Below are 72089 nucleotides of genomic sequence, written 5' to 3'. Positions count from 1 at the left end.
GAGAGCTGAACGCTGCCGTGTGACATGGTTGAGACGCTTGGTGACGGAGGTGGTGGTGGTGTTGGTGGTACATCCCCTGTTTGCTGGGCGGCAGGTGCCAACGTTCCTCCAGAGGCGGAGGAAGAGGCCGAGGCGGCAGCAGCAGAAGAGGCCGAGGCGGCAGCAGCAGAAGAGGCCGAGGCGGCAGCAGCAGAAGAGGTAGCAGGGGGAGCCTGAGCGACTTCCTTGTTTTTAATGTGTTTACTCCACTGCAGTTCATGCTTTGCATGCAGGTGCCTGGTCATGCAGGTTGTGCTAAGTTTCAGAACGTTAATGCCTCGCTTCAGGCTCTGATGGCCCAGCGTGCAAACCACTCGAGTCTTGTCGTCAGCACATTGTTTGAAGAAGTGCCATGCCAGGGAACTCCTTGAAGCTGCCTTTGGGGTGTTTGGTCCAAGATGGCGGCGGTCAGTAGCAGGCGGAGTCTCTTGGCGGCGGGTGTTCTGCTTCTGCTCCCTCTTTTGCTACGCTGTTGGCTCGGTCTCACCACTGCCTCTTCCTCCGAACTGTGAAAGTCAGTGGCACGACCTTCATTCCATGTGGGGTCTAGGACCTCATCGTCCCCTGCATCGTCTTCCACCCAGTCTTGATCCCTGACCTTCTGTTCAGTCTGCACACTGCAGAAAGACGCAGCAGTTGGCACCTGTGTTTCGTCATCATCAGAGACTTGCTGAGGTGGTATTCCCATGTCCTCATCATCAGGAAACATAAGTGGTTGTGCGTCAGTGCATTCTATGTCTTCCACCACTGGGGTAGGGCTAGGTGGATGCCCTTGGGAAACCCTGCCAGCAGAGTCTTCAAACAGCATAAGAGACTGCTGCATAACTTGAGGCTCAGACAGTTTCCCTGATATGCATGGGGGTGATGTGACAGACTGATGGGGTTGGTTTTCAGGCGCCATCTGTGCGCTTTCTGCAGAAGACTGGGTGGGAGATAATGTGAACATGCTGGATCCACTGTCGGCCACCCAATTGACTAATGCCTGTACCTGCTCAGGCCTTACCATCCTTAGAACGGCATTGGGCCCCACCATATATCGCTGTAAATTCTGGCGGCTACTGGGGCCTGAGGTAGTTGGTACACTAGGACGTGTGGATGTGGCAGAACGGCCACGTCCTTTCCCAGCACCAGAGGGTCCACTAACACCACCATTACCATGTCCACGTCTGCGTCCCTTACTAGATGTTTTCCTCATTGTTATCGTTCACCACAACAACAAAAATATTATTTGGCCCAATGTATTGTATTCAAATTCAGCTGAATAAGAATTTGAGGCCTAGTATTTAGGCGCTGGGTGACAGGTATAGATTTACTGATGGAATTAGACTTGGAAATGCACAGTAGCGTGTGTGTGAAGTTATTCTGAATGACCCTATGTGCACCTTGAATATTATATACCCTTTTAGGGATAGATTTCAAATAGCTCTGATACAGCAGAAACCACTAAATTAGGAAATTGCTAAATTGGGAATTGTATTTCAACCCAGAACAAAAAATGTGCTTTGACGGACACTAAATAACTTGCCCAGCCAGAACAGTACAGCAGTAACGACAGATTTAGCGGGATATAAATTTGAGGCCTAGTATTTAGGCGCTGGGTGACAGGTATAGATTTACTGACGGAATTAGACTTGGAAATGCACAGTAGCGTGTGTGTGAAGTTATTCTGAATGACCCTATGTGCACCTTGAATATTATATACCCTTTTAGGGATAGATTTCAAATAGCTCTGATACAGCAGAAACCACTAAATTAGGAAATTGCTAAATTGGGAATTGTATTTCAACCCAGAACAAAAAATGTGCTTTGACGGACACTATTTAACTTGTCCAGCCAGAACAGTACAGCAGTAATGACAGATTTAGCGGGATATAAATTTGAGGCCTAGTATTTAGGCGCTGGGTGACAGGTATAGATTTACTGACGGAATTAGACTTGGAAATGCACAGTAGCGTGTGTGTGAAGTTATTCTGAATGACCCTATGTGCACCTTGAATATTATATACCCTTTTAGGGATAGATTTCAAATAGCTCTGATACAGCAGAAACCACTAAATTTGGAAATTGCTAAATTGGGAATTGTATTTCAACCCAAAACAAAAAATGTGCTTTGACGGACACTAAATAACTTGCCCATCCAGAACAGTACAGCAGTAACGACAGATTTAGCGGGATATAAATTTGAGTCCTGGGTGACAGGTATAGATTTACTGACAGAATTAGACTGGGATATGGCCAAAAAATAACCACACTATTGCTGGTTAAATGCACTTGGTGTGACAGCTTGACCAACCACACTACTGAGGGTTAAATGCACTTGTTGACAGGCGCAGCTTGCCCCTGATGTAGTATATGGCCAAAAAATGAACAGACTATTGCTGGTTAAATGCACTTGGTGTGACAGCTTGACCAACCACACTACTGAGGGTTAAATGCACTTGGTGACGGGCGCAGCTTGCCCCTGATGTAGTATATGGCCAAAAAATAAACAGACTATTGCTGGTTAAATGCACTTGGTGTGACAGCTTCACCCTGATGTAGGCTTTAGCCAAAAAACAACCACACCATTGAGGGTTAAATGCACTTGGTGACAGGCGCAGCTTGCCCCTGATGTAGTATATGGCCAAAAAATAAACAGACTATTGCTGGTTAAATGCACTTGGTGTGACAGCTTCACCCTGATGTAGGCTTTAGCCAAAAAACAACCACACCATTGAGGGTTAAATGCACTTGGTCGCAGCTTGTGCTGGCGCACCACAAGACACAAAATGGCCGCCGATTACCCCTGAAAAAAATGACTGACAAATGGTCTGGGCAGCCTAAAAACTGAGCAATTGAGTATCAGCAGCTCAATGACCCACAGCTGCAGATCGATCAATAATCAAGTCCTTTGGAGGAGTTAATCTGCCTAATTTCGCCCTACTGTCGCAGCCGCAACCTCTCCCTACGCTAATCAGAGCAGAGTGACGGGCGGCGCTATGTGACTCCAGCTTAAATAGAGGCTGGATCACATGGTGCTCTGGCCAATCACAGCCATGCCAATAGTAGGCATGGCTGTGACGGCCTCTTGGGGCAAGTAGTATGACGCTTGTTGATTGGCTGCTTTGCAGCCTTTCAAAAAGCGCCGAGAAAGCTTCACAAAAGCGCCAAGAAAGCGACGAACACCGAACCCGAACTTTTACGAAAATGTCCGGGTTCGGGTCCGTGTCACGGACACCCCAAAATTCGGTACGAACCCGAACTATACAGTTCGAGTTCGCTCATCCCTACTCATAAGTGATAATGTAATGAATACAATGTAAATATGAAAAGTCACATACCGTAAGTCAAAGTTATAACTCCACAGGAAGACCGAACACACCGACGCGCGTTCGGTGGAAACCTTCCTCGGGGGCTCGGTTCTTCCTACTGAGGGACTATATTTAAATAAATGCTCCTCAAATCAGAGTACTGCTAATTTGGTATAAAGTAGGGACAGATGGTGTAAATAAAGCCATCTACCCTATCGCGGCCCTTCTAAAGGGTGGAGTCACAGAGGGACCGCACGGTGGCCAATCGCGTGGGCAAAACTGCATTCACCAAACAATTTGTCAAGGACCTTGGATAACGCAATGATCCCGCGAGATGATGGCCTGTCACGTGGCCGGCGACGTCTAGAGGATAGATCACTTGATCGCAAGTCGCAATCACGTGATCGGCAATCCTCAGGAGATGGAGAAACATACCAGAAGACATAATAACCCCAAGTGTGAGGTAAAAAGGTGCATAATGAATGTGACAGAGTGAAAAGTAGAGGATGTATGTGTAGAATAGAACCAAAAATCGGTTCAGTATTGGTGAATGGCCAAATAAGCCATAGTTGGATATAAAAAACTAATTCCAAACATGAAAAGTGACATAAAAGTGTGAAAGAGTATAATAATAATATATATATACAGGACAGACCAAAAGTTTGGACACACCTTCTCATTCAAAGAGTTTTCTTTATTTTCATGACTAAGAAAATTGTAGATTCACACTGAAAGCATCAAAAAGATGAATTAACACTTGTGGAATTATATACATAACAAAAAAGTGTGAAACAACTGAAAATATGTAATATTCTAGGTTCTTAAATGTAGCCAACTTTTGCTTTAATTACTGCTTTGCACACTCTTGGCATTCTCTTGATGAGCTTCAAGAGGTTGTCACCTGAAATGGTCTTCCAACAGTCTTGAAGGAGTTCCCAGAGATGCTTAGCACTTGTTGGCCCTTTTGCCTTCACTCTGCGGTCCAGCTCACCCCAAACCATCTCGATTGGGTTCAGGTCCGGTGACTGTGGAGGCCAGGTCATCTGGAACAGCACCCCATCACTCTCCTTCATGGTCAAATAGCCCTTACACAGCCTGGGGGTGTGTTTGGGGTCATTGTTCTGTTGAAAAATAAATGATGGTCCAACTTAACTCAAACAGGATGGAATAGCATGCCGCTGCAAGATGCTGTGGTAGCCATGCTGGTTCAGTATGCCTTCAATTTTGAAAAAATCCCCAACAGTGTCACCAGCAAAGCACCCCCACACCATCACACCTCCTTCTCCGTGCTTCACGGTGGGAACCAGGCATGAAGACTCCATCCGTTCACCTTTTCTGCGTCGCACAAAGACACGGTGGTTGGAACCCAAGATCTCAAATTTGGACACATCAGACCAAAGCACAGATTTCCACTGGTCTAATGTCCATTCCTTGTGTTCTTTAGCCCAAACAAGTCTCTTCTGCTTGTTGCCTGTCCTTAGCAGTGGTTTCCTAGCAGATATTCTACCATGAAGGCCTGATTCACACAGTCTTCTCTTAACAGTTGTTCTAGAGATGTGTCTGCTGCTAGAACTCTGTGTGGCATTTGACCTGGTCTCTAATCTGAGCTGCTGTTAACCTGCGATTTCTGAGGCTGGTGACTCGGTTGAACTTATCCTCCGCTGCAGAGGTGACTCTTGGTCTTCCTTTCCTGGGGCAGTCCGCATGTGAGCCAGTTTCTTGTAGCGTTTGATGGTTTTTGTGACTTCACTTGGGGACACTTTCAAAGTTTTCCCAATTTTTCGGACTGACTGACCTTCATTTCTTAAAGTAATGATGGCCACTCGTTTTTCTTTACTTAGCTGCTTTTTTCATGCCATAATACAAATTCTAACAGTCTATTCAGTAGGACTATCACCTGTGTATCCACCTGACTTCTCCACAACCAACTGATGGTCCCAACCCCATTTATAAGGCTAGAAATCCCACTTATTAAACCTGACAGGGCACACCTGTGAAGTGAAAACCATTTCAGGTGACTACCTCTTGAAGCTCATCAAGAGAATGCCAAGAGTATATATATATATAACACTTATAAGCCAGTGATAATGAAAAAAATCATATAAAGAATGTGATAAATGCAATATAAAATACTGCAAATATTATGAATAACACTATTAAAATAATAAATATGAAAATAAAAAACACAATATTAATAGTATATAAGTGAGATTATCCATAAATGATAAGAAGAGATGACATGATGTTTCCATCTTCAATTAGGATAATGATGACACAGACAATCCAGTCAGATATGCCCAAAGTCCATATAGAGAGATAAGTGCGAATGTATTATCCTGAATGCAGAGAGACAACATTACTAGCAGATCTCGATTAGAAAAACACAAACATATAAGTGAACATAAATGCATATCTAAAAATAAAATCACAAAAGATTAACCCCTTAACAGCCCAGAACGAGAATGCTCGTCCTAAATTGCCGACACTTAGCGTTAGAGGATGAGCGTTCTCGTCCAGCAGTCTCCCCCCCCCCCCCCCCCCGCGTGCGGTGCCGCGATCAGCAGCAGAGATCTGGCGGTTACTGACAGCCGGATCCTTGCTGCATCCACCAGCATCAGCAATAACGCCGATGCCGGTGGATTAACCCCTCATATGCCGCGGTCAGCGCTGACCGCGGCATATGGGAGGTTTGCGCTCCCTCACCTCATCCATCGGTCCCCGCGCTGCTGTGGCGGGGACTCGTTGGTTGCCATGACAGCGCCAAGTCAAGCATGTATGGAGGCCTAAGAGGCCCAGCCGCCAGGCTGGGTCTCCTAGGCAGCTGTTAACGTCTTACAGTGTAAGACATTAACAGTTCAATACAGCACAATACAAATGTATTGTGCATTGAAACAGGGATCAGACCCTGTAATGTTAAATTCCCAGAGTGGGACAAATAATAAAGTGAAAAAAAAATAAGTTAATAAAAAATATAATTAAAAGTTTCAAGCAAAAAAAAAGTGTCATTTTCCCAAAAAAAAGTTAAAATATTTTTTTTTAAAAAAATTGGGAAAAGACATATAGACATATTAGGTATCGTCCCGTCCATATCGACCATCTCTATAAACATATCACATGACCTAACATCTCATATGAACACCATAATAAAAAAAAATCTGTGCTAAATAAACCATTTTTTGTCACCTTACATCACAAAAAGCGCAACAGCAAGCAATCAAAAAGGCGTACGCCCACCAAAATAGTACCAATCTAACCATCACCTCATCCGCCAAAAATGAGCCCCTACCTGAGACAATCACCTAAAAACTAAAAAAAACTATGGCTCAGAATATAGAGACACTAAAACATCATTTAAAAAAACTAAAAGCTGTTATTGTGTAAAACTTACATAAATAAATAAAAAAGTATACATATTAGGTATCGCCTTGTCCGTATCGACCGGCTATGTAAAAATATCACATGACCTAACCCCTCAAATGAACACTGTAAAAATAAAAAATAAAAACTGTGCTAAATAAACCATTTTTTGTCACCTTACGTCACAAAAAGTCTAATAGCAAGCGATCAAAACGTCATATGCACCCCAAAATAGTGCCAATCAAACCGTCATCTTATTCCGCAAAAATCGTACCCTACCAAGGATAATCACCCAAAAATTGGAAAAACTATGGCTCTCAGACTATGGAGACACTAATACATGATTTTTTTTGTTTAAAAAATTAAATCATTGTGTAAAACTTACATAAATAAAAAATCCGTGACAACCTGCTCTATAAAAATACCACATGATGAATGTTGTAAATAACAAAAATTTACAACATGAATGTTGTAAATAACAAAATGAAAACAGCTATTTCTTGTTACCTTGCCTCACAAAAAAAGTAATATAGAGCAACCAAAAATCATATGTACCCTAAACTAGTACCAACAAAACTTCCACCGTATCCTGTGGTTTCTAAAATGGGGTCAATTTTTTGGAGTTTCTACTCTAGGGGTGCATCAGGAGGGCTTCAAATGGGACATGGTGTCAAAAAAAACTGTCTAGCAAAATCTTCCTTTCAAAAACCGTATGGCATTCCTTTCCTTCTGCGCCCTGCCGTGTGCCCGTACAGCAGTTTACAACCACACATGGGGTGTTTCTGTAAACTACAGAATCAGGTCCATAAATATTGAGTTTTGTTTGGCTGTTAACCCTTGCTTTGTAACTGGAAAAAAAATATTAAAATGGAAAATCTGCCCAAAAAGTGAAATTTTGAAATTGTATCTCTATTTTCCATTAATTCTTGTCGAACACCTAAAGGGTTAACAACATTTGTAAAATCAGTTTTGAATACCTTGAGGGGTGTAGTTCCTTAAATAGGGTAACTTTTATGGCGTTTCTACTCTAGGGTTGCATCAGGGGGGCTTCAGATGGGACATGGTGTAAAAAAAAACAGTCTAGCAAAATCTGCCTTCCAAAAACTGTATGGCATTCCTTTTTATTTTGTGCCCTGCCGTGTGCCCGTACAGCAGTTTACGACCACATATGGGGTGTTTCTGTAAACTACAGAATCAGGGCCATAAATATTGAGTTTTGTTTGGCTGTTAACCCTTGCTTCGTAACTGGAAAAAAATATTAAAATGGAAAATTTTACCAGTGTCATGAAGTACAATATGTGACAAAAAAACTATCTCAGAATGGCCTGGATAAGTCAAAGCATTTTAAAGTTATCACCACATAAAGTGACACTGGTCAGTTTTGCAAAAAATGGCCTGGTCCTGAAGGTGAAAATGAGCCCTGTCCTTAAGGGGTTAAAAGAAAATGGAAGGCCTTAATGATAATAAACACAACATCCATTTGACCTTCAAACAATACAAAGAAGAAATAGAATTCTTAGACGTCCTGATTAGACGCCACTCTTTGGGCCTACTGCAAACCAACATATATAGTAAAGAGACTGCTGTTAACACACTCTTCTCATCCTACCAAGACAATTAAAGCAATACCTATTGGTCAGTTCATTAGGATCAGAATAGTGTGTTCCACCAATGAAGATTTTGAGGCCCAGTCGAACATTCTACGACAACGGTTTTTGGAAAGAGGATACAGCAAGAGATCAGTTAAGAAGGCATATAATCGTGCAAAGCACTCAGTATGACAAGAACTTATCCACCCCAAATCAAAAAAGGAATATTGGATAAGATCTTGCCACCACACCCATCCTTAGTTGCTAGGAGAGCGAAAAACTTGGGTGACCACCTGGTAAGATCTTATTATGCCCTCAAATGCAGGGCACAATCTTTGGCTCTAGGGGGCCTAAATAGGGTTGTTCCCCCTGCGGTTAGTGTGTGGCTTATGATAATATTTTAAGAACTACTGAGTTCACTAACTCCATGCAGACTAAAACATATAAAATTACCCATTGCATTTCATGCACCACTAAGGGGGTAATTTATCATGTCACTTGTCCATGTCCAAAAATTTATGTTGGACTGACAAGTAGGCAACTAAAGATGAGTTTGCGAAAACGTTCAAAATATTGTAAAATCTAAAGATTCCACTGATCTGACTAACCTCAAACCCATCGCCAAGCACTTCAAGAGATTTCATGATAGTGATCTTTCACTTTTGAAAGTATGTGGGATTGACCACATAGATTTGTGAATGCGTGGAGGTAATCTGATGAAGTGTCTGGCCCAACGTGAGACAAATTGGATTTGGACCTTGGATACAAAACAACCTAAAGGCCTCAATGATGCTCATTCTTTAGTGATTTTATTTTTAGATATGCATTTATGTTCATTTATATGTTTGTGTCTTTCTAATCGAGATCTGCTATTAATACATTCACACTTACCTCTCTATATGTACTTTGGGCATATCTGACTGGATTGTCTGTGTCATCATGATCCTAATTGAAGATGGAAACATCATGTCATCTCTTCTTATCATTTATGGATAATCTCACTTATATACTATTAATATTGTGTTTTTTATTTTCATATTTATTATTTTAATAGTGTTATTAATAATATTTGCAGTATTTTATATTGCATTTATCACATTCTTTATATTAGTTCTTTCATAATCACTGGCTTATCAGAGTATATATATATTTATATATATATATATATATATATATATATATATATATATATATATATATATTATTATACTCTTTCACACTTTTATGTCACTTTTCATGTTTGGGATTAGTTTTTTTATTTCCCACTATGGCTTATTTGGCCATTCACCAATACTGAACCGATTTTTGGTTCTATTATACACATACATCCTCTTCTTTCACTCTGTCACATTCATTATGCACCTTTTTACCTCACACTTGGGGTTATTATGTCTTCTGGTACGTTTTTCCATCTCCTGAGGATTGCAGATCATGTGATCGCGACTTGCGATCATGTGATCTATCCCCTTGAAGTCGCCGGCCATGTGACAGGCCATCATGTGATCGCCGATCGTCTCGCGGGATCATTACGTCATCCAAGGTCCTTGACAGATTGTATGGTGAACTCAGTTGTGCCCACGTGATTGGCCACCGCGCGGTCTCTCTGTGACTCCACCCTTTAGAAGGGCTGCAATAGGGTAGATGGCTTTATTTACACCATCTGTCCCAAATTTATACCAAATTAGCAGTACTCTGATTGGAGGAGCATTTATTTAAATATAGCCCCTCCAGTAGGAAGAACCGTGCCCCCAGGGGAAGGTTTCCACCGAAACGCGCGTCGGGGTGTGCGGTCTTCCTGTGGAGTTATTACTTTGACATACGATATGTGACTTTTCATGTTTACATTGTATTCATTACATCATCACTTATGACCCATTGAATAGGATATTGCTATGTTTTTTCGACACTTATATGTGGCTTGCACATGCACTTTATCATGGCATTTCTCGCATTTTATTAATTGGATGTCTACTCAACGGATGCACCCACGAACTCTGTAGAGCCGTGGTTTTCTTGCTGCTTATTTGCGGCTTGCACTTGCACTTTACATATATGGCATCTTTTGACTCTATTGATTAGACATCCATATTTTGGATTTATCCTAATACTCTCTAGGCTCTATTTCACGTCACATTTTTTACCAAGCTCTCCCAGAGTTGTACCGCACTTTTTTGACACAGACTTGTCTGTCATTTCATATATGTTTTTTTAATCATGTACTTAAATAAAATAAAAATATTTTTATAGCTTATCAACTCTCAGTGTTCGTTTATAGGTTTTTCACTGCTATACCTAGTAGATAGGTTGAAAAAAATATTGTCATTTACATTTTCGGATGAAATTCATCAATTTTTGCGTGTATAGTACCACTGCTATACCTAGAAGACCAGTAAAAAATATATATATATATTGTCAGTTACATTTTCTGGTGAAATTCACTAATTTTTGGGTGTGTAGTTCCACTGCTATACCTAGTAGACCGTTAAAAAAATAAAAATAAATTGTCAGTTACATTTTCTGGTGAAATTCAGCAATTTTTTGGTGTGATGTACCACTGCTATACCTATTAGACCGGTAACAAAAACAAAAACATTTGTCAGTTACATTTTCGGGTCAAATTCACCAGTTTTTGGGTGTAATATACCCCTCCTCTACCTAGTTGACAGATAATACATTTCAATATTTTTTATTTTACATTTCCGGGTGACAATAAACAATTTTTTTCTATCATATACCCCTGCTCTACCAAGTAGACAGGTTAAAAATTTCAGTAATTTTTCTGTTACATTCTTGGGTTGACATTGTACAATTTAAGATGTGAATAAACCCCTGCTCTGCATAGGTGACAGGGAATAAAATTTCTGATTCCTTTGATTCAATGCTTAAACTTAAACAAGTTGTACCACATTTGCACTTCAATAATTTGTCCCACATTTCCGCTATACTCTTTTGGCCAACATTTGAGCCTCAATAGCTTTTCCCACATTTCCGCTTGACTCTTTTGGCCCACATTTAGGCTTTTTTTTATAGATTTATCTCCCTTAAATTTGGTCTCTTTTTCTCACGCTCCCTCTCTGGCGTGGAACCCTGATTCGCTTATAACCGTGATCAACATGGTATGCTCAGAAAAGAACATCGAAAGTTGATAGAGAAGATATCCAAATGGATGGTGGATGTCACTGGGGCACCTCTACATGGATGACAGGAACATAAATTTTTAAAAATCGTCAATTACATTGTCAGGTGACATTTTTCAACATCGAAAGTTGATAGAGAAGATATCCAAATGGATGGTGGATGTCACTGGGGCACCTCTACATGGATGACAGGAACATAAATTTTAAAAAATCGTCAATTACATTGTCAGGTGACATTTTTCAAATTTTGCCAGATAGACCCCCCTGCTCTGCATAGTTGACGGGGAATAAAATTTAAGAAAATCTTAATTAATTGATGAGTGACACATCCTTTCATTCAATGCACAAACTTTAAGAAGTTGTTCCACTTTTACGCTTTAATACTAATATTTCCGCCCTATAATTTTAAATTTGAAAAAAATCATCCTCTTTTGGATGTGGTCTCTCTTTGTCAAGCTCCCTCTCCGGCCTGGAACCCTGATTCCCCCCCACCAGTGTTCACCATGGTAGGCGCATAAAAGTACATTGAAAGTTAATAAAGCAGATATCAAATTGGATTGTGAACGTCACAGGGATGTGCAATATGGTGGGGCAGTAAGTATGCACACGCCTACACGAACTGACTGACTGGGGTCAGCCCCTGCAACTTCTGGGTCTCCAAATTGGGCACATGGCCTGAGCTTGCCCTTTACCCTTTGGAGGTGCTGGCCTGCCCTGCAGTCAGTGTATTGTCTGAACGTGTGTTTAGCACGACTGGAGGGTTATATTTCCCAATGTTTTGGGGTGTTTAAAAAAATAAAAATACATTTTAAACCAAAAAGCAGCGTAGGCTACCTCGTCCTCCTCCACCGCCACTTCCACATACACTGCCACATCCACCCCTCCTCAACCTCCTACTCCATATGGACCTCGTCCTCCTAGAACAAGATTATTATTATTATTTTTTTTTTTAACGTATTTTAGGTTATTTAAAGTCATTTCCCTATCCACATTTGTTTGCAGAGCACTCTTAACCACATTTTGATGACATTTGCAGCCCTCTAGCCCTTTTCATGACATTTTTACAGCCATTTTAGTGCTCAAAAGTTCGGGTCCCCTTTGACTTCAATGGGGTTCGGGTTTGGGGTCAAGTTTGAATCCTGAACTCAAACTTTTTTCTGAAGTTTGTCCGAACCCGTCAAACCCAAACATCCAGGTGTCCGCTTAACTCTACTCGCAGGCCAATACATAGGGCTTGATATCCTTAAACAGGGTGGGCCACCAATAGGACCTGGATACCAACTCTTTAATACACTTAATACCAGGATGTCCACACAAAACAGAGTCATGACATTCACCCAACAGCCGGAGACAGAATTGTTCAGTAACAAACAACTTTTTCGTTCTTACTTCCTGGGCTGAAAGTGATGGAGATTTTAAAGCGTCTGAAAAAAAAAAATGCCCATCTGGCTTAATGGGGATTCAACCTAGCAGACTTAAGAAACATCCGATTTTTGTGATCAGTAACAACGATAACACAATGCTTAGCCCCCTCAAGAAAATGTCTTCAATGTCCATTTAATGGCCAGCAATTCACGATTCCCCACATCATAATTTCTATGGGTTGGAGAAATTTTTGGGGAAAATAAGGCACAAGGCCTAAAATTGGTAAGACTAGCGGGACCCTGAGAGAGGACCGCCCCCACTCCATCCTCAGAGGCATCCACCTCCACAATGAAAGGTCTCTCTTGATCTGGCTGAATCAAAACTTTGGCGCAGCTCAAAGCCTTCTTAAGTGTCTCAAAAGCTTCATTAGCCTCAACAGACCAGTTCTCCAGGTCCGCCCCTTTTTTGGTGAGGTCGGTCAAGGGCCTAGCAATTACCAAAAAATTATTTATAAATCCTATAAAATGTTGTAAGGCCTTTAAGGATGATGGCCTTACCCAATCCAAAATTGCCAATACCTTGCTGGGATCCATTTTAAAAGCATGAGGAGTGAGGACATACCCAAGATACAGAATCTCTTGTACCCAAAAAACAAATTTCTGCTATTTTGCCACCAATTGATTCTTCCTCAAAACCTCCAACACTTGTTTCACATGAGACACATGACTCTCAAAATCAGGGAAAAAAAATCAAAACATCATCAAGGTAAACAATTACAAATTAAGCCAAGAATTCTCTAAAAATATCATTCATAAAGTTTTGAAACACAGCTGGCGCATTGCAGAGTCCAAAAGGCATTACCAGGTATTTGAAGTGTCCAGCTGGTGTATTGAAAGCTGTCTTCCACTCGTCTCCCTCCTTAATTCAAATCAAGTTTTATGCCCCCTTCAGATCAATTTTAGAGAACCAGGAAGCCCCATTACCTGATTAAACAAATCAAGAATCAATAGAAGGGAGTATTGATTCTTGATTGTAATCTTATTCAACTCCTGGTAGTCGATACAAGGTCTGAGGCCTCGATCTTTCTTTTTGACAAAGAAAAATCACACCCCCATATGAGACACAGAAGGCCTAATGTGTCCCTTACTGAGACGCTCTTCAATATAATCTTCCATGGCCTTGCGTTTAGGTCTGGAAAGATTATAACTGCGTCCTTTGGGATATCTGGCCCCCTCTACCAATTCAATGGGGAAATCATAAGGTCTATGGGGCGGTAGCAACTCAGGGTTCGAGGAGGAGAACACATCCATATATTCCTTTAAGAGTAAAAGTCATATATTGGATTCTGCTGAGACCCCCGCTTGCACTACAGACAAGCACGAGTCGCATTCAACCCCCCATTTCACCAATTCCCCCTTGGCCCAGTTAATAATGAGGTAATGTAACTGGAGCCAATGCATCCCCAGTACCACATCTACTGGTAAGTTTTCTAGTACCAACAGAGAACAAATTTCAGAGTGTGGAATCGATAGCCATGATGTGGATGGGAGTGGGTAGTGTCAAAATTGGAATACCCAACTTTAATGCAAACCTCATATCAATAAAGTTGGCAGCAGAACCTGAGTCAATGAACGCATTACCAGAACATTTGTTAATACGTATGGAGACAGTAATAGCTACTAATAACTTTTTCTTGACCACATCCGATCTTGGTAGATTTACCGGAAGAAGGCTTCTTGGAGCATTGGTTTATCCAATGGTCTGACTCGCCACAATAGAAACAAGCCCCTTGTCGGCGATGCTGATCTCTATGGGTCATTCCGACCTGCATTCCTCAGAAGAGAAATTGGCTCTGCTCACAGGGCAGACATCTGACTGTAGCACCTCCTGACATGTCTGTCAAGTCGAACAGCGAGTGTCATGGCCTCCTCTAATGTCTCAGAAAGCTGGTAGTTCACTAACAGGTCTTTGAGATTTTCAGACAACCCTGACCTGAACTGGCTTTTTAGGGCTGGTTCATTCCAGCCTGAAGGAACACACTGTCACGAGTTGGAGGTCCCAGGAGAGACCTCCGCGTCGTCAAGCAATAAACAAACGGAACTCAAGTATAGACACACAAGAGTTTATTGCACAAACAGAATCCTCTATGAACCCAACCTCACTTGTTTTATGTTTGGTGTGGGTTTATGTTCAGGGTTTGTTATACGTCTTGCTTGTTGTTACATGTATGGGATGTTGTTGGTGTTTGTCCCTGCATGTGTGCAAGACGTTTCCCTGTGTGTGTTGTCCCTCCAGAAGGGGGTTGGTTTCCCGGAGGGGTGAACCATTTTCCTAGGAAGTGCAGTTGCTGGAATCCTTGTTCCTGTGTGTCAGAACGGACTGCATCCGGGAGGGGTTTGGATGGCAGCACATCTGTTTGGGTTCCAGGTTACTTTAGCTGTCTTCGGCATCTTCCAGCAGCTGCAGCAGGTAAATGACCAGATTTTCTGTTGTTGTTTCTGTCCACTGGTTACTTACCTGTTATTTCCTTGGTGTTGTTGTCCTTTGTTGCTAGGCCTGTGGGAGACTCTGGTTCATGCGTGTCATGGATGAAACAGTTGGTCTCTTGTCCCTTTCTCCTTACCTCAGGGTAATTCAGGGATTTCAGGGTTCTGAGGTTCCGGCGTATGGGCCCTCCTACCATCTGGGTCGGCTCATACAGATAGGAGATTAGGGCCAGATTTAGGGATGCTTTAGGAGGTGACCTGCTACCTGATCCCAGCATCCAGGCTTAGTTGCTACCTTATATGTCTGACATTGTATGGTGGAGGGTTTTCCCCATTCCCCGCCGTGACACTATGTTTTTGGGGGTAGTAGCAGTGCCACTTGTAGCCAGGGTCATGGTGGTAGGGTCAGTGGTATATTCACTCTGAATGGGCCCTGGTTAAGACCCTCAGGATATATACCAAAAAGAACTGTGCCAGTCAATGACCGGAAAATCCCTGTAGGGCTCCTACCTATAAATTTAAAACAATAACTTTATTAATGCCATTACAACACCAACCTATACTAACTAAAATTAAAACCATCAGGCTTGATATGGGGAATTAGTGATGCTCTATTATTGATCACAGAGCCTTATCAAAACATGCTCCTAGGGTATTTCTTGCATGGGTGGGCAAGGATACTATGTGGCTTGATGCCAAAGACGTGACTTTGATAGGTCTGTCAGTGTTTTTGATGCCCGTGTCTTATACTAATATTATACTCCTGGACGACCCTGTGTGTGGTGGATAGAAAGGAGCTTGTGCTTCCTACTATAACTAGCCTTACAATATGCACGTGTTAGTGTGAAAATAGGTGTGACCCTATTAGGTCACGCTCCCCAACATACAATACACTGTCACCTATCACTCACACACACATGGACCTGCCCACTGCAACACCACTTGATGAACACGGATCCTCTTACACATTGTGAACTTGCACACTCATGCATACCCTATGTACTGTGTGTAGCTACTATTTCTGAGCCACTATTACATTGCTTTGACCTGCCTGCCTAAAAATGCACTCCTAACACTCCCCCACCCGACATGTTTCACCGCTGTTGCGGCTTCGTCAGAGGTATAGGGTATTAGCATTGGCGCGCCTCAAAACAACCTCCTATATACATAGTAACCGCCCCCTTCTTACCACTCACAGCCAATCCGCTGTGAGTGGTTGCAGAATGACGTCACATGCTGGCTAGTACTGATGGGAATGGGAAATGTCCCGCCCCCTTGTTGTCACACCACAGCCAATCCACTGTGAGTACGTGCCCAATGACGTCAGACTATTGCTGATAGGAGGGTGAGCAGAGCGTCATACATATGCGCTCTCACTCTCCGCCAACCCGGGTCGGCTTGTCCCTTTCAGGCTCCTACGTCAGCAGGGGAGGCATCAAGCCACATAGTATCCTTGCCCACCCATGCAAGAAATACCTTAGGAGCATGTTTTGATAAGGCTCCGTGATCAATAATAGAGCATCACTAATTTTCCATATCAAGCCTGATAGTTTTAATTTTAGTTAGTATAGGTTGGAGTTTTAATGGCATTAATAAAGTTATTGTTTTACATTTATAGGTAGGACCCCTACAGGGTCAGTGGTAGCAACAGTGGCACTCAAGGCAAATATAGAGCAGGGAATTGGGAGAGGGGCCAAGGAGCCCACAATGACACATCACAGTTTGATTAAAAAAATGGTGGGGAAGGTGAGAACCAGGATGATGATTGTGTTGGATAGGACCTGGGAGCTGGATCATGATGCTGAGGCGGAGGGTGGTGGCCAAAGCTGCAAGAAAGAGCTGTGGCAACATATGGCTATAACCTCTAAAAGAACTGACAGGGCCAGATCTTCTTCTGTTGTGGTTAGCTTGGAAACTGGAGATGCCACTGATACTGTGGGCACAGGCTCAAAATGTGCCAGAACTATGCCCAGCTTGGCTGCCACTAGCTCTGTGGGAGTATCTCCTTAATGGTGGTTTTTCACCACAAGGCCAGCCACAAAACCACATGTGCAAGATCTGCAGGATTAAATTAAGCTGTGGGCATTCAAACACAAACATGGTACCAAATCTCTGTTGCAGCACCTGAGGTGGCATTACCGGATGGAATGGAAAAAATGGAACAAACCACCATTCCGGATTGGAACAAGTCTGTCCTCCTTCTAGCAGTATTATTTATGTCAGCTAGGTCGCATCCCCAAGCAGTACAGTGCCCTTGCTACCATCAGATTCTTCTGTTGCTTGGACGCCTCCTCCTCCACTCCTTCGTGAGACATCCATAACAGATTTTGTGGAGAAAACTATGAATTCCCATTTGGCCAAGTTGCTGGAGGTGCAATTGGTGTATAGATGGTGCTGAATGATTTTGTCTTGGTAAAAGTGGCAGAGTTTCATACCTTCAACTAAATTTAATTCTGCTGTATCCAGAACCAGTACAGTGTTCCTGATCAGTTACTTGTTCCCCCACTCGGACTCCTCATCCCCCATCAGTCAGACTTTTGGTCAAGTGTCCATAATGTAATTCTCTAAATTTGAGCAATCCTGCGGTTGTAAATTCGGGTGGCTGGCCTTTTAAGTGCCAAAAGGAGTGCATACATCCTAATCTGCCACCTTTGGGTACTAGACTCCTGCAAATGTGTGCTTTTCTCTTTGCCCATGTGCCAACTTCTGTCTGTTTCCTGGATTTGACCCTTCACTGCCTGACCTGACTTCTGTTCTGACCTTGAGCTGCTTGCGCTGACCTCAAACTGTTTATAGGATTATCATATACAAAAAAAGAGGAGAAAAAAAAAAGATTGTAGCCATAACATTCCCGTTAAAAAGTATAAATTTTATTAAATATCATTTAAAACTATAATCAATAAGATGATCCACCAATATATCCTACAACCGGATATACAGAAACTTAATAAATTACAATTCATAATGGTCTAGAAGTACCCTTGTAACTAATCTAACTGTGCAGTGCTTAACATTCCTGAGGTACTATGGTAATAACTCTCATAATTTACTCAGGAAAAAGAGATGTTATTCTAATTATATGGGCCTTGTTATTGTCTCCATCATTAGCCGGCCCCTGCACCTGTACTCCTGCTTTTCACCCTGCCAACCATTTACTATCAAGGGTACCCCAACTAACATCAAGCAGGAGCCCCAGAAAGTTAAGGAGCACCCTACGGGAAGAAAGGGTGCGCCAGAGGGAAGACTGCCACCGTGCATTACGAATACTACCACCATCATCCTTGCCACTACCACTCCCCCCATCCTCAACTCCCTTGCGGGCTGCTGCATATATTTTGGTGTCACAAACAGGATCCTATCCTCTGTGTACTACTGAGCATGTGCCACCATTGTGCTTGGACAGTGTGCATCGGATTGTGTCCCATTGAGGTCCCTTAAGTAGACTTTATTGTGTTAAAAAAAATATGTTTTATGGATTCTCTGGCCACACTGTGCTGCTGTGTGCCATCCCTGCCATAACTCCACCTCACCAAGTTTGGAGAGGTTGCAGAGTCTGGCCTCCTTGGAGCAGGAAGGGCCCAAAGTGCCTGAGCTCCTAGCTGATGGAGGAACGGCACCATCAGCCTAACATCACATCCAGATAATTCCAGAGGAGAGAATTCCTGTTTCAGGTCCACAAGGGGCTGGGGGTACAATTTTGTGTCCGGCTTGTTTAACAAGAGAGACTGGATGACCACCTGCTGAGAAGTACCAGGAACGGAGGTCCAAGTAATATATACTTATTCACTCCAAGGACCTCCATATGCAAAATCTAAATCCAGCTTATGAAGACATTTTCCTCACTGAGGAGCCAAATAAAAAGCCAGCAAAACAAGGTAATGAGACAACCATACCTCATGAGGGACCAAATGGTGGGAACATGCCGCCAGCCATACTTGTCAGAGTTGATATAAATAGATGAGCCAGAGGACCTCGCTGAGATGGAAGAACTCTTAGTGACTTTAAAATAAGTCCAGCAACTGACACCACTTTCATGGAGATTGCAGCCACAACTTCTGTTGCGCTGGGTGGCCAGGGAATGAAGCACCAAGTTTTTTCCACCTCCCCTAGGCCAATGCCAGGGACTTGCGACGTGAGTATGAGCCCAATTGCAGGTAGCTTTGGATGACAATACCAAATGGGAACTAGACGTCATCCGCATCCTGGACCACCACCATGCTGGAAAGGAGAACAAGCACCGCCTGCTGTTTTTCTGTCAACTGTGGATTTAGATTCTTTCAAAATGACTGTGGAGGAACTATTGGTGAACATGTGGTCAGTTAAATGGGGATATCTTCTCTGCATCTTCATAGCCTGTATCTGGGGGATCAAGTCAAATATACAACTGTAGATCATCACAGGGGAAATTTTGCTGCAGGAGTGACACAGCTACTGAAACTGCCGATGCCAAGGAGACCAGAGAGAAAATGGCTGGAAGACTAGGCCGGTCCTTCTTTCCTTGATTACTACAACCGCCAACAACCACCACCAGGATTGGCATCACTGTGCTTATCAACTTGGTCATCACAGTCACCACCAGGTAGGGTGTGTCATACATACCAGAAGTTGCCAGAGGCTAAGAGAAGCCAAATTGAGAAGGCATACTTCTGGCCCATTCATGCAGAAGTTGAGGTCCCTGAACTCATGCAGCCAATATGTGCCCCCCTCTGCATTAATTGCCACCAGAGGTTGCGAAAGTTCCGCTCAGCCTGATCAAGTGACTTCCGTGACCATCAGAGGGCACCAGGGCTCTACCACTTGCCTGCTTCCTGATAAAGTAGCTGTTGCCCCTGACTCCAGCATTATAGAGCCCAGGCCTAATCCTCAAAACAGCTGCAGCTGAAAGAAAAAGAAAAGAGCCCAGGGACACAGGTTAGATATTGGCTCTGTTATGTGTTATGTTGGTCCCACAGCCTACCCCAAGGACTTTGTTTAAAGGGACTATGCCATTTATATTCCCTATCCAAGTTGTGCACAATGCTCCTCCCCTCCCTTCTCAGTTTAAAGCAAATACCTCCTCCCCTTCCTTCTCAGGTTAAAGCAAAAACATGCAGGCATATGAGCTTAGGGAAAATACTCTAATGAACCAGAGATCTGTGTGATTTATTGTTTGCAGAGTTTAAACAATATGCCCAGTGAAAACACTCTAAGGCACCAGAGTTCTATGAAAAAAGTTAAGTTAGTTATATAACTTTTTAATTTTACCTGGATGTTCAAAAAAGTTTGCATAATGGCTGTATTTCTTTGTACAATCTTAACTGTGAAGAAACAGTTATGTTTGGGCTTTCTTAAAGTCTCTTTCAGTCTTATTATTCCATGTTTCAGCGGCACAGCTAGATGCATTTCTCTGATACACAGTGGATGTCTGCCTTCTCTTGAATGTACAAGTACTGTATTCAGTGACCTCACTTCACTTACTTCCCTCTATGTTAGATTTCTTCTAAGGAGCTCAACAAGATTATAAGAAGGGCTAAATCACACTTACTGAAAAGCAGGAGGCTCCTGTGATGCTTAGAAGCTATGTAGAAGCAGTTGTTTTATCAGGCTCTGACATGCTGTTTTGCTGATAAGAGAAATACTTCAGACTCTGATACTCTTTAAAGAGAAACTCTTAACTTAAACTATAGCTATACTTTAAAGGAAGGTAAATAACACAATGTTATTAAATATAATTATTATATACATATGACAATATAATGTCCTTCTTTTGCACTTAGATGCATACAATGTTAAAGAACATATTAGGATATTACATCAAACACTTCAACTGAAGTTCTGACTACATCCAGAATGAAGATACTTTCATCATTGATTGGTTTAAAGGGGTTGTCTCACTTCAGCAAATGGCATTTATCATGTAGAGAACGTTAATACAAGGCACTTACTAATGTATTGTGATTCTCCATATTGCCTCCTTTGCAGGCTTGATTTAGTTTTCCATCACATTATACACTGCTCATATCCAGGGGTTGCGACCACCTTGCAATCCAGCAGTGATGGGCGTCCTTGCACACTATAGGAAAGAGCACTAGCCTCTCTGGTGGCAGGGACCATGGAAGTGCGCATAGGTTGTTCCCTTTTCCTAAGGTGTGCAAGCACAACCACCAGTACTCGATTGCAGGGTGGTCAGAACCTTGGAAACAAGCAGTGTATAATGTGATGGAAAAATGAATCAAGCCAGCAAAGGAGGCAATATGGACAATCACAATACATTAGTAAGAGCCATGTATTACCCATCTGACATGATAAAAAAAAGACATATTAGACATATTAGGTATCGCCGCGTCCGTATCGACCGGCTCTATAAACATATCACATGACCTAACCCCTCAGATGAACACCGTAAATAAAAAAACTGCTAAATAAAAATGTTTTTGTCACCTTACATCACAAAAAGTGTAATAGCAAGCGATCAAAAAGTCATATGCACCCCCAAAATAGTGCCAATCAAACCGTCATCTCATCCCGCAAAAAATGAGACCCTACCTAAGATAATCCCCCAAAAAATTAAAAAATGATGGCTCTTAGACTATGGAAACACTAAAACATAATTGTATTTGTTTAAAAAAGGAAATCATTGTGTAAAACGTACATAATATAATAAATAAAATAAAAAGTATATATATTAGGTATTGCAACGTCCGTGACAACCTGGTCTATAAAAATACCACATGAACTAACCTGTCAGATGAATGTTGTAAATAACAAGAAATAAAAACCGTGCCAAAACAGCTATTTCTTGTTACCTTGCCTCACAAAAAGTGCAATATAGAGCAACCAAAAATCATATGTACCCTAAACTAGTACCAACAAAACTTCCACCATATCCCGTAGTTTCTAAAATGGGGTCACTTTTTTGGAGTTTCTACTCTAGAGGTGCATCAGGGGGGCTTCAAATGGGACATGATGTCAAAAAACACAGTCCAGCAAAATCTGCCTTCCAAAAACCGTATGGCATTCCTTTCCTTCTGCGCCCTGCCGTGTGCCCGTACAGCAGTTTACAACCACATATGGGGTGTTTCTGTAAACTACAGAATCAGGGACATAAATATGAGTTTTGTTTGGCTGTTAACCCTTGCTTTGTGACTGGAAAATTTGCCCCAAAATTTTAATTCTGAAATTTCATCACCATTTGCCAATAACTCTTGTGGAACACCTAAAGGGTTAACAACGTTTGTAAAATCAGTTTTGAATACCTTGAGGGGTGTAGTTTCTTAGATGGGGTCACTTTTATGGAGTTTCTACTCTAGAGTTGCATCAGGGGGGCTTCAAATGGGACATGATGTCAAAAAACACAGTCCAGCAAAATCTGCCTTCCAAAAACCGTATGGCATTCCTTTCCTTCTGCGCCCTGCCGTGTGCCTGTACAGTAGTTTACGACCACATATTGGGTGTTTATGTAAACTACAGAATCAGAGAAATAAATATTGAGTTTGGTTTGGCTTCAGACCTGAACTGGTCCCTAAAAATTGGGTTTTCGAAAATTTCTGAAATTTATTAAGATTTGCTTCTAAACTTCATAGCCTTGTAAGATCCCCAAAATATAAAATATAATTCCCAAAATGATTCAAACATGAAGTTGACATATGGGCATTGTAAAGTAATAACTATTTTTGGAGGTATTACTATATATTATAGAAGTAGAGAAATTGAAACTTGGAAATTTGCAATTTTTTACAAATTTTTGTTACATTTTGTATTTTTTTATAAATAAACATTTTTTTTTTTTACTTCATTTTACCAGTTTCAGGAAGTACAATATGTGACGAAAAAACTATCTCAGAATGGCCTGCATAAGTCAAAGCATTTTAAAGTTATCACCACTTAAAGTGACACTGGTCAGATTTGCAAAAAATGGCCTGGTCCTTATGGTGAAATAAGGCTGTGTCCTAAAGTGGTTAAGGACTACTGTGTGTCATTCGTTCACGTGGTGGATGATGATGAGACACAGTTGTCAATCACTGAGGTTGTGGTTAGGTCAAGTCAGGAGGATGAGCAGAGTGAGGAAGTGGAAGAGAAGGTGGTTGACGATGAGGTCACTGACCCAACATGGGAAGGTGAAAAGCCAAGCGAGAACAGCAGTACAGAGGGGGAGGGATCCGCAGCACCACAACAGGCTGGAAGAGGCTGTGGGGTTGCAAAAGGGAGAAGTCGGCCCTTACCAAACAGGACACCGAGCACCCCCATGCGCAAATCTACCTTGCCAAGGGGTAGGTGTTCCGCAGTATGGCGCTTTTTTGAGGAAAGTGCAAATAACAAGAGAGTGGTAGTTTGCAACCTGTGCCGTACCAAAATGAGCTGGGGCGTGAACACTAGCAACCTCACCACCACCAGCATGATCCGCCACATGGCATCCAAGCACCCTAATAAGTGGGCTGAATGCCTGAGTTCACAATCTGGGTCTGCGGGTCACACCACTGCCTCCTCTTCCCCTGTGTTACGCACTGCTGGCCAATCCCCTGTCGAAGGTGCAGGCCAGGATGCCCCTCGCCCTGCACCTGGACCTTCGCATGAACCAACAGCAACAAGATCCACTTCCCTGTCCTGGCGCAGCGTCCAAATGTCCATAACACAGTCATTTGAATGCAAGCACAATTACCCACCCACCCATAGACAATAGCACTAAATGCGCAACTTTCAAAATTACTGGCCCTTGAAATGTTGCCATTTAGGCTTGTGAACACAGAGGCCTTCAGCAGCCTGATGTCGGTGGCCGTCCCTCGGTATGCAGTCCCCAGCCGCCACTATTTTTCACGATGTGCCGTGCCCGCCTTACACCAGCATGTGTCCCAGAACATCACCCGTGTCCTGACCAGCGCAGTTACTGGGAAAGTCCACTTAACCACGGACACATGTGCTGGTGGCCAGGGACGCTACATTTTCCTGACCGCACACTGGGTGAATGTTGGGGAGGCCGGGAGTGAGTCGTACCCTAGGATGGCACAGGTGCTACCCACGCCCAGGATTGCGGGCCCTACGTCCATCAGGGTCTCCGCCAGCAGCTATGTTACTGTCTCCAACCCCAACGTCTCCTCCTCCTCCACTTCCACCTCCAACATCAGTCAGCCATCAGTAGCTAGCTGGAAGCAGTGTAGCACTGCTGTCGTAAGCATCAACAGGCCGTGCTTAAGCTGATCTGCTTAGGGGACAAACAGCACACCGCTGCAGAGCTGTGGCAGGGTATAAGGGACAAGGCCAAGCCCTGCTCTCTCCACTCAACCTATAACCAGGCATAGCTGTGTATGACAATGGTTGTAACTTGGTGGCGGCTTTGGAGCTCTGCAATTTGACACACATCCCATGCCTAGCCCACGTCTTAAACTTAGTGTTTCAGTGGTTTATCAAGACCTACCCCAATTTGCCAGAGCTACTAGTGAAGGCGCGCCACGTGTGTGCCCATTTCCGCAAGTCGTCCACAGCTTCAGCCGGTCTGTCAACGCTGCAGCAGCGCTTGCGGCTTCCAGCTCACCGACTGTTGTGCGACTTGAGCACGTGCTGGAACTCTACGTTCTACATGTTGGCCAGGCTTTGTAAGCAGCAGAGGGTAGTTGTGGAATACCAGCTGCAACATGGTCGTTGCCTTTCGAGTCAACTGCCACTATTCATAAGCGAGGAGTAGGCATTAATGTCAGACCTCTTGGAGGTTTTAAAAAACTTTGATGAATTTCGCACAGATGGTTAGTAGCGATAATGCTATTATCAACGTAACCATCCCACTGCTGTGTCTACGCAAATGATCGCTGCTTACAATTTAGGACGATGCTCTGAATGTGGCAGACGAGGCAATGGGGGAGGGCATTACACAGGGTAATAGCCAGACCGCCCACAGTTTGTCTTCTCAGCGCGAATTGGACCATGAAGAGGAGGAGGAGCTGGAGACAGTTGCCTCTGCTACAGAGGGTAGTACCCATGGGACTTTAATTCCATCTGTTCAGCATGGATGGGCAGAAGAGGAAGATGAGGAGATGGAAAGTCATCCTGATTAGTGTTGAGCGGCATGTCCCATATTCGAATTCGCGAAATTTCGCGAATATTCGAAAGAATATTCGTAAAATATTCACGAATATTCAAATTCGTTATTATTTCACATATGCGATAATTCGAATTTTCGCATCGCATAATACATATTATGCGATACATTTAACACTCTAACTCGACAAGCGTCACTTCACTGTGTTGTTAGAATATACCATCGGATCTAAGTTTTCCGTACGTTCGTGAAAACTCAGTTCCGATGGTATATTTTAACTAACTAGGGTTAATAGCATTTTTCAAAAATTCGCCTATTAGCTGGCTGTTAGATAATTCGCCTATTCGCTATATTCGTTTATTCGCTACATAACCACCTAAAATAATAAGGCTACTTTCACACTAGCGTTCGTCGGTCCGCTCGTGAGCTCCGTTTGAAGGAGCTCAAGAGCGGACCCGAACGCCTCCGTCCAGCCCTGATGCAGTCTGAATGGAGCGGATCTGCTCAGACTGCATCAGTCTGGCAGCGTTCAGCCTCCGCTCCGCTCGCCTCCGCACGGCCAGGCGGACAGCTGAACGCTGCTTGCAGCGTTCAGCTGTCTGCCTGGCCGTGTGGAGGCGAGCGGATCCGTTCAGACTTACAATGTAAGTCAATGGGAACGGATCCGCTTGAAGATGACACCATATGGCTCAATCTTCAAGCGGATCCGTCCCCCATTGACTTTACATTGAAAGTCTGAACGGATCCGCTCAGGCATCTTGCGCACTTAGAAATTTTTCTAAGTTATTAATGCAGACGGATCCGTAATGAACGGAGCCTCCGTCTGCATTAATATGATCGGATCCGTTCAGAACGGATCCGATCAAGCGCTAGTGTGAAAGTAGCCTAAGTGTGATGAGATTGTTTGCGCGCATGTGCGTGCGCATTATAGGCGTGGTTTATCGCGAGTACGTCATTGTCAATCAATAGCATTTTTCAAATATTCGCCTAACCGCTGCCTGTTAGATAATTTGCCTATTCAATATATTTGCTTATTCTCTCTATTCGTTTATTCGCTACATACACCACCTAAGTTAGTGTGTTACGGTTGTGCGTGCGCACGTGCGCGCACATTATAGGCGTGGTTTATCGCGAGTACGTCAGCTCCATTTTAAGAGTGAATCTTCCTGAGTCGACTCCTGACAAGAGAGAATGGTGGGCACAAAATTCCACGACGAAGAGGATGAACTCCTGCTAACCGTGAGTACAACACTTCATGTCATAACATTTTGAATGCATGTTCGCACCATATATGTATAGTATAGTAATTATTAAGCAATAGTATGTTTAAATATTCACGCATATCCGCGCACTAAATATAACTTTATTTTTAATCATGTCTAATTAGATAATCATCATTGTTGTAATAAGTATTGTTTTGACATCACAGCACTTTATAAGAAGTATGTATGTATGTATGTATGTATGGACAGCAAAGAAATATCATGCACATTGCATATACATTTTCCTGCCACACACTGCATACCACACACTGCATACCACACACAAACACATAGGGCCAGATTTATCATTACTCCGACAGCTCACTCCACTTTCACAAATGTCTAAAGTCAGTTTCAGCCAATTCAGATTTATGATCGTCCCTTTTTGCGGTAGCAGTTTATCCGTCAGTAAGCAGCTTTACAAAAGTCGCACGTCCTTACGAAAAAGTTGCATGTTCTATTAAAAACTCTCATAAGATAAGCATGGTCCTCACTGGAGTGAACTAGCGCATTTTTTTTGCAACTTTTTAAATAGTCCCAATAGTAAATGTGTCTAGAGATTCATCTACATAAGAAAAAACGCCCACTTTCATAAAATTGGCGAGCATAGTGCAGAGCAGGAGAAAGTCGCAAATTTGTGCGCAGTTTTAGCGTTTGTGCATTTTCTTGCGACTTTTTCACTCCATTATTCTGATTTTTAATTTTTCTCCAGACCAGTAAGACATGGGGCCATAAATCTGGCCCCATGTCTTATTGGTCTGGAGAAAAATGAAAAATTTCTTCCTGCCATTATTTGCTGGTTCATTTAGCGTTACCAAGGGTGCACCACGGTGAGGGGAACCTGCTGTACACCCCATATCATACCGTCACTTCACTAGACAGGTACATATCAGCTCAGCTGGCCAATATCCGATTGCTCAGACCCCACCCACATACAATCGCAATACAATCCGATCTTATAACGTGAACATTAAATATAATATTTCCACCTTCTAACAAATACTTTTTGCTGTGTTTTGGATGATATTCATTAATAATCCTTGTATTTCCTAAATTTTGTAATGCATGTTTGCATCTTTATCCTGCAGCGCATGTTGAAGAAGGGATATGACCGGACCCGGAAGCAGGCCGAGAAGAGGGCAATCATCGTGGGGGTCGTCAAGGCCTTAGAAAAAAAATTTGGACGGACCCACGACAAAATGCAAATCGTCAAAAAGTGGTCTGACCTGAAACGGAGGCACCCGGACTGGGTCGATGAGATCAGTCGCAGAGTCTGCCCTGGTTTTTGTTTTATTTTTTTATCACCCTTTACAAATTATTACTTATTTTTACCTGTTGTGAAACATAGCAAATCATCCCTTTACCTCATATATCTCTATCTCGCTGTGAGTGTATATATATATATATATATATATATTTGTGTAAGGCACTTACGGTAGTACAGTGAAGAACCTAGGAAATCAGGGAATAAGCGTAGTCGGTTGTGGTGTGCCGAAACCGAGGATGAGGTAGGCCTGAGAAAGAAGAGGGCCCATCCAAGGAAAGAGATGTGGAAGAAATGAGTTATAAATGAGTGGAGTGGTGGGAGGGTCAAGTTCAGACCTCGGACGGTGCAGGAGCCAGGTAGAGGGGTGCCCTAAATAGGCTGGAGGCGGACCTCAGCCCCTCCCACAAATCCAGGCCAAAGCCTTCACACTTGTGTAAGGCACTTACGGTAGTACAGTGAAGAACCTAGGAAATCAGGGAATAAGCGTAGTCGGTTGTGGTGTGCCGAAACCGAGGATGAGGTAGGCCTGAGAAAGAAGAGGGCAAAAATGAAATAAACAGTTTATTGTATTCGATATACATGAAAGCTCAACCCGACATGTTTTGGAAAGCGTTTCTTAACTCCCGTGTTGGATTGGGGATGTAACGTGCGAAAGCGGATGACTTCCAGCGCCCCAATTTCTTAATGATATGAGCCGGGATGTTGGCACTGGAGGCCGTGGACGCGGCCCCGATCCGAAAGGAGTGCCCTGAGTAGTTGGATGCGTTGAGGCCTAGTTGAGTGAGGGATGACTTGACATAGGTCATAAAGGTGGTGGTGGTGAGTACAGACCCACGCAGTTGAAGTAGTGGCTGAAAGGTTAGGAACTTGTGATGCTGTTTGTATGCGTCCAGAACCCCGACTGGGCACCATCTGTTCTGCGTAGGGTAGTATGGAATGTTCACGGGTGAGAGCTGACTGCTTTTGGAGTGAGGTAAGGTTAGGATATAATGATCCCCGTGTTTCGTCAAGTGGGAGGCTAGCAGACAATGTGTGGTTTGGGTCGCCGAGGTCGTGGCGAATTCCCCGGGCCTCAGGAATCCGTAGAAGGCCAGGTACATCGCTGTTTTGATGATGGAGTTGGTATCAGCTTCAAAAGGTCTGGTGTCTAATAAGTCGGATAATGCCTTGAAAATGTGACTGTTAATGGGCAGTCTCTGTGTCAGCCGTGCGGGTTCTGTCTTCTGAATGCCTTTGAGTATGGTTTTGATCTGGTGCGAGGCCATGAAACTGATGTTGTTAGGGTGTATGATCAGCATGTGATGTTGAATGCCGGTGAGATAGAGTTTGATGGTGTTGTATGACATTTTGAGCTTGAGGTGGCAAAAGGAAGCAAACCCCAGCAGGGAAGTCATGACAAATGGGTGCGTGATGTTGTGTTCCAACAGGAACTTGTTAAACAGTGCGAATGCTCTGTTGTATGACCTGCGTGTGTTGTCTGATAGTGCAGAATGGGATAATGACTGGCTATGGCGCATGATGACATCTAATCCAGAATGAGCTGGTGAAATGACGGGGTGATGGAGGCCGTGGGTGACGCTGACGGGAGAGCCTGATGAAACGCCTGAAATTGGAAACGAGACAGATTGTCAGCTGCCGTATTGCACCTTCCCGGGACGTGGAAGCAGTGTATGAAGAAATTGTTGCAAGCTGCCAACCAAGTAAGCCTGCGCAGGAACCTCATGATTGTGAGGGATTTGGACCGACCCTTGTTAATGATCTGGCAGGTTGCCTGGTTGTCTGAGTAGCATCGGACCGACCTGTTTGCCCATGAATGACCCCACGCCACGGTGGCCACCACGATGGGGTAGATCTCGAACAGAGCCGAGGTAGTGGAGAATCCTTCCAAACCCTGGACCACAGGAGGCCAGCTACCCTACAGCCAATCGTTCCCAAAAATGGCCGCAAAACCTGTGGTGGATGCCGCATCTGACCAGATAGATGGGGAAGAGTCCGATAGCTGAGGGAGGAACATGCTCCCGCCGTTCCAGGTGGACAGAAATCTTCTCCACATACCCAGATCTGCAGTGGCGTGGGCATCCAGGGGCAGCCTGTGAGAGTCGTGAAGAAAAAAGGGGAAAAGGCGCAGAAGCCGTGAAATGAACGAGCGACCCTGGGGGATGATGCGCATGGCAAAGTTCAGGGAACCCAATAGGGACTGTAATTCCTTGCGATTGCAGTTGCCGAGTTGAAGGTAATTGTCTATGTGGTTGAGAATAACCTGGATCTTCCCGAGTGGCAAACTGGCTTGCATAGAAGCAGAATTCAACTGAATGCCCAAGAAGGTGATGACTGTGTCCGGCCCCTCTGTTTTCTTAGTGGAGATGGGTACCCCAAGTTCCCCGAACAGCTTGATGGTGGCCCTGAGGCTGGCGGGAGGGGAGATGTTTTCCTCCACGAGTAGAAAGTCATCAAGGTAATGCAAGACCATCGGGCATCTTGCTACGTTCAAGAGCAACCAGCATAGTGCCTCCGCGAATGTGTCAAAAATGGCCGGGCTACTCTTGGATCCGAAGGTCAACCGGGAGAAAAAATAATAGTTTCCGGACCACTTGATGCCATGAAGGTGCCACAGCGACGGGTGAATTGGTAGCAATTTGAACGCATTGGCGATGTCGGTTTTGCTGAGCCATGCTCCGACCCCTGCTTGCCTGATGGCGGTGATAGCGTGATCTATGGTGGTGTATTGGAGTGAGAATTCCTCCGACGGAATGAGGGAGTTGAGACTGGGGTCGGCTGAACCGTGTGGTGCCGATAAATCGATGATTAGCCTCTGTTTCTGGGAAGATTTCCCGGTGACGATGCCAATGGGATTGGTGCGCCATGTGGTGAATGGGGGTGTCTTGAATGGTCCTAGCACGAAGCCCTCTGCGACTTCCTGGGCTATGAGGGCGTCAATTGCGGTGGGGTTGCTTTGGGCGGATAGGAGATTTGGACATTCCAGGGTGCCCGTCGGCATGTGCAGGATGCCCGTGTGGAAGCCTTCTGTCAGCCCCGCCACGAGGAAATCCGTGAGATGTCTGGATGGGTGCTGAGACATAAATGCTGTAAAAACCGGCATATTTATGGTCGATAGATACGGTTTAGAAAACATTTTATTTGGACACATTGATTTGGCATGTGCCCGGAAACAATTGGTACAAATGTGCAACAACCTACACCCACTATAATTGCAGGATCCCACATTAAAATTGTTGCAAATCTGGGACTTGCCCAGAAACTTGATTGGCCGCCCCAGCTTGTCCCGGCTTGATTTCTCCGTGACCCCGGAGGGGCCGGCCGCTTGAGAGGGGGCCTGTCTGTCCTCCGCGTTCGGGCAGAAATTGGTGGTGTGGGCCGTGGAGGAGCAGTGCACACAGGCTGGCGTCCTCAGGCCTGCGAAGTGTCGGCAAAAAATGACAGTGTCGATTCTTGCCCAGTTGGAGCGGACTCCGTACTGGGAGAAAGCCCCTGCCACCTTTGCCGAAAAAGATCTATGGTAGTCATAGAATACCGACCCCCCATATTTGTTGCCCAGGTCCACCAGTTTGTGTATGTAGAGGTCGAACTCCTCCCTTCTGTTAGGGTAGACCGTGCAGATGACATCCCTGTAGATGCCGAAAGCCAAAACAAATTCTGGAATAGACAGTTTTCTATTGAGGCGGGCATCACTAGATTTGACCACAACTGAGACATCGTCGTAGGCATAAGTTTTGTTCTCGACAATATCTTGAGAGGCAATCAGGAGGGAGGCCAGGTTCACATCCTTACCTTCCAGAATGTCCCTTTTCAAGTGCTCCGGTATCATGTGCGCCGGGCTGACTTCTTGGTCATCTGGGTTGATGGATGGCACGCTCACTGGCAAACCGGATGGTGCCGGTGACGCTGCCGGTGGTGGCCCTGCCAAGGAGAGGGATGTGGTGACCGACTCCAGCCTCTCTAACCAGTCGTTGACCCTGGACATGGACGTCATCAAAGAGGCCAGCATGGTGTGTATATCCCCCGTGCTGGACTGGCTAGGTCCTTCCCCTGCCTCCGCGTTACTGGTTGACGTGCGCAGTAGTCGGAAAAGCTCTGCTTTCCTTGCCGTGGTGGGGAAGGGAATCTGCCGTCTCCTCAACTCCGTTGTGATACGCGGAATTGTCCAGGATCTGATGGACGCTGGGCTGGCAAGATCGTCTCCCTGGGCTAAGGTGATGGATCTAGCCGGAGTGCCAGGAAGGGAAAAGTTCTCAATTCCTTCCAGAGACATGCTAAAACAGAATAGTTTGTTAGTGTGGGAAAAAACAGGATCGTGCTGGCAAGCTAGCTATGCCGGATGGCGAAATAATTAAGCCTAGGATGGTGACAGATGAGGCCCTGCTAATTGCCGAGCGGCTTGAGAGGCTCTATCTATGAGTTGGCGCGAGGGGTTGATGAGGCCACTGACATGGTGGCAGGAGTGTGAGGCCTCTCGGTGACTTGTAAGACAGGACTAGGGGAAGGGAGTGACAGATGAGGCCCTCTCTATGCAACAGCGAGGCGGCTTACTAACGAGTGGCGCGATGGGCGGCTGCCTCCGAGCGTGTGAGGCGGTGTGTTGGCCTCGCGGACCACTGACTGATGGCGAAGCCAAGAGGGGGTTAATCTAGTGGGATTCCGAAGCCCCTAACGCCAGCACGCTGACCCTAACGTTTTTTTTTTTTACTTTTTTTTTTTTCGGGTTTCCTCTGTGATATCAAGCACCACTTGGCAAAGTTTTTGTTTTAAATAATTATTATTTTTTTTCGGCGGGTTTCTCTGATATTAAGCACCATTTTAAAAAAAAATGTTATATTTTTTTGGCGGGTTTCCTCAGTGATATTCATGTACCACTTGGCACAGGGTTTTGTTTTTTCTTTTTTTTTTTTTGGGCGGGTTTCTTCCTGTGATTTTGATGGACCCATTGAAAAAGGTATATATTTTTTTTTTTACCATATGGCGGGTTTATTCCTGTGATCCTAACGGACCCATTGAAAAAAGGTATTTTTTTTTATTTTTTTTACTATATGGCGGGTTTCTTTGGTGATTGTATGATGCGTTTTGAATGGTGTGATATTGGTGGATTTTATTTATACATTGATTTTGGCATGGCGGGTGTGTTCCCTGATGCAAGCTCTGTGATGATTGACTTGCGCTCCCCCTGAATGCGCTGCCTGATGGAGGGGAGCGGTAGCTGGATCTGTGGTGCTGGTGCAGGGGTGTGCATGCGGCACCCCTCGGCCCCCCACCCCCACACATATGCGCACGTGCGCGGCACCGGCGGCCGGCCGCCAGGCTACCGCGCATGCGCCGACGCGGCCGCGCACGCGCAGTGCCCCCGCCGTGCATGCGCAAACCGGGCGCCGGGACGCGGCGGCCGCCATCGGCAGCGCGGCAGGAGGACGGAGGCGCGGGCCGGCGCGGCGGTGGGGAAGAGGGGGGCCGCGGCAGTGGTGTTGGCTTGTGGAGGGGGAGCGTGTGGAGCGGCCGGGATGCGGCGAGCATCTGGTGAAAGTGAGGGGGCGGGCGTGCCGCTGAGCTGGACGAGGGGTGTGAGGGGAAGGAATGTGTGTGGGATGATTGGTGAGGAGGGGAAACGGCGTTGGTGGCTGCCATGGGAACCTGGTACACGTGTTGGCAGCGCTAGGAGTGGGGATGCGGTGTGGTGCACGTGCATGCATGACCGGAAAATGGTGGCAGACATGAAAACCGTGACTTGGAGTGAAACTGTGACATGGTTGAAATGGAAAAGGGTGAAATGAAACGAGCTGGTACAGGGGCAGCCGTGAGGCCCTGTGCTGTACCGTATGAAAGACTCACAGTTTAACGGGCAAAACGTGACCCGCAAGGAACCAGGTGAAGCCGGACGGATGGAACCGGAATGCTCCAAATCCTGGACCCGAAAGCAACGAACTTCAGAAAAATACAGCAACTCGTAAGTAACTCTCCAGTTAACTCCACAAGCGACTCTCTCTCTCTCAAGTTCAGACCTCGGACGGTGCAGGAGCCAGGTAGAGGGGTGCCCTAAATAGGCTGGAGGCGGACCTCAGCCCCTCCCACAAATCCAGGCCAAAGCCTTCACATATATATATATATATATATATATATATATATATATATATTTATCCACACAGCGCGGTAGTGATGTATGATGTAACCGGCTGATTTTGTACTTTGCACACACACACACACACATAATAATAAATATATATGTGTGTGTATATCTAGATAAACAGCAATCATCAATCTGTATTAGGGCTGTTTCACATGAGCAGATGTCGTGTGTGACATCCGCTCCGTGAATGACAGCCAAGACCCGATGCAGACTGCAGAGGCACGGAGCAGTAACATGACTGATAATGCTCCGTGCCTCTCTGTGATCTCTTTACTACGAAATCACAGTGACAACTTTATCTCACTGTGATTTCGTAGTAAAGAGGTCACAGAGAGGCACGGAGCATTATCAGTCATGTTACTGCTCTGTGCTTCTGTCCGCAACGGGTCTTGGCTGTCATTTACGGAGCGGATGTCACGCACTGCATCTGCTCGTGTGAAACAGCCCTTAGGCCCCTTTCACACGGACGGATTAGGTCCAGATACGTCCAGGGTGTGTTCAGTGAAACTATTTTGCAAGAAAGTTGACTCAGTTTAATCTGCGATTGCATTCAGTTTTTTACACGCGGGTGCAATGCGTTTTGATGCGTTTTTCACGCGCGTGATAAAAAAACTTAAGGTTTAAACACAACATCTCTTAGCAACCATCAGTGAAAAACGCATCGCACCCCCACTTGCTTGCGGATGCAATGCGTTTTTCACGCAGCCCCATTCACTTCTTTGGGGCCAGGGCTGCTTGAAAAACGCAGAATATAGAACATGCTGCGATTTTCATGCAACGCAGAACTGATACGTAAAAAACAATGCTCATGTACACAGACCCAGTGAAATGAATGGGTCAAGATTTAGTGTGGGTGCTATGCGTTCACGTTACGCATTGCACCTGCGCGGAAAACTTGCTCGTGTGAAAGGAGCCTTACAATAAAAGTCCCTGTCCATCATTACATTGCATACATCCCCCACTTAGGTTAGTTTCACAATAGCAGCATGGACGTCGCCAGGCTGTTCCATCATGTGAACAGCTTGTCGGAACCGTCCTGCCGCTAGTTTACGTTTGGCCCCATACTACAGCTCCATCACCATTGACTTTCAAGGGATTGTGGCTTTATTCCTGGGCATGAACATCTGCAAACCATGCCGACATGTTGTAGTTTTATTCTGTGCACCTCTAAGCATGGTTTATCGTTGTAGCTTTGGTATGACCCCCCGTTCCCACTACAGTCAATGGGTTTGGAGCGGTATTCCTGAGCCACACGTACACTAGCGGCAGGACGGATCCGAGGTTCCAGAGCTCTCTGCTGCTTTTGTGAAAATAGCCTTACTTAGCATTTCTTATTAGTTCTGAGTTGTTTCTCTAAGGGCCCATTCACAAGTGCTCAATTTCATAATTTATTTTTCTGAACTGACTTGAGGACCCATTCATCTCTAAAGGGGCCGCACGATGTGGTCCCGTCTCCAGAAAAGCGGACCCGCACTTCTGGGTCCACATTTCAGTTCTTAAAAAAAAAAAGAACCAATATATTTTTGCACTAAATATAACTTCATCTTTTATGATGTCTGATTAGATATTCATCATTGTTGTAATAAGTTTTGTTTTGCCATCACAGCACTTTTTATATAGCAAGTATGTATGTATGGACAGCAAAAAAATACCAAACACATGCACATTGCATATACATTTTCCTGCCACACACTGTATACGACACACTGTATACCACATACAAACACATAGTCTATTTATTAGAGTTTATGTCTTATTGGTCTGGAGAAAAACTAAAAATTTCTTCCTGCCATTATTTGCTGGTTCATTTAGCGTTACCAAGGGTGCACCACGGGGAGGCGAACCAGCTGTACACCCCATATCGTACCGTCACTTCACTAGACAGGTACATATCAGCTCAGCTGGCCAATGTCCGATTGATCAGACCCCACACACAATTGCAATACAATCCGATCTTATAACGTGAACATTAAATATAATATTTACACCTTCTAACAAATACTTTTAGCTATATTTTGGATGATATTTATTAATAATCCTTGTATTATTGTCCTCAATTGAGACCAAGAATAGTCATATTATATTATTGCCATTGACTTGCGGTCTTCAAAATGCGTCATGCACATTGCCGGTGTCCTTTTTTTTTTTTTTTGTGTGGGTGGATATGAAAAACACATTACGGACGTTTAAATTGAGCCTAAATCCAAACGTTGTGTGATTACAGGGCTTCCAGTGCCAACGGTCCGCCGCCGTCTAACCACGGTGGATTTAGATGTAGTGGAGGTCTCCACAGAGGAGGATGAGCAGGCGGGCCCCTCCCATAGTCTTCGAGGTGCCACCAACCCATTTGATGTGGGGATTGTTGTGGAGGTGGCATCTGACGAGCCCGGACCCTCTGAAGGGCGAAAAACATCTGGCCCAGCTCCTGCTGAGGAGGAGATCGCCACCCCAGCTCCTGAGGAAGAGGATGAGGCGTTGGTTACCACCCCGCACCAGGAGGGTAAAAATATGTGCACACATCATTGTACTTATGTATACATCACATATTTAGAAACATTAAGCCTCAGTACCCCATGCCCATTTCTACTTTAACGCTAATTAAAAAAAATATTAAATATTAAAAGGTATCTATGTTTGTGCTAATAACTTTAAAATAAAATGAGTTTACTTTTACGGGCATAGTTCTATCTTATCGTTACAAATTGTACTTCATGACAGTGGTAAAATTGAGTCCAAATTTTAATGGCATCTTTGTTCAAAAAGTAACTAATCTAAAAAAATATTAGAAATAAAATTATATAATCAAAATAAAAATTTCACCTGATGCTACAATATAGATTAATAGAGATGAAATAAATGTATAAGTTTACAATCACCATATGCATATATCATGTTTAGATCATTTATTAACTGAAATATAATTCAATAACAGTTTGGTTATGCAGTCACTTTTTGTGGCCTACATAGTGTCAGCGACAAATAAATAACCCCATTTCAGAAACCACACACCCTCTATTTAATCCAAATTTATTCTATAAAGTCTGTTAACGATTTAATTGTCCAACGGTAATCTATTAAAATGTTAAAAAAATCAAAATAATTTGAACAAATTATAAATTACAAACTATTTTATTTGAAAACATTGTAGTGTTTAAATCATAAAAAAATCTTAAACATATTACACAGAATATGTATATTTACAAACAGTTGTGCACAAAACCCTTAACTTTGGTCACACAGCAGGCTTCAGACTGCAAGGAGCACAATATGGCTTTAGGCTAAAGGATTTAAATTAATGGTAATTGGGAGCTATGTCGCATGTTAAGAGAAGACACCCTTATGTGACCCTAGAGTTGAAAACAAAACAAAGTGATTCAATTAGGCAAACTACACCCCTCAATGAATATGCTAAGCAATTAGATCAATCCGCAATTTTACATAATGAGCCAACGATTGTCTTCTAGAAAAAACTGTTCAAATTGACAAAAAAAAAGGAACACAGTTTTTTTTATTAAATAAGTGGTTACAGGACTAAATGCACCCCACATATAGTTCCACTTTTAGCATATAATTCACCTGAACACCAACACATATGTGAATTTATTTCATTGGCTATAGAGTTGTAACAGCCAATATCAGCGCTTGCAGGGGAACAAAACATTGTTGTCCCCTGCTTCACCTCTAAGGCGACAGGTGCTGTCGTATAGTCTTTTTTAGCATTTGTCACACACCCCCCCCCCCCTTCAGCTACGTAGCAGCAATGCTTATGTCTTTGAAATACGTCCAATAGGAGAGATCTAGACAGCAGGTGTTTGACAAATACCTGAAAAGGCCTTATTTTATATAATTGGCTAGCTGCTCTGGACTAGTAGATCAGCTATTAGACCACGGTTAATGAGCTATTTTGTCCCCAGGGCAAATATTTTATATTTGGCACAAAAAAGTACGGAGCAATTTTGAAAGTCATGAAACACTGCACCCTACAATTATATAGCAGGTGATGAAGATCATAAAAGTAACAATAATAATGGGACAACAAAAACCACAGTAATATCAAACAACAGACATGCACAATAACTCTTTAATCTACATAAACTAATATTATATAACACAACAAATGTAATTTAAAACTACTAAAATGTCACTAAATAATCTAATATATAACTACATTTATTATGGTATACTTGAAAAATCACACTCAAATTCTCTGCACTTAGCTACATACTACACAAAATTCAACAAATGACTCTTATTGTTAATTGATATATATATATTTTCTGTTTGCATAACAGTAATCAAGAAAAAAGCAAGCAAAATTGCCACAATGAAGCAGCGGCATAGGAAAACGGTCATGGAATTCCGAGCACACATCAGAAAATCGCAGAAGATGCTTCAGGAATTCCATGACCAATACGGAGAGGACCTGGAGGAACTCAAAGGCTTGCAGGAACAACTGCAAAACTTGTCTTAAATTTATTTCAGTGTAGTATAAGGCCTACACATAAATACGTTTTTTCATGACAGCAGCAGCAGGTAGTGTTGTATTATAAGGCATATACATAACAAATCAACTTGATCAAGACAGCAGGAGCAGGTAGAGCTATAGTATTCTGAGGGCTACAAGTCACCTTTAAATGTACAGCAGCAGGAGCAGCAGGTATTTATAGTGTTTTATTATGAGGTATATACATAACAAATCAACTTGATCAGGACAGCAGCAGCAGTGTCATGGTCTTACCTCCTTGCTGTTCTCCTTCGTTTGACATGTGCTGGCGGCCATCTTGGTTTCTGGGTTTCTTGTAGCCTCCCACCCTGCGGCTCCTCCTTCCCACTGGGAGGAGCTGGATGCCTAGCTCATATATATAGGAGGTCTGTGGCTTCAGTTCCCTGCTTGGTCCTCCTGTGCTCACATGCTTCTAAGACTGCTGCTGCTTCTGGTTCCTGATCCTGGCTTCGTCTGACTACCCTGCTGATTCCTGATCCTGGCTTCGTCTGACTACCCTGTTGGTTCCTGATCCTGGCTTCATCTGACTACCCTTCTGGTTCCTGATCTCTGGTTTCGCAAGACCCTGCTTCGGTTTAGCCATCCGTTTGGACTTTTGCCTTACAGCTTTATTTTCAATAAAGCCTTCTTATTTCCACTCATCTCTTGTTGTACGTCTGGTTCATGGTTCCATGACATTAGGACCAAGCCATGAATTCTGACGGTACAGGGCCATCCTCGCTACCTACGCTGGTTGCCAGACTTGATCAGCAGGATTACCTGTTGGGTCGGTTCGCTGTGGCGTTGCAAACCCTGCTTGAACGCACGGCTCATTTAGCTTCCGTTGCCGATGGGTCGGTTGTCGCTCCTGGGTCCGCTCCTACTGCCGCTCCGGTTGTTGCGCCAGAGTCTACCCCGACACCTGTTGCTGCGCCTGCGGTGTTTCGGGGTATGACCGGTTCTGCCCCCCTTCCACAGCGCTTTGGGGGAGAGCCAACTCAGTGCCGAGGTTTCCTTAACCAGGTGGGCATTTACTTCGAGTTGCTGCCACATGCCTTTCCTACTGAGAGATCAAAGGTGGGCTTCTTGATCTCGCTGCTCTCGGACAAGGCCTTGGCCTGGGCCAGCCCTTTATGGGAGAACAACAATCCGGTGGTTGCCGAGTTTTCCGGTTTTGTTGCTTCTCTTCGGAAGGTATTCGATGTGCCGGCTCGTGCTGCCTCTGCTGCGAAGCTCCTTATGTCCATCAGACAGGGTTCACGATCCGTAGCTGAATACGCCATTGAGTTTCGTACCCTGGCAGCAGAGGTGGGCTGGAATAATGAGGCTCTGGTCGCTGCTTTCTCTCATGGTCTCTCGGATGCCTTGAAGGATGAGGTTGCAGCTAAGGACCTACCTGTGGAGCTCGAGTCTCTTATTTCTTTCCTGATTTTGATTGACACCAGACTCAGGAAGAGACCTTCCTTTCAGGAGAGCCTGCGGAGGCCTTCTAACAGATTGGCGCCTACGTTTCCTGTCCCACCCGTGCCTCCCTCTCCTCCCACGCCTCCTGGGGATGACTTGTCTGGGGGTGAACCAATGCAGCTGGGGTTTGCTCGCCTGTCCGAGGGGGAGAGGGTACTCCGGAGACGCGAGGGCCGATGCATGTACTGTGGTCTCGGTGGGCATTTTCGGTTGGCATGCCCGAACCGTCCGGGAAACGCTCGCACCTGAGATCCTGTCGGGGGCAGATCTTGGGTGGAGTCTCCTCGTCCCCGGTTTCCCGTGTTGACAAACCACTGATTACTGTTGTCCTCTCCTGGGTCGGGGGCTCGGTGACGACCCAGGCGTTGGTGGACTCTGGTGCTGGTGGTTTGTTCATTGATAGTGTGTTCGCGCCACACGTGACTCATGAGACCCTTCCAGTGGGGATGGCCATTGGTGCCGTTCACAGAGAGTCGGTCTGTCTCCAGGTTATTTCGTCTCCACACTACTCGGTGGTCTTGGGGTACCCCTGGCTCCAGAAGCATAATCCGACTTTCGATTGGAAATCGGCCGAGATCCTCTCGTGGTCACCGCAGTGTGGGGCTAGTTGCATCCATGGGCCTGTCAAGTTGCTGTGTACTTCCTCGGACTCTCTGTTGCCTCCTGAATACGAGGAGTACCGGGATGTATTCGATAAGGTGCGTGCGGTTGCCCTACCTCCGCACCGCCCATACGATTGTGCCATAGAGTTACAATCTGGTGCCGATCCTCCTCGTGGCAAAGTCTATTCACTGTCGGTAGCGGAGAATGAGGCCATGGAGGAGTACGTGAGGGAGGCGCTTTCACGCGGACACATTCGCAAATCCTCGTCCCCGGCAGGGGCTGGATTTTTCTTTGTGAAAAAGAAGGGCGGTGAGTTGAGGCCTTGCATCGATTACAGGGGTCTCAATCGCATCACGATCAAGAACGCTTACCCGATACCCTTGATTTCCGAGCTGTTCGATCGCCTCAAAGGGGCCACGGTCTTTACCAAACTCGACCTGAGGGCGGCATATAACCTGGTAAGGATCAAGGCGGGCGATGAGTGGAAGACCGCGTTTAACACCAGGACCGGTCATTATGAATCCTTGGTTATGCCCTTTGGGTTGTGCAATGCGCCCGCAGTCTTCCAGGAATTCATCAACGATGTTTTCCGTGACCTGTTGCAGCAGTGTGTGGTGGTCTATTTGGATGACATCTTGGTATATTCTGAATCCATGGAGGCCCACATTCTGGATGTCAGACGAGTGTTGCAACGGTTACGAGAGAACAAGCTGTTCGGTAAGCTTGAGAAATGCGAATTTCACCGATCCCAGGTAACCTTCTTAGGTTACATCATTTCCGCTGAGGGGTTCTCCATGGATCCTGAGAAGGTTTCGGCTGTCTTACAGTGGCCCCAGCCCAGTGGTCTTCGTGCCCTGCAGCGCTTTTTGGGCTTCGCCAATTATTATCGGAAGTTCATCAGAGACTTTTCCATGCTAGCCAAGCCTCTCACGGATCTGACCAGGAAGGGCAGTAATCCCCAGGTCTGGCCGCCCGAGGCCATCCGAGCTTTTGAGGCTCTAAAGTCCGCCTTTGTGTCGGCTCCGATTCTGTCGCATCCCAACCCTGGGTTGCCGTTTGTCCTCGAAGTGGACGCGTCTGAGACGGGAGTAGGCGCCCTCCTGTCTCAGCGTAGAACACCAGAGGGTACTCTGCTTCCTTGTGGGTTTTACTCCCGGAAACTGTCTTCCGCGGAGTGCAACTATCAGATTGGTGACAGGGAGTTATTGTCACTACCAGAGCTTTGAGACGTTCTCACAGCTCTGTGTCTCCACCCCTGTGATGATGTCACTTAGAGTTTGGAGGTGTTCTCACTGTTCTGTTTCTCCGCCCCTGTTGTGAGGTCTTTACTCCCAGCTGTCTCTCCTGATTTCCCTGCCTTTAAATCACCCCTCCTCCTATTGCAGGGCGTGGATTATATTTCTCTTTTCAGTTGTAGCTCTGCCTTGAGTATCTTCACTTCTTTAGCTACTAGTTCCCTGGACCTGTGTTCTGCTGCTGCAAGCACTCCGGATATTGCCAGCGGCCCTTGGATCCGTCTTCTCTGCGGTTGCAGCTTCATCAGCTAAGTGTGCAGACATTGTTGTGTACCTGGTGTTTTCCAAATTGGATCTGAGAGGCGCGTACAACCTGGTCAGGGTCAGAGAGGGGGATGAATGGAAAACGGCCTTTAATACCCCTAATGGGCATTTTGAGAATCTCGTTATGCCTTTCGGCCTGATGAATGCTCCGGCCGTCTTTCAGCATTTTGTTAATAGTATTTTCTATCATTTAATGGAGAAATTTGTATTGGTGTATCTTGATGATATTTTGATTTTTTCCCCTGATGTTCAGACCCATCAGGATAATCTTTTTCAGGTCCTGCAGATACTGCGGGAAAATAAACTGTATGCCAAGCTGGAGAAATGTCTTTTTATGGTATCGGAGATTCAATTTCTGGGTTTTCTCCTCTCTGCTTCTGGTTTTCGCATGGATCCGGAGAAGGTCCGTGCTGTGCTGGAGTGGGAGCTTCCTGAAAATCAGAAGGCATTGATGCGCTTTCTGGGTTTTGCTAACTACTACAGAAAGTTCATTTTGAATTATTCCTCTATTGTCAAACCCCTTACTGACATGACAAAAAAGGGAACGGATTTTTCCTCTTGGTCGGAGGAGGCGCTTGCAGCCTTTTCTAAGATTAAAGAGAGTTTTGCGTCTGCTCCCATCTTGGTGCATCCCGATGTTTCCTTACCTTTTATTGTTGAGGTGGATGCTTCCGAGGTGGGTGTGGGTGCAGTTTTGTCCCAGGGCCCCTCTGCTGCCAAATGGCGACCTTGTGCCTTTTTCTCTAGAAAACTCTCCCCGGCAGAGAGAAACTATGATGTGGGAGATAGGGAGTTGTTGGCCATCAAGTTGGCTTTCGAGGAATGGCGCCATTGGTTGGAGGGGGCCAGGCACCCTATCACCGTTTTTACCGACCATAAGAATCTGGCGTACTTGGAGTCGGCCAGGCGTATGAATCCGAGACAGGCCAGATGGTCTCTGTTCTTCTCCAGATTCAATTTTGTTGTTACTTTCCGCCCTGGGATCAAGAATGTGAAGGCTGATGCTCTCTCTCGCTGTTTTCCGGGAGGAGGAAACTCCGAGGACCCGGGTCCCATTTTGGCGGAGGGGGTAGTTGTTTCTGCTCTATATTCCGATTTGGAGGCCGAGGTCCAGGCTGCCCAGTCTGAGGCACCTGCCCGTTGTCCCTCCGGGAAGTTGTTCGTGCCTCCTGAGCTACGTCACAAACTCTTTAAGGAACATCATGATACAGTTCTTGCTGGTCACCCCGGGAGTAGAGCCACGGTAGATCTCATTGCTCGGAGATTTTGGTGGCCGGCTCTTCGTAAGTCTGTGGAGGGTTTTGTGGCGGCTTGTGAGACGTGCGCTCGCGCTAAGGTCCCTCGTTCACGACCTTCAGGTTCCCTTCTCCCGTTACCCATACCTTCCCGTCCTTGGACACACCTGTCCATGGACTTTATCACGGATCTTCCTCGTTCCTCGGGGAAGTCGGTGATCCTGGTGGTCGTGGACCGTTTTAGCAAGATGGCTCATTTCGTTCCTTTCCCTGGTTTACCCAATGCTAAAACGTTGGTGCAAGCTTTTGTCGATCATATTGTTAAATTGCACGGCATTCCCTCTGAGATTGTTTCCGATAGAGGCACGCAGTTTGTGTCCAGGTTCTGGAAGGCTTTCTGTTCTCGCCTGGGGGTTCGGCTGTCCTTCTCTTCTGCTTTTCACCCGCAGTCGAATGGTCAGACTGAGCGCCTCAATCAGAATCTGGAGACATATTTGCGCTGTTTTGTGGCAGAGAACCAGGAGGATTGGTGTTCATTTCTCCCTCTTGCTGAGTTTGCTTTGAACAACCGTCGTCAGGAATCTTCTGATAAGTCACCATTTTTTGGTGCATATGGGTTCCATCCGCAGTTTGGGACATTCTCGGGAGGGGCTCTTTCTGGTTTACCTGAGGAGGAGAGATTTTCCTCGTCTTTGTCTACCATTTGGCAAAAGATTCAGAGTAATCTCAGAAAGATGAGTGAGAAGTATAAGCGTGTGGCTGATAAGAGACGTGTGCCTGGTCCGGACCTGAATGTGGGTGATCTGGTGTGGTTGTCTACAAGAAATATTAAACTGAAGGTTCCCTCCTGGAAATTGGGTCCCAAGTTTATTGGGCCTTATAAAATTTTGTCAGTCATCAATCCTGTTGCCTTCCGCCTTGATCTTCCACGGGTTTGGAAGATACATAATGTATTTCACAGATCTCTCTTAAAACCATATGTCCAGCCCACGGTACCCTCCTCTTTGCCTCCTCCTCTGATTTTGGTTGATGGCAATCTGGAGTTTGAGGTTTCCAGAATTGTGGACTCTCGCATTGTCCGCGGTTCTCTTCAGTACCTCGTTCATTGGAAGGGTTATGGTCCTGAGGAGAGGATGTGGGTTCCGATGTCGGACATTAAAGCCACTCGCCTTATCAGGGCATTTCATAGGGCTCATCCTGGGAAGGTGGGTCCTGGGTGTCCGGAGTCCACCCGTAGAGGGGGGGGGGGGTACTGTCACTACCAGAGCTTTGAGACGTTCTCACAGCTCTGTGTCTCCACCCCTGTGATGATGTCACTTAGAGTTTGGAGGTGTTCTCACTGTTCTGTTTCTCCGCCCCTGTTGTGAGGTCTTTACTCCCAGCTGTCTCTCCTGATTTCCCTGCCTTTAAATCACCCCTCCTCCTATTGCAGGGCGTGGATTATATTTCTCTTTTCAGTTGTAGCTCTGCCTTGAGTATCTTCACTTCTTTAGCTACTAGTTCCCTGGACCTGTGTTCTGCTGCTGCAAGCACTCCGGATATTGCCAGCGGCCCTTGGATCCGTCTTCTCTGCGGTTGCAGCTTCATCAGCTAAGTGTGCAGACTTTGTTGTGTACCTGGTGGTTTCCTGACTGGATCTGAGGTGGCCCCGGTTCCCTCCATATTCTGAGCAGGGCATCGGTGGCCGTGCCCCTTCCACTATTGTAGGGGTTACAGGGCTCATCAGTCTAAGGTACGCGGGCATGCCTCGTTCCACCATTTGGATCCGGGCATGTGCTTTAGCAGCATAGGGAGAGTGTTGAGGGTCTGACAGGGGTCACCCTTTCTCTTCCCTAGTTTGGGGTCCGGTCAGTAGCTCTTCTTACTGTGTATGCTCTGGTTACCCTTAAACAGCCGTGACAGTTATTGGCCATCGTGCAGGCCCTTAAAGAATGGAGGCACTTGCTCGAGGGCTCGGTGGTTCCGGTTCTCATCCTGACGGACCACAAGAATCTGACCTACCTCTCTGAGGCCAAGAGATTGACACCACGTCAGGCCAGATGGGCTCTGTTCTTGTCACGTTTTAATTACGTGGTCTCCTACCTACCCGTTCCAAGAACATCAGAGCGGATGCCTTATCACGGCAGTACTCCGAGCTGTCCGGGGAGGAGTCGATTCCGACTTCGGTCATACCTCCGAATCAGATCCTGGCCGCCATTCGCACCAGCCTGACCTCTCCCCTGGGTGAGCAGATTTTGGCGGCTCAATCTGGTGCTCCCTCTGGGAGACCCAACGGCAGGTGTTTTGTGCCTGAGGAGTTGCGCACTCGGTTGTTGCGAACCTACCATAACTCCAAGGCCGCAGGGCATCCTGGAAAGAATCAGCTGTCCTGGGCTGTTTCACGTCTGTTCTGGTGGCCTTCTCTACGTTCCGACATCGCCGCATATGTAGCGGCATGCTCCGTTTGTGCCCAGAGTAAGTCCCCTCGGCACCTTCCGTTGGGCCTTTTGCAACCCATAGCCACCGGGGAGCGTCCATGGTCACACCTGGGGATGGATTTCATTGTGGACCTCCCTGCATCCCGAGGCCATACGGTCATTCTCATGATAGTGGATCGGTTTTCCAAAATGTGCCACTGTGTACCTCTCAAGAAGTTACCCTCTGCACAAGAGTTGGCCTCGATTTTTGCCAGGGAGGTCTTCCGGTTGCACGGTTTGCCCAAGGAGATTGTGTCGGATCGGTGGAGTCAGTTTGTGTCCAGGTTCTGGCGCGCCTTTTGCTCCCAGTTGGGGATTCATCTCTCTTTCTCATCGGCCTACCACCCTCAGTCCAATGGGGCCGCAGAACGATCCAATCAGGCCTTGGAGCAATTCCTTCGTTGCTATGTCTCCGATCACCAAGACAATTGGGTTGACCTCCTGCCTTGGGCTGAGTTTGCCAGGAACACGGCGGTGAACTCTTCCTCTGGGACGTCTCCATTCATGGCCAATTATGGGTTCCAACCTGCCGTGTTACCGGAGGTATTCTCTCCCCAGGATATTCCGGCTGTGGAGGATCACCTTTCCGTCCTACGTGCTTCTTGGGTACAGATCCAGAGGTCCCTTGAGGTCTCTGCGCAGCGCCAGAGACTCCAGGCTGATCGCAGACGAGCGCCCGCTCCTTCCTACCAGGTCGGAGACCGCGTATGGTTGTCCACCCGCAACATCAACCTTCGAGTGCCCACTCCCAAGCTGGCGCCTCGCTTTGTTGGTCCCTTCCGAGTGCTTCGCAGGGTAAACCCGGTAGCCTATGCCCTTGCGCTTCCTCCTGGCATGCGGATCTCCAACGTGTTTCATGTCTCCCTCTTGAAGCCACTGGTGTGTAATCGTTTCACTTCCTCGATTCCTCGGCCTCGTCCGGTCCAAGTGGGCAATCGTGAGGAGTATGAGGTGAGCAATATCCTGGACTCACGCCTGGTCCGCGGCCCGGTGCAGTTTTTGGTCCATTGGCGTGGTTATGGTCCAGAGGAGCGTTCCTGGGTTCCCTCCGCAGATGTCCATGCTCCTGCCTTGCTCCGAGCCTTCCACGCACGCTTCCCTCAGAAACCGTTCCTTACTCCGCGGAGGAGGGGCCCTTGAGGGGGAGGTACTGTCATGGTCTTACCTCCTTGCTGTTCTCCTTCGTTTGACATGTGCTGGCGGCCATCTTGGTTTCTGGGTTTCTTGTAGCCTCCCACCCTGCGGCTCCTCCTTCCCACTGGGAGGAGCTGGATGCCTAGCTCATATATATAGGAGGTCTGTGGCTTCAGTTCCCTGCTTGGTCCTCCTGTGCTCACATGCTTATAAGACTGCTGCTGCTTCTGGTTCCTGATCCTGGCTTCGTCTGACTACCCTGCTGATTCCTGATCCTGGCTTCGTCTGACTACCCTGTTGGTTCCTGATCCTGGCTTCATCTGACTACCCTTCTGGTTCCTGATCTCTGGTTTCGCAAGACCCTGCTTCAGTTTAGCCATCCGTTTGGACTTTTGCCTTACAGCTTTATTTTCAATAAAGCCTTCTTATTTCCACTCATCTCTTGTTGTACGTCTGGTTCATGGTTCCATGACAAGTAGTTAGAGCTAACATTATATTCTGAGGCATACAAGTCAGCTTCATCTGGACAGCAGCCGTTGGTAAAGTTAACATTGTAGGTTGATTAGTAAATTGAAAAATCTACTTTATCAGGACAGCTGATGGTGTTGTATAAGGACTTCACATAGCTACAAAGGACAAACAACTAGCTTGACATAACTCTGTATGATCATTACAGACAGCATCTGCAGCTGGTAGATATTAACGGTCGAGTATAATCTCATCCTAACTCATCAGGACAGGCTGCAGCGGGTAATGTGTATTCTCAAAAGGCTGAATGCTAACTCGCCATGATCAGAACAGACAGCAGCAGAATCCACAGTAGCTAGATATTAACAGTGGATTATATGGCCTACACATAACTCTCAATGATCAGGACAATAGAAGAAGTCAATGCTAATGGTGGAGTATAATGACTACACAGAATTCTGAAGTATCAGGCCAAGATCAGCATGCAGTAGGTAAGTTAAAGTAGTATTCTAATTACTACACAAAGTTTGGCATAACTAAGCAGTAATAGAGAGTGTCAAGTTATTATATTGCAGCAGACAATTTTTTTTAACAGATGGGGATGTGGAAGATTGAACCCCCAACTACAGCATGTGTATTCATTGCTTACATATACAATGTTGTCCTAATAAAATAAACTATCTAGATCAAAAAATTATAACAGTTCATTATTATATTTTATTGAAAAGGCCAATATAACATTGTACAATAAATCATTTATCTAAAAAAAAGACTGTTGCCCATCTTGGCTCATATGATGAAAAGTGGGGTTGCAGCGAGTCAGTTTAAAGATCTTCAGGAACCAGAAGCCATAATTGTTGCTCCTACCAGAGAGCTGATCAATCAGATTTACCTAGATGCTCGGAAATTTGCATACGGAACTGTCGTTCGTCCAGTTGTAATCTATGGAGGAACACAAACGTCTCATTCACTGCGCCAGATATTTCAAGGCTGCAACATCCTTTGTGCAACACCTGGGAGGTTACTGGACATTATTAACAAGGAGAAGATTGGGTTGAGCCAAGTGAAATACCTTGTTCTGGATGAAGCTGACCGTATGCTGGACATGGGTTTTATGGAAGATGTAAGAAAATTGTTGTCAAGTCAAGGAATGCCAAAAAGAGAAGAAAGGCAAACCTTAATGTTCAGTGCCACGTACCCTACGCCCATACAAAATCTTGCTAGAGAGATTTTGAAGCCAGATTATCTGTTCGTGGTTGTCGGACAAGTTGGTGGCGAGTGCAGTGATGTCGAACAGCAGATAATTGAAGTGGAACAGTATGGAAAGAGGGCTAAACTGCTGGAACTTTTACAACTCATAGGCCATGAGCGCACAATGGTTTTTGTGAGAACCAAAAAGATGGCGGATTTAATTGCAACATTTCTTTGTCAAGAAAAAATCCCCTGCACAAGCATTCACGGGGACAGAGAGCAAAGAGAGCGGGAGAGAGCTCTGGGCAACTTCCGCTCTGGACAGTGTTCTGTGATTGTTGCCACGTCTGTTGCTGCCAGAGGATTAGATATCGAGAACGTCCTTCATGTGATAAATTTTGACATCCCTGGCGATGTTGACGAATATGTTCACAGGATCGGCCGAACCGGACGCTGCGGCAACACTGGAAAAGCCATTTCTTTTTTTAACAAGATTGGTGATGACGAGCAAAAAATTGTCCGTGGACTAGTGAAAGTTTTAACCGATGCTCACCAGGAGGTACCTGCTTGGCTTGAAGAGATGGCGTTCAGTGCCCATGGCATGCCAACCTTTAGTTCACAGCCAAGCAAATTTGCTTCAGTGGATAGCAGGAAGAGAGGTGACTTCCAGGAGGACAACGGTTACAGCAATCCTGGCATTTCACAACCTGCAGCGCGGACGGCAGCGGAGGAGGAGGAAGATTGGGGCTAGTCGGACGTGGTTAAGCAGATGAGACGTCCTTACAGATTCAGTTTTACATGAAACAATATGTTGTATGTTTGTAAAAATGAGAATTTTGTTTATCGCACTCCAGTATTTAAGGTAGTAATTTGCCGTTAGGAAATTTACTTATTTTGGTTCATTGTAAATGGCTGCCCTGAAAACTTTAAAGTTTTCTTTACTTTGAAAAAAAAAAGACCGTAATTTATAATAGAAAATTATTGTTTAACGCACATTAATTAACCTTTGTGTGAACACACTATTACCTTTCAAATGTATTATTGAACAAAGCTTTAGATTACAAAATACAAATCTACATTCAAAATGTATAATAAATATATATGGAGTATCAACCAAATTTTAACAAAAAATAAACTGATACTTTAAAAAAAGTATCTTTATATTAAAAAAGTATCAAATTATCCATACTGTGATCCAAATTTCAACCTCAATAAGACAATATTGCATAGTAAAATTGTCTTAAGTTATATTAGTTCCATTATTTTAAAAAATTTGAAACATCAAATGTGTCTGAAAAAAAAAAAGAAACAATTGATGAGTCAGCAAAGAAATAACTAGCATGATTCTGACAACTGGACATTTTGGAGCATAGCTTCCTCAATAAAGACATCAACATGTGATGCAATGAGTAGAATCACTCACAAAATGGTGACATGGCTTCAAGATTATTATTCTGTCAGCAGTTAATTTTGAAAGATTAAAGTCTATTATTATATTACACTAGCATGTGAAAATAATAATTATATAATTGTCAAGAAGTAAGATTACATATAAATGTATATATCTATATATACATGTGGCAATAATGCTCCATTACCAAAACCGGATTACTACACGGATGAGTATAACGCCAGTAACACCCAACCATGTAGAGAGGTCAACACGGAAGCCAGGCATCCTTTCCAGGACAACCGACAACACCATGTTAGAACCTAAGTCCGTATTAAAATAATAAATAAAACAAAAAACTTTCATTAGGTTTATCAATCAGTATTGTACAATGTTAAGTGCACAAAACCTTTTGAAAATGGAAGCCCACATGCGGTCCCCACCTTGCTAAAGTAAGAACCACAACATGGACGCCAACAACCCAATTAAAGCAAAATTCAAATTTTTAAAATAAAATAAAACAAAATAAATTATTTTGGTGAATGAAGCGTAAAACCGCATGAATGTATTAAACGAAAACATTTTTATTCTTTCTATATTCCAATCAAATTCTTGACAATATACGATGAATAGTGCACATTCGCAAATATTAAACATGAACACCATTTTATGAAAATAATAATACTCAATACTTGTCATATTACAAGGGCTAATAAGTGGTCCATGCTGGTTCTCCTTTGCATGATCTTGAAAAAAAATATTCCACAGTTAGATTTTAATAATTTAGTATATTTCAGACACATTACTTGGCAGCATTAGGCCAGACAGTAGCAGTAAAATAGTAACGCAACAGTAGAAGGAATACAAATCAAAGGGCCAAACAATTAAGGATAACTACTGAAACTACCATTAAAACAGAAAAATCTGTTGTCTAAAGGCCACACATAGCTAAACTAAACTCTGCAGGAACAGGGCAGACAAAAGCAGGTATATGTAAACACCATAGTAAAAGGTCTACACCAAGTTCGCCTAACCCTGCAGGATAGGCAGCATCATAATTTAATGTTAAAATTGGAGAATAAAGAGTAATTAGAAATACATGTTCAGGACAGATAGATGCAGCATCAACTAGATGGAAGTTTGAAATGGTTGAGCATAAGGTCTACACATAACTTGGCACAACTCAGTAGGAAATGCATAATCAACATTTAAATATAATGATGTAGTGTAAGGACTAAACAAAAATCAGCCTGATCAGCAAATTCAATAGCAGCATCAACAGGATGGAAGATGGAAAATGTCTAGTAAAAGGCCTAAACATAGCTCTGAATAACTTATCAGGACAGACAGCAGCACGTTCAAAGTTGGCAGCAGCAATGTGTACTGCTGAATGGGAAACCAACAGGCCATGGTAAGCCCATGAATGAAATATGACATGTCAGTCAGCAGCACGTTCAAAGTTGGCAGCAGCAATGTGTACTGCTGAATGGGAAACCAACAGGCCATGGTAAGCCCATAAATGAAATATGACATGTCAGTCAGCAGCACGTTCAAAGTTGGCAGCAGCAATGTGTACTGCTGAATGGGAAACCAACAGGCCATGGTAAGCCCATAACTTTAAAAAAAATGCAACTCTGAAAGCAGCAGGTATTCAGTGTGCTGAGGAAATTTGATGACATGCATAATAATTAAAACATTTGGCATTCTAGAATGATTATTTTGATTATATTAAGATTTTGCTTCCACACCATAAACTATTGATAGTCAACAACTATCGGTAGTCAACAATTTATTCTTTAAAGCATATTGAGTCAGTATCAGAACACTGCGGCTACACAGACAGCCTAACCGTGTGATGATTCCTACACGCCAGAAGGCACTAGCAGTGGTGGTGTTTATCAGCGGCTATCTCGTCCTCCTTTTGTCTGTGAGGAGTAATGGGTACGGCCGCTCTCCACACCCATACATGATCTTCAGCGCACACACGCTGTGCTCCAGGCCCACGACTGGACCAGTCCATCCTGTACCCGTATGAGCACAGAAGGCACTGATGAGGCAGCTCGCCTGGGCCAGGGTCTTGAAGTGTCCCCTGCTCATGCACCTGGATTAGTTCACCTTCTCATCATCGAAGACTCAGCTGCGTTCCCCTGGCTGCTGTGGGTGTCACAGGTGTTTGGGTTCAATGCGCATCCTTGATGAACTATTGCAAGTCATAGTACTGTAGTACTGAAGAAGACTTTAAATGTGAGGCTTGTCTACAACCCGGGGAGGGGGTGTTCTAAGAGCCGGTGGCAAACTTCACAGTTAAGGCCGAATGCACACGGCTGTGTTTGCGGCCGAGAGCGAGCCGTGAAAACCCTGCCGGGATTCCTGCTGACTGCTGGAGCGCACGGCGTCATGGGTTGCTATGGCGCCGTGCGCTTTATGCAGCCGCTGCTGTACAGTAATACACTATACTAGTGTATTACTGTCCAGCAGTGGCTGCATGAAGCGCACGGCGTCATAGCAACCCATGACGCCGTGCACTCCAGCAGTCAGCAGGAATCCTGGAAGGGTTTTCATGGCCCGTACTCGCCCGCGGAACACGGCCATGTGCATTCGGCCTAAGGGGATGACAGGCAAAGTGGAGCACCTTCTCTGTCATTCAGCAGAGTGCATTTTGGAGTTTCTTGCAAAGGCACTATGTTTAATTGAGTATAATAAAACTACAATGAAACTTTCACCGCATTACAAATACAGCTGTGCTTAATTTCTTTGGTACTTTTCTTGTAACTTATTATTCCTTTCAGTTCAAGAAAAACATACATTAATTTTGTCCTCTATAAGGCCGAATGCACATGGCCGTTTTTCACGGGCGTGTGCATTCGGCCTAATGCTGATGTCTCAAGGGGGAGAAATTTTGATGGCTTCCGTTTACAGATGGGTTAGAGAAATATATTATAGCAGTACAGACCACCGTCATATCTCTATCTACCCCATCTCTACAGGGAAGATCGACATCATTCTACTCCTCCATACTTGAAAATGTTATAGGACATGATTCATGTAGGTTTATCTTGAGCGGAAAGGAACAAAAAAAGATAAACTAATTCAACCGTAATGTGCGGTAAGTTTAACAGCAGTTTTATGTTACTCTATTAAACTGTGTTCCTTCTAATGACAAAAATGCACTCTGCAGAATGACAGAGAAGGTGACCCACTTTCTCTGTCATCACCTTAAACGCCTCTTTCCCACGGGCGTGTGCGCCCCCTTGTCGTGCTGCGGACCACAAAATGCAGTCCGCAGTACACGAGCCCAGTACGTGGGGCAGCCCCAGCGGATCGCAGACCAATTCACTTAAATCGGTACGCGATCCGGCCGTTACGCAAAGATAGCACATGATCTATATTTTAGCAGAATGGAATTCCTGGACGAAAACACAGGGAAAAATACCATAGTGCTTCCGTAGGGTTCTGTTCCGCATCTGCAAATTTGAAGAAACATTGAAGTTAATGTGTCCGCATCCGTGATGCGGAATGACCACGGAACGGCAGCCGTGTATTGCTGTTCCGCAAATGCGTTCAGCAATACGGAAAATGGAGCACACACATGACAGTGGTAAACAGGCCTAATTTATTTTTATTTGTCTGCCACTGGCTGTTTGAACCCCCCTCCCTGGGTTGTAGACAAGCCTTGCATTTAAAGTCTTGTTCAGCACTATGACTTGCAATAGTTCATCAAGGATGCGCATTGAACCCAAACACCTGTGACACCCACAGCAGCCAGGGGAACGCAGCTAAGTCTTCGATGATGAGAAGGTGAACTAATCCAGGCGCATAAGCAGGGGACACTTCAAGGCCCTGGCCCAGGAGAGCTGCTTCATCAGTGCCTTCTGTGCTTATGCGGGCACAGGATGGATAGGTCCAGTCGTTCGCCTGGAGCACAGCGTGCGTGCGCTGAAGATCATGTATGGGTGTGGAGAGCGGCCGTACCCATTACTCCTCACAGACAAAAGGAGGACGAGATAGCTGCTGATAAACACCACCACTACTAGTGCCCTCTGGCGTGTAGGAATCATCACACGGTTAGGCTGTCTGTGTAGCCGCAGTGTTCTGATACTGACTCAATATGCTTTAAAGAATAAATTGTTGACTACCGATGCATGCGGCGTGTCTACTTAATTTATCTTTAGTTTTTGGATTGGTAACAATCAATTTAAGTCAAATTACATTAAGTAAATAAATTAATCTAATAATATATCAAATCATTAAAATAAATAATATTAAATAAAAGCAATAATTAAAAAGTCATATATACATCAATAATAAGATTTAATAATTCATCAATAATTTAATAATTCATACACAACAATAAATACAAATTAGACAAATTTCATAATTAAAAATTTATAATATATAAATAAGTAAATATATAAATAAATATTTGTAAAAAAATTAAAAAACAACGTAGTTTTGGAGGGAGAGACAAGGAGAGGGATGGACAAGGGACCCTTCAACAGCCTGAACCGACAACGGGGGCCAAGAAGTCACTGCCAATCCAGGACTCGTTCATTTTAATGAATGTAAGTCTGTCCACTGAGTCTGTGGACAGACGGGTCCTCTTGTCCGTGACCACCCCACCTGCTTTGCTAAATGTCCGCTCAGACAGTACGCTGGAGGGGGGGCAAGATAGTAACTCCAGCTCATACTGAGCGAGCTCGCGGCAGGTGTCCAGCCTGGCAACCCAGTACTCCATGGGGTCGTCGGTGCTCATGCTGTCGGAAGCACCAATGGACCCTATGTAGTCTGCCACCATGCGGGCCTGCCGCTGGTGGTGACTGCTGCTGCTGCTGCTGCTACTGGGTCGCGCAGACTGGTAGAACAACCGCATCTCACCCATAAGGTCACCTGCTCGGCTGGTGCTGCTGGGGCCAGCCACCTGCTGGGTGAGAGGGTAGAACTGGAGCGTGAGGCCGAGGGTTGGCCTGCTCCAGCCGCTTGATCAGACAGGCCCGCAGTTGATCCATCCGGGCCTGTCTACGGCTGGCTGGGATGAACTGCTCCAGTTTCCCCTTGCAGCGAGGGTCTAAAAGGGTGGCCAACCAATAATCTTCCCTCTCCTTGATTCTCTTGATCCGGAGGTCCCTCCGGAGGCATCGCAGCATGTGGGCAGCCATAGGGAAGAGGACAGCCCGCTGTGACTGTTCATGGATGCCCAGGACCATGACTTCTTGGTCCTCCTGCTGCTGTTGCTGCTGCTCCCGGTCGGAGCTGCCCCACCCCCAGACTAACGGTGCCCCCAACACCGTCTCTCCCTCCTGACCACGCCCAGACTGCTGGACGTCTACAAATTCCTCCTCCTCGTCTTGGGCCTGGTCTTGTTGGAGCATTGCTGACTCCTCTTGCTCCAACAAGGCACTCTCCCCAGCCTCGAGCAGGCGATCTAGTGTCCTGTCCAGCAGGAACACTAAGGGGAGCATGTCGTTGAGGCCGACATGCTCCCCGCTGACCATCTTGGTCGCCTGCTCGAATGGGGCCAACACGTGGCAGACCTGCTGTATCTGCCCCCACTCCGCATTAGTGATGTATGGGAGTGGTTGTGCTGGCCCTGGAGTGCCTTGGTCCAGCAGGTATTCCCTCACCGCCCTTCGCTGCTCCTACAACCTCTCCAGCATGTGGAGGGTGGAGTTCCACCGCGTCACACTGTCCACAATCAGCCTGTGAGGTGGCAGGCTGTTGTCCTGCTGTAGTTTTGACAGGGACGCGGAAGCAGTTGGGGACCGTCTAAAGTGGCTGGCAATCCTCCGTACCCTTGGCACAATGTCACTCAACCCTTCGTATGTTCGGAGGAATTTCTGCACAACTAGGTTGAGGACATGTGCCATGCAGGGCACGTGTCTCAGACTGCCAGCATGGAGGGCGGCGAGGAGGTTGCTGCCGTTGTCACAGACAACCATACCTGCCTGGAGCCTTCGGGGTGTCAGCCACTCCTGGACCTGATCCTGTAGTGCGGCCAGAGCGTCAGGTCCAGTGTGTCTCCCTTCCCCTAAGCTCACAAGCTGAAGTACGGCCTGGCAGCGGACGTGCACCACACTCGCGTAGCTACGGGGACGCTTGCTGGGGGGCTCAGCAGCGGTGGAGACAGTGGCTTGTGGGGGGAGAGCAGCAGTTCTCCCCTGGACATCCCGGGGCGGCACCACAAACTCAGATGCTGCCGTTCCCTCCCCGGCACCTCGGAGGGAAACCCAATGGGCAGTAAAACTGATATAGCATCCCTGCCCATGCCTGCTGGTCCAAGCATCCATTGTCAGATGCACCCTGTCACTGACAGCATGATCCAGCGACAGGGATACCTTCTGCACAATGTGCTGGCGTAGGGCAGGGACGCCAGTCCTGGCAAAGAAATGGCGGCTGGGGACACACCATCTGGGTTGTGCCTGCTCCAACATCTGACGGAATGGATTGCTGTCCACAAGATTGAAGGGCAGCAGATGTTGGGCGATAACCCTTGCCAGGAGCCCATTGAGTGAACGCACGTGTCGGTCCCCGGGGGCATATCGCGCGGTGCGTTCAAAAAGGTCAGCAACCGTGGGCTGGCGCTGGACGGCAGTGGAGGACATAGAGGAGGGTGCGGTGGAGGCAGAGGTCTGGCTGCCGGTACCAGTACCTCTAGGAGAGGGAGCGGGGGAGTGGGAACGCCTTGTTGGAAGTGGTTGGGGTGGCTGCAGAACAGTGGCAGGAGCTGCTGTCCCCTGCGCACTGCTGGTGGCGCCACTGCTATGACCACCCCGCATCTCCCACTCCCGCCAGTGGTTGACTCGTAAGTGCTGGGTGAGGGCAGTGGTACCCAGCCGAGCCGCAGACCTCCCTCTCCTAACCCTGGCATGGCACAGATTACAAATGCCAATTGTGGCATCATCTACTGCCAGGGTGAAGTAAGCCCAAAGAGGCGACTTACGTACCACCCTCCTGTCAGATGGGGTGATGCTGACTTGCGCCTGCTTGGGCTCGATGCGGACAGGTGGATCTGGCTGCTGCTGCCTCCTCCTACTGCCATTACCAGTGGAGCCCCTGACGCTGGGCTCACTGGCAACCTGTCGCACCATTTGCCTCTGGTGCCTACCTTCCTCCTCATCAGTGCTGCTGATGCCTGACAAGGGAGGTGGCACCCATTCTCTGTCACCCTCCTCTTCGTCCCCCGATATGTCAGACACAGGGCCAACCAGTGGTGGACTGAGGGGAACAGCAGAAGTGGGGCCCCTGACCTGGCTCCTCTGTCCCCTCGCTGACGCCTGGGTCTGACTAGGTGTGGGGTTTCGCTGGCTGAAACCGCCCGCACCTGTTGGAAGGGATGTCACTGGGGTAGATACAGGTGGTACCCCCTCCATCTCCTCCTCCATCCCTTCTATAAGGTCCTGACCCTCTGGACTGAAGTGCAAATCAGCCTCCTGCATTACCTCCCCCAAGGTGTCCCTCTCACTGTCGCTGTCAAACAGGAGCAGGGACGATTCTTGGGGGCTGGGGGTTGGTCCTACAGGAGACGAAGTGCAGCTGCTGCTCGGAGCCGGAGCAGAGGACTCTGTGGCACTGGCTTGTGCCACAAGAGACACAACTTCCTTGGCATCCTGTGAGGTAATTCTCCTGCTGCCAGTGGCAAAAAAATTGTGAATAAGGCGGACGCCCCTGACACCTGTGTCCGCACCTCGGTGGGTAGAGGAGCGGCCCAGTGCTGGCAGCTGTCCAGCACTGGGACCAACTACTCTCCTACCCCTGCTGCTCGATCGTGAAGACCTTATTATTATTTATTTATTTATTTATACAAAAACTAAATTATATGATGTGATTTAGGGAAAAAGTTTATTGGGATGGGGACTGTCGCACAATAAAGAAAACCAAATTTATATATAATAAATCAACGAAAATATATATTTTATTTTAAACTAACAAAGGACGTAGACACTGACAATACACTGAATAACCAGTAAAAGAAAAACACTAAAACTAATAAACATTTTTTTGTCTTTTTTTTTTTAACTAACAAAGGACATAGACACTGACGCGGACAATACACCGAAAAACCAGTAAAAGAAAAACACTAAAACTAATAAACTTTTTTGTCTTTTTTTTTTTTTTAACTAACAAAGGACGTAGACACTGACAGGACACGACACAAACTAAACAGTAATAAACCAAAACTAATAAACTTTTTTTTGTCTTTTTTTTTTTTTTAACTAACAAAGGATGTAGACACTGACGCGGACAAAAAACATGGAATAACCAGTAAAAGAAAAAAACTAAAACTAATAAACTTTTTTTTGTCTTTTTTTTTTTTTAACTAACAAAGGACGTAGACACTGAAGCGGACAAAAAACATGGAATAACCAGTAAAAGAAAAACACTAAAACTAATAAACTTTTTTTTGTCTTTTTTTTGTCTTTTTTTTTAACTAACAAAGGACGTAGACACTGACACGACACAAACTAAACAGTAATAAACGAAAACTAATAAACTTTTTTTTTTTTATTACAGACACTATACTAAACTAGAAAACAAAAAAAAAACAACTAAAGCCTACACTATAGCTAACCTACACCCTTCACTAGAAACTATCAGCTAACTGATCTATTCACTAACCTAAATAAATTATTATATTTCTCCTAACTCTGTACCCAATCTTTAACCTATCAGCTACACTATTACCTAACCTAAATAAATAATAATTTTTCTCCTAACTAGGCCCTACACTGCACCCTGCACTAGAAACTATCAGCTACACTAATCTATTCACTAACCTAAATAAATGATTATTTTTCTTCAACTCTGTACCCTAATCTTTATCCTATCAGCTACACTAACCTACCCTATCTAAAACTATCAGATTAATTCGATTTAGAATTTGCTTTTAAAAAAGCAAAGCACTGCACAGTTCCAAGATCCTCTCTCAATCACCACCACATGAAACTGCACAAAATGGCTGCCGTGACAAAATCTTATATAGTAATGGGGTGAGCAACTTTCTGATTGGTTGCTAGGGATGTTGCTAACCTGTTGGACTCCTTCTCATTGGCCCACAATCTAAAATGAGGGAGGGATTAGTGTCCTTGCGAAGAGCCGATATTCGCATGTCCGCTAATAAAATCGCATTACGAATATTCGCGCCTCAATCACTTTCTAGGCAATGTGAGTAAGATCTGAGCTTTTGGACTTTTGGGAATCAATCGAGATACAGTGGGGGGTGATGACAGTAGTTGACAGAGTACAGATCAATGTAATCTGTAAGGTGGAAACTAAAATAAAAAATACGAATATTCGTAAATCAAATTTTTCGAAGTTCTAAATATTCACGAATATGGTGCTATACTATATGAATGCATAGGCCTTTGCCTCTCTGTTCCGGGGACAAGTGTAGATATTCGCATGTGCGCTAATATAATCGCCTTACGAAGATTCGCAACTCAATTGACTAATGTATTAATGCAAAGCCCTTTGCCTCTGTTCTGGGACAAGTGCCGATATTCGCCTGTGCGCTAATATAATCGCCTTACGAAGATTCGCACCTCAATCACTTTCTAGGCAATGTGAGTAAGATCTGAGCTTTTGGACCTTTGGGAAACATTATATGTGTACTGTAGTTTTGTAAAAAAAAAAAAAAGCGAATATTCGTTTTTACCAATATATAGCACTATATTCGAAATATTCGCTTTTCGAATATTCACGCTCAACACTAATCCTGATGTCGACATTGACGTCTTGCCTGTTGGTACTCTGGCACACATGGCTGACTTCATGTTAGGCTGCCTTTCCCACGAAAAGCATGCACTTGCATATAATGTTTTAGAGCGTCAGCTGAACAACATGCACTTGAAAATAATGTTTTAGAGCGTCAGCTGTACAGCATACACTCGCATATAATGTTTTTGAGCCTTATTTGAACAGCATGCACTCGCATATGTTTTAGAGAATCAGCTCCCCTGCAGGCACTCGCATATAATGTTTTAGAGCGTCAGCTGAACAGCATGCAATCGCATATAATGTTTTAGACCATCATTTGAACAGCATGCACTCGCATATAATGTTTTAGAGCATCAGCTCACCTGAAGGCACTCACAAATAATGTTTTAGAGCATCAGCTGAACAGCATGCACTCGCATATAATGTTTTACAGCATCAGCTCACCTGCAGGCACTAGCATATAATGTTTTAGAGCGTCAGCTCACCAGCAGGAACTCGCATATAATATTTTAGAGCATCAGCCTCACCAGCAGGCCCTCGCCCCTAATGTTTTTGATGGTTAGATCAGCAAGCCCTTGCTCCAAACGTTTTTTAGGGTCACCAGCAGGCAGAAGATGCACTTACAGCTAAAGGTCACTAGATGGTGCTGAAGGCACACATATGAACACACACATTAACAAACTATGCTATAGTTAGTGAAGAGAAGAGAGTACACTGGGTGAACGTTGTGGAGGCCGGGAGCAAGTTGGCTGCTGGCACCAGACTTGCCCTCCAATAGATCCTTGTTAATGGAAAGTGTACTCATTCCAATAACAGGACTGCTTAGGAGTTCTGTATTGTTCTTTATCGTCACTACCTCCACGAGTCAGGAGTGGGTAAGCCAAGGAATAGCGGAGCAGCAGAAGTCTAAAGGACCTTTGGTGATGTCATCATTATATGATCAGTGCAAAGGACTGGTGAAAGACCTATGGGATGTCGCTATAAGGGGGCAGAGCTTCTGTGTGGTGCCTGGAGTAGAGGTTGGTGGTATCCTGGGATAAACTACATAACATACTATGAAAGCTGGGAGTTGTAGTTCTGTCCTATTATATCCCTCTCCATGTAATTTCAATGTATGCCCTAGTACAGTCTGGTAATGCTTAGAGTTGTAGTCCTCTCCTCTTATACCCCCTCTCTGTAATGTATATTGATGCCCCATTATAAGTCTGGCTGTAAGGGCATACAAGGGAATGCTCCAAACTCCCGAACGGAACCTCACGAATAGCTGCTAGCAGACGAATCGGAAATGCATCCAAGCTGCTTACACTCCTACTAATCAGTCTCTAACAGCATACAGTGAATCCCCCCAAGAAAGAGACCAAGCTCTGTGTTGAGGGTAATGCAGTGGACAGCCAGAGCTGTGTGTTTATTGTTCTTATATAACATTGTTACACACCAGTACCACCCACAGGGTTTTGTAAAAACAACCAATAAACACATACAATACAGTAAAACACTCCCACACAAAATCCTCCCCTCTGCCTGTGATACAATTACCTTACACAATGGGTTGATGTAATTATCACAGGCAGGAGAATACATAGTTTTTAAACAATGTCTTCTGTCCTGGAGACAACCGAGGAGTAATTCAATTATCTCTCAGGACAAAGGGAAATAGTCAATACACACGTGGGGACAATAGGACAGACATCACTATTGAAATATACAATGTCACAACCATTACTATAAACATAGACATTTAACATATCCCAAAATGGCACGAATTAGACCAGGGGTTCAAAAGTTAGTAAAAGTCCTTTGTGAGCAAAGGAAGATTGGCTTTTCTGCCCAAACCCAGTTTTTACAGAGTTATGCTACTTTCACACTTGCATTCAGAGTTCCACTTGTGAGTTCCGTTTGAAGGCTCTCACAAGCGGTCCCGAACGGATCCGTACAATGCATTCTGAGTGGATAAGGATCTGCTCAGAATGCATCAGTTTGGCTTCGTTCCGACTCCATTCCACTCAGGAGACGGACACCCAAACGCTGCTTGCAGGGGGGCTGCAGGGGGACCCATGGATCAGTTTTGCACCAGGACCCAATGGATTGTGTGTACGCCACTGCTGCCAGCATCACAAACAGTAAGTCAGCATTGGAGAGGAGGTGAAGCAGCAGCAGGGACAGTCAATGGGGGAAAGATGACACACTATATAAAGTAGCAGCAGTGAGCACAGTCCATGGGGGAAGGATAAAACACTATATAAGAAGTATCAGCAGCACAATTTATCGGGTAAGGCTAGGTAGTCACTTGCGATCAGATTTTTGTAATCTGTTCCAGCATTCCAGCAGAATATTAGAATCGCCAGATCCAGCATATGCCAAACACTGCAAGCATCAGCCGGATCCCATTCACAATCGTGGGGTCATTCGAGATCCCACATGCAGTGTTTGTTTTTGCCAGAATCTGCAACAGAGGCTTCTGCTGGAACCTCTGCTGTAGATATGCACATACCCTAAGGGGTGCGATGGGTCACTCACAAGGGGGCCCAATTCAGATTCTTGCCATGGGGCCCAGTGATTTCTATGTACGCCCCTGATTGTGGTACAATTGTTCAGGTAGTGGGACTCCTACACTCATAAAGCCTATGCACTAAGTGAAAGGGCTGCCAAATATTACAAGGAACCGGCACTCCAATACACCCTTTATTACACATAAAGGAGGGCATCATACACACCATTGAAAAATTATGATTGATGGACTGCTGGTGACCCTCAAAAACATTAGGAGCATGGGCCTGCTGGTGACCCTCTAAAACATTTGGGGTGAGGGCCTGCTGCTGATCTGACCATCTAGAACATTAGGGGCAAGGGTCGGCTGCTGAGCTGACCCTCTAAAACATTAGGGGTGAGTGCCTGCTGCTGATCTGACCATCTAAAACATTAGGGGCGAGGGCCTGCTGCTGAGCTGACCATCTAAAACATTATGGGTGTGGACCTGCTGGTGACCCTCTAAGACATTGGGGTGTCGGGTATTTATTTCATATAAGATATGAAATCATAAAAGTTATGATTTAATATTTTTATGAAATATGAAAAATGAAAAATATTATTGGCGGACATATAAACGCCAGTTCTTTTATTAATGAGATCTAAAGTTAATTTGTGCAGATAATGAAACAGGGTGCAATTAATTATATAAAATATAATTTATTACAAATAAATACAGTAAAAAAAAGGCATACAATTTAATACAAGGACAATATCAAAATTGAAGATAAAAAGTATTTCACTAAGTATTTCACAATCTGCTCAGTTACTGGGATTTTCACGCACAACCATTTCTGGGGTTTACAAAGAATGGTGTGAAAAGGGAAAAACATCCAGTATGCGTCAGTCCTGTGGGCAAAAATGCCTTGTTGATGCTATAGGTCAGAGGAGAATGGGCCGACTGATTCAAGCTAATAGAAAGGCATTGTTGACTGAAATAACCACTCGTTACAACCGAGGTATGCAGCAAAGCATTTGTGAAGCCACAACATTTGTGAAGCCACAACACGCACAACCTTCAGGCGGATGGGCTACAACAGCAGAAGATCCCACCGGGTACCACTCATCTCCACTACAAATAGGAAAAAGAGGCTACAATTTGCACGAGCTCACCAAAATTGGACTGTTGAAGACTGGAAAAATGTTGCCTGGTCTGATGAGTCTCGATTTCTGTTGAGACATTCAAATGGTAGAGTCCGAATTTGGTGTAAACAGAATGAGAACATGTATCCATCATGCCTTGTTACCACTGTGCAGGCTGGTGGTGGTGGTGTAATGGTGTGGGGGATGTTTTCTGGGCACACTTTAGGCCCCTTAGTGCCAATTGGCCATTGTTTAAATGCCACGGGTTACCTGAGCATTGTTTCTGACCATGTCCATCCCTTCATGACCACCATGTACCCATCCTCTGATGGCTACTTCCAGCAGGATAATGCACCATGTCACAAAGCTCGAATCATTTCAAATTGGTTTCTTCAACATGACAATGAGTTCACTGAAATAAAATGGCCCCCACAGTCACCAGATCTCAACCCATTAGAGCATATTTGGGATGTGGTGGAACGGGAGCTTCATGCCCTGGATGTGCATCCCTCAAATCTCCATCAACTGCAAGATGCTATCCTAGTTATCAGTAAGTATAAGTATACATTACCAGGTCAAGGATGAACAGAGTTTCGGATGTGATCAGTTCTCAAAAAAAACTTTGCCAGTATACAAAAATTAATCCAAGTGTCTTTGTGATAAATCCTTCCTATGGCCAATGTTTCTTTGTAGCAAAGATTTTCTTGTGTTGTAGTTGTATTTTAGTTGTTGAAGTCCTTAGTTGCAGAAGTTGAACTTTTCAGTTGAAGTCCTCTCTACCCTCTTACATGCATACTTTATATCCCATGTTATCTAAGAACTCATCCCCTTCTAAATTAGGGATTTCCAATCAGATTTGGTAGGTGTGACATATGTTAATCATGGGGATGATGTCACTTAATCGGCATTCCTTAGAAACTTCTGCCCATCTAGCACTTGATGGCACTGTTGCTTTATTACACCACTTAAACTTTGACCTTTTCCACCTTAAATCAATTAGGAGGGATTATTCTTTAACACTTTAGAATCACTTTGCCAGTCATCGTATCCAGCTTGACAGTTTACATACCATATTATTTATGGTCAGATAAGAGAACCATAATCTTTTATCTTCTCCCCTGGTTTGTATACCTTAACTGTCTCAGCTATTGAGTAATGATGTTTGAAATAACATCAGCTCCTCTGAATAGACCCTATTTAGGAAAATGTAACTTAAACGCTCTCTATATCACCTAGAATATATCCTCTCAGTAAGATACACACAGTATAAAGATATATTAATAATATTTGGTTATAATACATCAATATTGCATGGTATATATGAATCATTAGCAAGTTCAAACGCTAAATAAATGCACACAGGAATATATATATATATATATATATATATATATATATATATATATATATATATATATATATATATATATATGAATAGATATCTATTCCACACAAGATGTGTTTTATGGACGTCTCTTATCAGATCATGGTTTAGCCATGAAACACCCATTGTTCCTCAGACAGACATGTTTAGAGAAACCAGTGTAGATAAATCCATGTCTCTAAACAATAATACGAAGTATAATGCTCTCTATATATTTACTTTTAAAACATTGAACTTGCTATGAACCCATCTTGTTTTTTTTTTCAGGTTCATGCGGATCACATGCTGTTAAAGGCAATGATAATCCATATTGAATATAGTATCATCAGATACTTTGTACACTTATGAAATGCACAACAGGGGAGAGGGTCTGCTGCTGAGCTGACCCTCTAAAACATTAGGAGCAAGGGCAGCCTAATAAGCATGTTGATATGATAGAGGAAGAGGAGGACGAGAAAAGGAGGATTGAATACCCTTTTTTGTGGTGGAAGGGGTGCATGGGAATACAGTGTATTCAATACACCATAAAAGCCACATTTAAAGTGCCTTTATGCCTAGCCACTTTCCTCTGGTGGAGTAGAGAAGTCAGGGGCCATCCAGGCCTTGTTCATTTTGATAAAGGTCAACCTGTCAGCATTTTAAGTTGACAGGTGGATGCACTTATCAGTTATTATGCCCCCAGCAGCACAAAATACCCACCCTGACAAAATGCTGGCAGCAGGGCAGGCCAGCACCTCCAAGGCGTAGAGCGCCAGTTCATGCCACATGTTAAGCTAGGAGACCCAATAGTTGTAAGGCACAGTGGGATCACTGAGGACACTGAAATGGTCTGCTACGTACTTCTTCACCATCTTCCTAAACCTTTCCCTTCTTGTGACACTAGGCCACGCATCAGGGTGAGGGTGCTGGCAGGGTGTCATGAAACTGTCCCAGGCCTTGGAGAGTGTTGCCCTGCATCTGTTGGAACTTCTGTGTGTTCCCCTCGTCTCCCCTTCTCGGTTGCCCAAGGAACTATGCACTCTGCCGCCAGCTTTGTCAGATGGAAATTTTTAGAGCAATTTTTCCACAAGGACCTTCTGGTATTCCACCATTTTGCTAGTCCTATCCACCACAGGAATGAGAGATGAGAAGTTCTCTTTGTTGCGGGGTCAAGAAGGATGAAAAAACAGTAATTGGTGTTGGCCAAAATGCGTATAACGCGAAGGTCACGGGAAAGGCAGCCTAACATAAAGTCAGCCATATGTGACAGAGTCCCAACAGACAAGACTTTGCTGTCATCATCAGGAGGATGAGTCTCAATCTCCTCCTCCTCTTCGGCCCATCCACGAGGAACAGATGGAATAAACCTGCTATGGGTACAACTCTCTGTAGCGGAGGCAACCGTCTCCTGCTTCTGCTCCTCCTCATCATCCAATTCATGCTGAGAAGACGAACTGAGGGTGGTCTGGCTATCACCATGTGTACTGTCTTCCCCCATTTCCACCTCTTCCACAAGCAAAACGTACGCCTTCATTGTGAGCAGCGAGCTTTTCAGTAGACACAGAAGTGGGATGGTTACGCTGATAATAGCGGCATCTACGCTCACCATCTGTGTTAATTCCTCAAAGTTGCGTAAAACCTTACAGAGGTCAGACATCCATGCCCACTCGTCGCTTGTGAATAGCGGAAGTTGACTGGAAAGGCGACAACCATGTTGCAGCTGGTATTCCACTACTGCCCTCTGCTGCTCACAAAGCCTGGCCAACATGTGGAACATGGAGTTTCAGCGCATGCTCACATTGCACAACAGTCGGTGCTGGCAATTGCAAGCACTGCGGCAATTGCAAGTGTTGCCAGACTTGCGGCATCTGTAGATGACTTCTGGAAATAGGCACACGCGCGGTGCTCCTTCACCAGTAGCTCAGGCAAATTGGGGTAGGTTTTGAGAAACCGCTGATTCACTAAGTTGAACTCGTGTTTAGCTGTTAACTCTTGCATTGTAACTGGGAAAAAAATATTAAAATGGAAAATCTGCCGGAAAAGTGAAATTTTGTAATTTTATCTCTATTTTCTATTAATTCTTGGAAAACACCTAAAGGGTTAACAAAGTTTTTAAAATCAGTTTTGAATACCTTAAGGGTGTAGTTTCTAGAATGGGGTCACTTTTTGGAGTTTCTCGTCTAGGGGTGCATCAGGGGGGCTTCAAATGGGACATAGTGTCAAAAAAACTGTCCAGCAAAATCTGCCTTCCAAAAACCGTGTGGCATTCCTTTCCTTGTGCGCCTTGTCGTGTGCCTGTATAGCAGTTTACGACCACATATGGGGTGTTTCTGTAAACTATATAATCAGATCCATAAATATTGAGTTTGGTTTGGCTGTTAACCCTTGCTTTGTTACTGGAAAGAAATTATTAAAATGGAAAATCTGCCAAAAAAGGGAAATATTGAAATTGTATCTCTATTTTCCATTAATTCTTGGAAAACACCTAAAGGGTTAACAAAGTTTGTAAAATCAGTTTTGAATACCTTGAGGGGTGTAGTTTCTAGAATGGGGTCACTTTTTGGAGTTTCTACTCTAGGGGTGCAATAAGGGGGCTTCAAATGGGACATGGTGTCAAAAAGCAGTCCAGCAAAATCTTCCTTCCAAAAACCGTATGGCACTCCTTTCCTTCTGCACCCTGCCGTGTGCCTGTACAGCAGTTTACGACCACATATGGGGTATTTCTGTAAACTACAGAATCAGAGCCATAAATTTTGAGTTTGGTTTGGCTGTTAACCTTTGCTTTATAACTGTAAAAAAATGGAAAATCTGCCAAAGAAAGAAATGGAAGAAATGGAAGATGAGGTCTCAGCTTCCCATCCTTTGGAGGAACAGAGAAGATATTTATTTTCATCTGAAGATTTAGACCCCCTCCTCACAGCTATAAGACAGACCATGGCTATTGAGGAGGAGGAACAGCCAAGCTCTGTCGAAGACGAGATGTTTGGTGGCTTGAAAGTAAGGAAAATAAAGGTTTTCCCAGTAAATAAAAACCTAAAAGACCTGATAATAGATGAATGGACTGAAGCAGAGACAAATCTCTATATGTCAAGGGAGTTTACAAGCAGAGTACTGTTTGATCCTGCAAATACTAAACTTTGGGAAGAGATCCCAAAAGTGGATGCTCAGGTGGCAAAAGTGGTGAAAAAAAAAGCACAATACCATTTGAGGATTCTTCACAATTGAGGGATCCCATGGATAGGAAAAAATACGGATTACTAAAAAATCCTTGTAGTCAGCAGCGGCTACAATCAATACAAATACTGCAGCTACTTCTGTAGCTAGGGCCTTGGTACTATGGATTAATCAGCTGGAAAATCATCTCAAAGCTAGAACCCCCAGAGAGGAAATCCTGGAGTCGCTTCCCCTATTAAAAATGGCTTCAGGGTTTATTGCAGACGCCTCAGCGGAATCAATCAGATTTGCAGCTAAGACACAATCCCTAACGAACACGCCAGACGTGCCCTCTGGCTGAAATCTTGGTCTGGGGATATAGCATCTAGGAATAGACACTCTGCGAAATCTTTCACAGGTTCCATTGTGTTTGGCCCAGTTCTGGACTCCATCTTGGAAAACGCTGCAGGTTAAAAAAAAAGGGGGTTTCCTGAGGAAAAAACAAAGAAACCGCAGCCCTTTCGGAAAACCTCTAGTCAGAATCAGTACAGGTCTTATAGAGGGAAAGGAAAAACTGGTAGATGGAGCTACCCAAAAGGGGGGAGAGGAAGGGGGTTCCTCTTCAACACCAATAAAAACACAGGAAAACAATGATGCCAGGCCAGTGGGGGGGAGACTATGACACTTTTGGCAAAATTGGAAACAGATCGCCCTGAATCAGTGGATCCTGGAATACATCAGAGATGGCTTCAGGATAGAGTTTCAAAGTCCTCCTCCCCAAACCTTCCAGCTAACACAGTTCGAGTCACCTCATCTACATCAACAGCTATGGTCAGATGTAAAAAAACTGTTAGATCTAGAAGCAATTACACAAGTCCCTCCTCATCAAGAGTTATTGTTCAATATTACTCAAAGCTATTCTTTGTAAAAAAAAAAGCCAGGCGGGTCAGTCATGACTATCATCAACCTAAAATTCCTGAATAAATGGGCGACCTATTACAGGTTCAAAATGGAATCAATAAGATCCACAACTCCATTGATCACCCCAGGGGAATTTCTATGCACGTTGGATCTGAAGGATGCGTACTATCACATCCACATATATCATCAACACCAACAGTATCTGAGATTCGTGATCAGGAACAAACGGAAGATTCTCCATTACCAGTTCCAGTACTTGCCATTCGGATATCAACAGGCCCCCACATATTCACAAAAGTCGTTTCAGAGATCATGGCCTATCTACGCCAGAGTCAGATTTTTATCGTGCCCTACCTGGACGAATTCTTACTCATCGCAGATTCAGAACAGAAGTTGGAAGGGGAAATTCATCAAACCTTGTCTCTATTCAAAGACCTGGGGTGGGTTATAAACTACAAAAAAATCAGACCTTCTACCAGACACAAGGAAGAAGTTCCTGGGAACACTCCTGGACACAGTAAAACAAATTTCATTTCTTCCAGAAAGGAAGCAGATGAACGTAAGAAGAAAATAGAAAACCTCAGGAAAAAGAAGACCCGCACTCTAAGAGAGGCTATGCAGATCCTAGGTCTAATGACCTCCTGTATCTCGATTGTACCTTGGGCTCAATTCCATTTGAGGACCCTTCAGGAAGCGGTATTGGGGTCTTGGGACAGAGATCACCAATCCCTCAGCTCCACAGTAATAATGCCAGACAAGGTGCTGAACTCACTGTCCTGGTGGGTGACAACAAGAAATTTGAAGAAAGGTGTTCATTAGAATACGACTCCAGCCATAATAGTCACCACGGATGCAATCTCAGAGGCTGGGGGGGGGGGGGGGTCATTTGACATGGTCCCTACAGGACGGTCTAAGCTCTTGAAATTACAGGGAATTGAAGGCTGTGCTGAAAACACTAAAAGCAGCTGAGCATCTTCTCGAGGGACAACATATCAGAGTCCTGTCAGACAACATAACAGCGGTCTGCTATCTAAAAAGATAAGGGGGACCAGATGTCCACTCCTTCAGTGCCTAGCAGAACAAATTTTCACGTGGGCAGAAAAGAAAGTCATGTCCATTTCAGCAACTCATTTGAAAGGAACTGAGAACTCCAGGGCAGACTTCCTCAGCGGTCACAGAATCGACTCAGGGGAATGGAGTCTAAACAAACAGATATTTCAACAGATCTGTCAGAAATGGGGCCGACCAGAGATAGATCTCTTCGCGTCTAGGGAAAATTCACAGCTGGATTGTTTCTTTTCTCTAAATCCCAAAGAAAATCCAACGGCAGTAGATGCTTTAGCTCAAAAGTGGGATATGGACCTAGCATACGTTTTTCCTCCATTACTCCTGATCTCAGCAATCCTTAAGAAAATGAGAACCAGGTCTACAACTTTAATCCTGATAGCACTAGACTGGCTCAAGAGAGCCTGGTACCCCATCTTAAAGCAAATGTTGATCAGCGACCCATTCCCTCTTCCATACAGGAAAGATCTGCTATTACAGGGTCCGCTGGAACATCCAAATCTCTACAAACTGAGATTGACTGCCTGGATCCTGAGAGGCAAACCTTGAGACAAACCTTGAGACAAAAGAGACTCTCGTATAAGGTAATATCAACATTGAAGAAATTTCATAAACCTGTAACTTCGGCCATGTATAGCAAGATATGGAAAAAGTTCTCATCCTGGCTCTCCCAGACTCATCCAGATACCAGGACGCCATCAGTAGCATGCATATTGGATTTCCTTCAAAACGGGTTTGATTTGGGTTTAAAACCCAGCACACTCAAAGTCCAAATTTCTGCTTTCAGTTGCGTTTTAGACATCCCCTTAGCAGACCATAGATGGATCAAAAGATTCATCAAGGCAGTTTCCAAAATGAGACCTACCTTGAGACAGACTGTTCCCCCTTGGGATTTAAATGTAGTAATAAATAGCCTTTGTAGTTCTCCTTTTGAACCCATTAATCAGATATCAGATAAATGGCTATCATTAAAAACTGTGTTCATGTTGGCAATCACTACAGCCCATAGAATAGGGGATATACAGGCCCTGTCAGTTAAAGAACCCTTTCTAAAAATTCTAGATGATAGAATAATACTAAAATTGGACCAGTCCTTTTTACCTAAAGTTGTTTCAGTTTTCCACAGAGAGCAGGAGATAATACTTCCCTCATTTTGTACCGCTCTAAAAAATGTACAGGAGGAATGATTCCACTGCTTGGACGTGAGGAGAACCGTTCTCGCCTACCTTCAGCGGATAAAAGCATGGAGGAAATCAACAAATCTCTTCTTTCAATTCGGTTTGAAAAAAAATAAATAAGGATTCAGAGCTTCAAAGGCTTCATTGGCACGCTGGACCAAGGAGATTATCAGAGAATCCTATAGACTACAGAACTTAACCTGTCCTATATCAACCTGTCCTATGTCCTGACGAAGGCACGCCGAAACGCGCGTTGGGGTAGCGCCACCCTGGGTCTTTTTGCACACGGTTCATTCAGGTGAGCTCTGGTCCCCCCTGCCCCCCGCTGGTTGTGTGGTCATTTGTGTCCACCTGCACTTTGCCCTTTATGCCACATACTTCTACCTTATGCGTTCGCAATTGTTCCCAGTGGGGATGCAGGAGCTGACCCTGCTCTACCTGATATTTTATTTCACCATCTATCTACTCATTTCATGGGTTGGGCACTGTACCCAAGATTCTTCTTTCCCATGTTAGACATGATTGTACATTAGATTTCTTTATGTTTATATCCGTGTGTTTTTCCTCCCAGGGTGGCGCTCTGTTTGTTCTCCGCTCTCATCACCTTGCTTTACGGCATCTTATGCATTTATCCACTTTCTTTCTTTTTCTGTTATTTTAACATATTGAAATAAAATTTATATATTTTTGGTAATATGAGCTCTCTCTTCATTGGTTTCTGCTATATCATTAAAAGCCCATTTGACAAGAACCATGGCAACAACATGGGCAGAAAAGGCAGGGGCCTCAATTGATCAGATCTGCAGGGCCGCAATAGAGTAGATGCTATGGCCAATCAGGATCTGGCTTTCGGTCGGAAGGTCCTACAGGCAGTGTTCCCCCCTAAATTTTGTTCTAAGTTGCTAGTTCTCCATGAGTGATGTCATGGAGGACGTCCTGGAAACATATATTTAGATTACCGGTAAATCGTTTTCCAGGAGTCCGGAATGACAGCACAATGTAGTAATGTAGTAAGTTGTAAGAACACTTGAGAGAGGAGGTGGGGAGGGTCCTTTTAATCTCTTTCTCTTCCTGGTCCACCAGAGGCCAATAGGACATCCTCCATGGTTGCTGTCATTCCGAACTCCTGGAAAACAATTTACCGGTAAACTAAATATATGTTTCTCAACTCT

The 72089-nt window shown here is 44.7% G+C and overlaps 1 protein-coding gene across 1 annotated transcript; it reads left to right on the top strand.

The window, feature by feature from the left end:
• Positions 1–31661: 31661 nt before the first annotated feature.
• LOC122931620 (probable ATP-dependent RNA helicase DDX4) lies at positions 31662–49278 on the top strand. Its single transcript, XM_044285697.1, has 2 exons — positions 31662–32089; positions 48108–49278. Exons 1-2 carry the CDS (start codon positions 31662–31664, stop codon positions 49276–49278), a joined length of 1599 nt encoding a protein of 532 aa, XP_044141632.1.
• Positions 49279–72089: the final 22811 nt, after the last annotated feature.

Source organism: Bufo gargarizans, chromosome 3, assembly GCF_014858855.1.
Source record: "Bufo gargarizans isolate SCDJY-AF-19 chromosome 3, ASM1485885v1, whole genome shotgun sequence".
In the NCBI taxonomy this organism is placed as follows: Eukaryota; Metazoa; Chordata; class Amphibia; order Anura; family Bufonidae; genus Bufo; species Bufo gargarizans.
The sequence above is the reverse complement of the archived record's forward strand: the minus strand, read 5'-3'. Positions and strand labels throughout refer to the sequence as shown.

What these genes read in the sequence shown, in the direction of transcription:
- LOC122931620 (XM_044285697.1), top strand. Translation starts at nt 31,662, where the DNA reads ATGGATGGCACGCTCACTGGCAAACCGGATGGTGCCGGTGACGCTGCC. An exon ending in ATGCTAAAACAGAATAGTTT is followed by an intron (nt 32,090 to 48,107) that starts GTTAGTGTGGGA and finishes TCTAAAAAAAAG; the next exon opens with ACTGTTGCCCATCTTGGCTC.